A 72,089-nucleotide genomic window follows, 5' to 3' on the forward strand; every position below is an offset into this window, starting at 1 on the left:
CGCACAGTAGACGCACACAGTAGTCACCCTGATTGGAGATGCCTGAAGCAGTCGTTGCTAGAGTTGTACCGAGTCGTTCAGACTAAGCTCGATGGAACTAATCTTCAAACTAAACGAGTCAATTACTTCTCTGTTGGTCGTTCATTTGAGTCCTAAGCTCGGTTAGTAAAAAGAAAACTACCTCGCTGAACTGAACTAGAAAGTCCAACTCTAATCGCTGCTGCAACCTTGCCTTGTTTATTTATTCCTAGTTAGATGCGCTTTGCTTCTTCGTGGTTACTTAATTGTATGGCATCCCTATCCCATCCTCTACATCTCGTCTCATTCCTCTGGCTTGGTGATATGGGACTTGAACTGCATTCCTTGGGTGTGATATGCAAGCTGAAAGATCAGTGAGCCAATGGAGAGTATCCTTGAGGTAATTGCAGTGTTTAATGATTGAAAAGTAGTCAACGTGAGCTAAGCACAGACGTGAAGAATGATTGAGATTGGTCTTTAATTTGCGGAAATTGCGATTGCCAGAAGTGGTTTTTGCCATACTGGTATTTTTCAGAATAGCAACCTGTTGAGGAAGCTACCAAATAAAGATTACAAGTGTAGCGGTTCAGTAGATCTGTTTACTCTGAACTATTTGTGTATGAAAAAATTACGATTGCACCTTCTACTGACTAACTGTAAGCCTTCCCCTTTCTGATTCTCCAGCCCCAAAGCAGCAATACGTTGCAACTGGCGCTCCCCAATAATTTTTTGGTAGCAGCCACAGCCCAAAGCAGCATAGGCAACATTTAAGCAACTGCTGCTATCCGATCTACTGGCCATATTTGTTGAACACTTCACTTCATTTGTGCCACTTTATACACCTACAAATGTCACTCAAAGCAAAAAACATGTTAATTTACGAAACAGACAAACTTAAATACTCCCAAAAAAAAAAAGAGAAAAAAACGGCAGCCACACAAAAAACAATGGCAAACTAAGTCTGCCAAAAAAAGGCTTAAAACTGCAGCCAAATGGAGAGCGAAAAAAATCAAGCGGCAACGAGATCACAAGTCACGATAATGATAAATCGCAGCTAAACATTTAGCCGGGTTGCGGCTGCCACAAAAGGTCGAGGGTGGATACCGACTACAACAAATATAACAACAAGTAGCCCAGTAGCTGGAAAAAATTTATTTACTCATTGTACAATAAAGAAATAAATAATAGCAAAACAACAACAAATGGAGAAGTGAAAAAAAAAAGAAGGCAACGTGTCACAGTTCGTGAAATAACAATAGTTCACAATCGGCCCCGGCGGCTAGAAGATCAGACCCAAACCAAAGCCAAAATCAATGCCTCAGCTTCATGCAACCTTAGAGAGAGCGAGCGAGAGATCGATATCACAATGAGTTGACGATTGAGCCAATGCTGCCGAAAACGAACTAAACAATCTGGGGGCTATGAGCCGGCTTGTCATTCGATTGGCTTCTGTGTTGTCTGTCTGTCCACGCTGCAATAGTAGAGCAAGAGAAGGGTATGGATTGAAAGAACTTAGTTTATGTTGATAGCTGATGACAATGCCCAGACAAAAAAAAGAGCAAAAAAAAAAAAATAATAAAATAACAACAGCAACACGCCGTTGTTGTAATATTTCCATTTTTGCAATATTTTCATGTTTTTGCCTATTTCATATAAAAAAAAATATATAAATAAGAATTTTTATATGGCATGCATAAATTATGAATGTTTATTTTAATGCACTTTGCTGTAAAAGGTCAACAGCAGCATTCACAGTTGATTTTTATTTGAATTTTTGATTTGTCTTTTTCGTTATTATTTTTGAGCTCAGCGTGTTTTTTGTATTTGGAGCGTTGTTTAACTTGATGTTGCTTTTTTTTTAAGTTTATCGTTTGGACGCGTCACGATGTTAGCGACCTAAATTGAAATTTACTCACAGCTTTTCGCCTAGTTATGGAAAACTGCCTTGAAATAAGGTTGCTGTTTTTTATTTTTGTCGATGTTTTGCCATGCCAAAAATGTATTAAGATTTGATGCTTGACATTTCTGTAAGACAATCAGATGGGTTAGATACAACTTTGCTTTTGTTATGTTCAATAACTTAATTAGGTATTAAATATGTCTCACATTTTGCTGCTAGACTGGTCTCCCCTCTTTTCTTTCTTCCTTGCCATTTCTTTTGTATGCATATATAATTGCCGATAATCTGATATAAAACATACTATAATCATTGTAATAAGCGCTCATGTCGTCGTCATCGTTGGCATAAACTTATTGCTAAATGAGTGATGCTTATCTGCATCGCTCAGCAGTAACCCGCCAGATACTTGCAGAATTCTTTGGCTGCTGCTGCTTAATGGTCGTATATGTGGCCAATAACTTTAGGTACAGCAAGAGAGGCATTTTGCTACTACTTGAGGCCAATAAATCTAAGCAGCTGCACTTTTCAACTCATCGGCGAGATGGCAGATGCCTCCTAGACAAGCAGACCCCATGTCCTCCATGTCTATGCGATTGTCATCAGTAAACGGCTCTATCATTGTTGTTGTTGTTGTTGATGCTAGCTGGCTGGCTGAATAGCTGACTTGGGTTGACTTGGCTTTTCTGTCTTGACATGTAATAAGTTTCAAGATGATGCTGCAATTACCAAACAGATACCAGCAACATCTGAGCTATCATATTGATAAAATAGCCTTGAGTGTTGTTTTTGTTAATGTTGTTGTTGATGTTGTTATTTGTTACTGTGTGATGTTAGTGTTGCTGTCGAGCTGCGTGTGGGGCAAATCATTAGTGGCCTTTGACCTGCCATGCGATTTCGCATGATTGAATTGGCAAAAGGTAACTGGTAACAGGCAACAGCAAACTGCAAAAGAGCAACAAATTTCTGTTTGTCAAAAATTTATCAACGATTTTACTGCCTCAAAGTTGCCAAGTAACAGCAACGGCAACACCAACAACAGCATCAAATTTTGCCTGCAGGCAAAAATTCAATAAGCTTGCGAGCTGCTACACATGGGCGGCATGCCAGAGAAAAGGGGGCAGATTGTTTGGCATTTTGTAATCAACGCTATGCAAATGTCTCAGCATAAATTAACTAGCAAAATGTTGCCAGCTGTTGCTGGCCGTGTTGCCAATGTCGACAACCATCGGCAGCAGCGATTGCGTTGATTTGACACCTTCCCGGTCAGCGTCAGCACCATCATCAGCACCATCATCACCACCATCACCGTCACCGTCCATTGACTGCATCACTGGCTCTCTTTCTGCTAAACATGTGAATTTCTACCGTTTTATCTGTCACATTTAATCGGCTTGCACATTTTCGCACCACTTATTTTGAGATTAGCTGCGCTAACTGATTTTTCCTGGCAAATGCTCGCCGCGAATATTTTGTTGTCGATTTGTTGATTTTGCAATCAGAATTCCAAGCAATTTGAGCATTTATATACTTGTCGCTGATAAATTGTGGTAATAAATCGATTCGCAAATTGAGCTTGAAATTTTATTCTGGAAATATCATGACAAATAATGTTAAGCAAACTGCTTGTTTTGAGTTTAGAGATTTCGAAGCAAATTCAAACGGTTTGCAATTTATCAAATTAAGACTTGCTGCTATACTTGAAATCTGGCTTAGAAACCAACTTTTGTTGTGATTTCCCGTCACCTTGCTCAACTTTTATAGAATAACTTCCAAATTTGGTCATGAATGTTATGACTGCATCTTTAAAATAACACATCAACAACGACAACAACCACCTGACCCTGCGAATTCCGCAGCATGCAACTGAAAAACAATTTCCAACTGTTCAGCAATAACTCAGCTCATTGTCAGCGTCGCCGACCCACACACTGACCTCCCGACAGAAGAAACGCATCCGAACATCGGATATGGGACGGCACCACATGTTGGTCTCGGTGGTTGTTGGTTGCCCAGGAGTTTTCAGGGTCAACGTGGAGCATTCTAGGGGCCATGCGGCGATTGCGGCAATTTGTCAATTTCATAATTCCAGCGGCATGCGGCAAGAATTCCCAAAGTAAAAAAAAAAACTGGCCATTAGAAAATAATGGAAAAACAAATAAAAATACTGTAGTCGAGTGAGTTCGACTACGATATACCCTGAAACCAGCTGTTAGGTAAGTTTTATTGGCAAATTTCGTTTTTAATGAGGTTAGGATATAAAGAGTTGATATTACACATAGCTTTCCACTTTAAGTTTTTATTGAAATATTGTATTCTTTATTTGAGGACCCACTGTAAATATACTTTTATAGTTGTTTTCCAATCGTTGTCGGTTGCCGCCACAATTTGAATTCTATAATCGCCGGATGGCAGTGGTAAATACTTGAAATAGTCTGGATCAAATATCAAATCCCTCACAATGATATCATGCTGAGGTATATATCGTGATATATAAATATACATACATAAATATTATTATATTAAGCTTTACTCACCGCATAGGGACACGTATGATTTAAGTTCGAAGAGCTGGCTAACATATCAATTATGATCGTTGCAAACGACAGTCTGTTCCTGGGGCTGGCCATAAGCTTACAAAAATCATGAGTCTGGTTAAACATAAATGGACGATATCCATTAAATTTGCGAAACAGGCTGAGATTTACCTATAAATACAATAGCATTTGTAAAATATAACTAGATTTTATGAACCACTTCAAATACCTTAGCATTATTGAAGGGTCCTTTATTTAATACCGCGTGTATATTTAAGGCCACAATTCCACGACCTTTTAATTGTAATTTGCATACCTTATAAGTAGCATAGAAGGGATCTAACATTTCGCACTCAATATTTATAAAGCGGGTCTGAAGATCTGATAGACCTCCATTGAACAAAAGTACGAGCGTAAATAAAACCCACATCGTTAGTCAGCAAGCGATTCACATTAACTAATAACCAAGCACCCACAAATACAAGGCAAATATAAACAAAAAGCTTTCAGACATTTAATTGCATGTATATTAAACTAATATCTGTTTACAATATTGCGTTATTTAACTCAAATTATTTATTGCAATCAGTGACAGCGGGCCATTAACTCAACTAAATATCGAACTCAGTGAGACCAGATTGACCTGTACCTGAGGGCAGAGGCAAAATAGATACATACAGATAATAACAGCTTAATAAATAGATCATTTAAAATCTTAATGAATTATTTGAAGAATCTTGTGACATATGGAATATACTCTTTTTTACCTTTTGGGAACAGAGTGTGAAAATACTTAGGAAGATGTGCAGTTGAAGCTTAATGGAGGCCAAGTCACATGTGAAAGTCAAAAGCCCACTGCTCCCAAATGCATTCAGTCTTTGCTGATCCTTCTCTTGCCCCTTTAAGCGGCTGTTCCATTGCGGATGCGGGCCAGTTTTATTAGAGTTGGTGCAGCATGTTGCCTGGCACTTGCAGTCTGCGTCGTTGTTGTCGTCGTTACATTGTATTAGAATAGGGCAACAAATCATCTCCATTAACCTAAACAAAACTGCACAGACAATCGCGGAACGTGCATCTGCAGCACGCCAATGACAGAGGGGGACAGACTTTAAGCTTTGGCTCTGCCCTGATGGTGGTCCACAATAGGCATTTGCAACAGGCAACAACAAGGCAACAAGCCACAACAGCATAAAACACATAGCAAAGGTGGTAAAATTGGTGTCACTTGTCACGTAGAACGTTAATTGTGAAACGGAAATGTTGCTACGTGCTATGTGTGGTTGCTGTTGTTGTTGCTGCGCCTGGCACGCCTTGACAACATGTTGCAACTTTAACTTGGGTGCATAATTTGCGTCTTCAGACTGTGTGTTGCTTCTCTTCCATTTGCCTCAAGCTCGACCTCGTTGTGAAAATTGAAAAATGAAATCAAGATACTATGAAATATGTCACGAATGCAATTCTCGAACGCCCTCCTCCCCTGCCACAACCACTCAACTGCTCTACACTCAGAGAAAAATAAAAATAAATAAAAAGCAGATTACTTAACTTATAACCAACGAAATTACTTGTGGAATCCTTTATTTTTTTGATATATGTATATATATATGTATTACTGATAAGCAGAAAATATACATAGTTATCCTGCCGACTATCTTAAGTCAGGAACAATTTTGTTTTTCAAAGTGTAGGCAAACACTTTAGGCCCGCATTGGGCATGTGCATATATTTTGGTTGGATAATTGAATTGTTGCCCAGCAACGAGCAAACAACATTTATGCGGACACTCATGAGACCAACAGTCGCTATCGCAAATGACAATTCGAAAACGTAATAAAAATGCAAGCGGAATTCGGGGATACAACGGCAGTTATTCAACATCCAAGTCAGACTACTGGCTGTCATGTGAGGGCGCCGTAGGCAGCAGCAGCAGCAACCTGGCCATAAGACAAACCAAAACAACAAACAAACAGTGAAACAGCAAAACAACAACAGCAACAACAACAACAACAACAAAAACCAATCAGAAACGCAAAAATCTCTGACAACGTAACTGCAGTTGGCGTTGCACAGTTGCGCGATTAGTCGCGTGGGCGCAGGCGCAACATGACGGCCAAACAGCGATTCGGATTTGTTGCATGATGGTGCGGTGGCTTGGGGAGTGAGGCTTGGGGACGCTCCACTCGATCGCTTAAACAGCGTCCTACGGCTTCCAAGTTGGACAAGTTGCGGGCTTTGTGATTGGATTTATGTTAATTTCAGACGAGATTTGTGCAACGCTTTTAGCTGCTGTTTGTTATTGTTACTGCGGCGGCTGCTGCTGCTGCTGCTGCTGGCAGCTGACTGTGCTTCAAGTTGCTTAAACTGTTTTGTGTGCGTAATTAAATGGTGACATTTTTGATTGCAAAGTGTTTTTTTGCCATGGAGTCAGGCACATTGAGCCTGTCTACCGTCGACGGTCTGCAGAAGTTTGCCGCATGGCATTTAATTGTGGGCCATCGATGCCGATATCGGGTTCCCAGCTGCACCTCTGGAACAACAAGCTGTTCAATTTCTATAACTTATTAGATACGCAAGCCAGTTTATAAGATAAATAATTTGTGCTTGTTGGGATTTGTCAATTGGTTTGGCATTTTCAAGTTATTATATCCATCAACTACATACAGTAAATATTTTAAAATAACTTTATTTGAAAAGAATGCCCATATTAAGATAAATATTTTAATGTGTATAATAATAATAAGGTAAATGCCAAATTATCAAATTCTTTTTAGTTAATAGTTGTAGTATTATAAGAAAATATTTTCTTATGCTCACATTTTAACATTTCAGTCTTAGTATTTACTCAAAGCTATATGTACAAATCATTAAAATCAAGCCTCAACTTCTTCTACTTCTGACATTTCCCGCATATTCAAGTTGGTACTTTGCAGTTAACAGACTGTCTGACACCTTGCAACAGTCGCACCAGATTGCAACAATCATAGTGTGGCCTCTGCAAATGCCACACACATACATCGACAGGCACGCACAAGACTCAAGACTCAAAGCCAAACTGTCTCGCCTGTTCAAAAGCTGGAGCCGCATTCACATTGTCTGACGCACTGCCTCCAGTGCCTCAGTCTGCGTCATCGTCATCGTCTCCGTCTCCGATTGCTAAGTTTGCCAGCTTGTGTCTCTGGCATCGCATTACATGGCAACAATTTTGAAAACAATCAACAAATAACTTAAAATAATTTTCTACCCATTTGTGTGCAAGTTGAAGTTTTAACGGTTGCAGCGTGCGGCTTTTTGTACCCTTGTCCCAATCCCCACACCCCACAACCCCTCGCTCCACATTGGCTGGATCTTTTTAAATGCCTGAGGCACTGCCTAAAACCTCGACGGTTTTGTCAGTTCTCTGTTACTCTAATGGGTCTCATAATTTTTGAATTATGCAGTTGTTGTAAGGCTTTTTATTTTTCTTTCAACTTTACAGATTTTGTTGGCCTGACAATACATAAATTTGTCTTTGAAGTGGGCCCAAAAGGCCGACGACAACATTTGACGGCGGTTTGGCGAGAAAATCATTGTTGTTGTTGTTGTTGGTGGTGTTTACCGCTGCTGTTGCTGTTTCTGCTATTGTTGTAGTTGTAGTTGTAGTTGTAGTTGCAATACTGCAACGTGCCGATTGTAGTTGCAGCTTTTGACGTCTTGTGTCATTGCTTGATTAGTTTTTAATTGTATGATTTATGGCGAATGCCTTTTAATTCGTATTGCACAAAATGGATGCCTATGTTAACTAATGCTAATGTGGCCCAGCTTAATTGAGAAATTAGCAATATACATTTTTTACTTTTCTGTATATATATATATATGTGTCCCCAAAGTCAGCCCGTTTCCCCCTCTGTTGACTAAGTAGTTGGTCTGTCACGCGGCAGTGGAATACGTCAACGCTCATCAATCTTTAGTTATTTATAATTTTCTGATTTATTAACCATGTTAACACGAAGCGACATTTTGCTTTTAACAAATATTAGCATAAGATATTTTTACCCATTGCCCGAGGCTGCTGCAGCTGCTGCCCACACGCTCTTCAATATGGCTCTGATCACAGACTCTGGCATTTGCCAAGATTTTCTCACAACGCCCACAAAAATAACCAAAAACCAACCCAAGCTTAATTCCATTTCCAAGTGCAACATAAAGGCCAACAAAATGCAACCAAAATGCTCAGTCGGCCTCTGACTTTCGGTAATTTGAAAATTAATAAAGTCGTTTGTTATGCAAAGTGGCAGCGGGAAGCAAAAGCTGCTGCGGGGGCTTCGGTGGTTGCGACGGCAGCAGCTGTTGCTGTTGGTCATGTGGGCTTTTCGGGTGTGTGGGGAGCTGTGGGAGGTGAGGCTTGGCAGCTGTTCTGCATCGTGTCTTGGTGTGCTGTAAATCGCCCACAAAAAAAAAATAAAATAATAATAATAATAATAATAACTGTTGCACCTTTGTTACACACAATAGTGCTGCTGATTTTGTTTTAGTAAACAAGGACGGGTGTGAAATATGCAAAAAAATAAACAAAAGATGACTTAAAAAATGCATCTATTTTCTTGTAAAATATTTTCCGTGATCTTTGCATTGTTAGCCGTTGGCTATATCTAACTTATTAGCAATTCTTTGGACTCTCAAAAGACCAAACACAAATCATAATTAATTAAGACCATTATTAATTAATGCTTCTACAATAACGTATTTTGGGTAAATTCTTGTATCAAAAGTTGTAACAATAATTCTTACATATTTTCTAATTGTTCACAAAGTCTTTTCAACGGAAGTGCAAGATCGGAGATGCCGGCGAAGCTTGCAATTGCTTAATATTTGATTAAGGGAAAATTTTTGTAGGTGCTGCCACTTTTAATTCACCATGTAGATACTTCCATTCTAATAGTGGCGGTAGTTGGCCAGCTCTCAAATGTCACAGCTAAATTGTCAGGTAACTAAAAGTAAACTGCCTAAAAAAACGACATCTGTTTTTTTTCGGTAGACTATTGGTTAGCCAAAACTGCAAGTGGGTCAAAGCCAATTAAGCCAAAATTGTTGGGCCCATTACAAAACAAAAAAATCCAAGCAAGCCATCCCATTGGCCATTAGAGTCAGCCCTGTCTGGTCTCACCTGGCAGCTGTGTGGCTGTACCTGTATCTGTAACCACACCATGTTCCAATCCTAGCCACTGTCGAGTTGACAACCAAGTGCAGGCAAATGTATCATAAATTTTCATATAATTTTTAAGTCTTGTTTGGGAAAACAGCAAGAAAAATACAAGTGCCAGACACTTGCAGCTGTTGCAGAGACAAAGCAGCAACAACAACAAAGAGCACTTGTAGTTAATTTTTCACAACTGACGGCAAGTTTTGTGCAATATGCGCTCCGCGTTTGTAAATGTGTATTTTTTCATTTTATTATTATTATCATTCTTTTTTCTTTTTTTTTTTTTGGCTGACCTGTCGCCAGGTGCAAGACAACACAAGACTCTAAAATGCAAAGATTTTAAGACTCTGACTTTTTCCTCAACAATTTGTATTTATTTATTTATTTTTGTTGTTGGCTGTTGTTTGGCTTTTCGACAGCCACTTAACAGAGTCAGTTGTGGCGATAATTAATTCTGACTCAAATATTGCAACGAAACAAAACTGCACACAAAATCCGGTTCAATTAATGTGAAGGAATTTGTTAGAGGGGCCGCACAGAGATTTCTGTTAAATTGGAGCAGTTCCATTTCGCATAGACAGCTGCAGACTGCCCACTAGGGGGGATATCAACTGAACTGAACTGAGCTGAACTGAACTGAAGTGAACTGAAATACCAATGCATTAAGTGTGTGCCAAATTCTCAAGCTTGTTAATTCCCGTTGTCAGTTTCTGAGCTATTTATAAATAATTGTTCGACTAGGATATACGAACACCACATTTTTCAATACTGTTAAACGATATGTGTGCAATATTAATCACAGTTCACAATTTGGATGTTATTTATTTTTATAATTGATGCGATCGATGGTGCATAAAAGACTTTATTAAATTGTATAAGCTAAAACAAATTAAAATTGAAATTATATATGATATATATACAGAGCTTTTGATTTTATTTCTGAGCCTGGAATTTGGGTTATTTTTGGCTTAAATTAACATTTCTAACAATTTGTAGATATTACTTATCATGTCCCTCAGGGCAGCTGACGCATTGGCAGCCAGCGATTAAGTGTGCCCACAGTTCACAGTTAATAACCAACTGTTTTGGGGTGTTGAATTCCAAATTACACCAACAGGCCCGCCAAGCTGCCGCCGTGGTCAAAGAGCTTAGCTCTATAATCTTGTAGCATATATCATATATAAAAAGAAAAAAGTTGTCTCTGCTGTTGCTGTTGCTGTTGTAGTTGCAGTTTGGTGGTTGGCTGCCGTTTATTAAAAACAAATTAAAATGCAAGAAGCCCCGAGGGTTTATGGCCTCAACGCTGACCACCCATAAACTAAGTAAGGCGAACAAAAATAATAAAAAATCCAAAAACTTATGGCGTCAAATGTAAATCAAGTAAACGTGCCGCTTTCCATGCCGTTCCCTCAACACATTAAATACGCATTTGTTACGTGTTGCTAGTTGGAGCGGAGCAATTACAATTAATTGTTGAATTGGTGATCTGGTGGGCAGTTCGTCCATATATCAATTGAGAATTTAAGCGGTAGAGTAACCAAGTACTTATTATGTTATAAAAACTATTTACAGAATATCAAATTAATTGAAAATGTAATTAAAAAATAAATAAGGAATTTCATACATTTAGTACATATAATAAATATAGTTACAGAGTATTTTGCACTCGGTTAGAGTTAATTTAATACTTTGTAGCTTAGCCAAAGACTCGAGGCAATTTTTCACAATCGTAATTGCAATTGTTGTTACAACAAAAATGTACTTTTAAAAGGCGCCCAGAAACAAGCGAAATGTTTTTTTTTTTTTGGTTCTCCAGTGTTTGGGGGCTACCGTTATGTTTGGAACTGGTCCACAATAAATGACAATTGTTGCTGCCTCGCCTGATCTCCGTCTTGTCTGGAGTGACGCACACGAATTGACCAACTGACTGACTGTCTAACTGAACAAATCCATTCGGTTTTTTTTTAACTGTGGGGGCGCACGTTTAAGATGCCGCTTCCCCTCTCACTACCCCGTGTCGACCATCAATTATTTGAAATTTTCATTCTATTTGGCGCACGTGCCACACGAAGCAAATTGATTTTGCCAGTAGGTGGAAAATAAAATTAACTTTGCGGTTTGCATTTGTTGCTCTATTTGGGCGAACGGGATACTAGCAGCCGTCGTCCAGTTAAATCAGTTTCGGCTTTGAAATTAGCTAGATTTGAATTTGTATTTGATTTGCTAAAGTTAAAGTTAGCGTGGGTCTACATCTGTCTCCCAGTTGGTCGGTTAGTCTGTTGGTCAAGATCTCGGTCCGTACGGCTGTCAGTCATAGTCACTGGCAAGTCAGAGCCGACTCAGTGACTGGGACTCGCTTACAAGGCGCCTGCGGTCATATTGTGCGGCTTGATTTATGGCAAGAGATTGGCCAAAAAAAAAATAAGAAACCAGCAACAACTCGCATTTGCAATTGTAAAAACATTTTTTAATTCAAAGACGGAATTTTTGCGACCAATTTGATATCGATATATACATATCTATCTATGTATATATATATATATATATATATCCAAATAATATTATAAATAGATATGAATTTTAAAATAGATTTTTGACCATTAATTTTGAATTTGTAATTGATTTTTTTCTAATATTAGTATCTTGAAAGTTTTTCCGAGTACAAAAGCAAAAGACTTAGGCAACAAACTTGTCGTCGCCAGCATTTGGTTCACACCATGAACAAAAAAAAAAAAGGCTGTCTGGTAATTGGCCATTTGGTTTCGTGTCTCTGCACAATTATCAATTACTCCAATCACTTTTATGTCACATGCAAATGCCACTGGCCGCCAAAGCCAATAATAATAATAATAATATAGTTAGAAGTCGGCGGCGTTACGCCCACATTTTGCAAGTACTGTAGCCATTTGGCATTAATTAGCCAGCAATTTACGCCAGCGGCTTTTAATTTTTTGCCAGGTTGCCACCCACAGATAGTTGCCCGAAAGACATTGTAGACGTGGAAGGTGTTGTTCAAAACAAATAACACGCCAAAGATCAATTAGACATGAGAAACAGACACAGCGTGGAACAACTGGAACTCTTGGATTGACTGTGAACATGATGTATTCACTTTAGACAACGAATACAAGTACAAATCGTTGGCATACTAATTTCGCGAATCCAGTAGCTAAGTAGTACACTCAAAGAAATACTTGATATATAAGCTATACAAATAGATTTTATCATTTCAGAGTTTATCAGTCATTTTATGAAGACTTTCAAAATTCTATACCATATTATTTGCTCAGTGTATTGACTACTTTGTACACTTTAACAACAAACTCTTTAGGTTTTTCGTATAAATAGAATATAAGATTGTATTCAATTAATTCACAACTTGACCGCAAAGTGGAAAAAGGAAAATGCATGGAAGCTTACCATTTTTATATTTTGAATGCATTTTTCATGAGCCTGAACTAAATATGCAGCTTTGGGTGTGCATAATTTACCACGCAATAGAAAACTGCTCACATTTACAGCATAACTAACATAAATAAAGTAGAAAAGCGGGCGTATTATTCGTAGTAACACTTGCAAACCTGTGGTAGATTGCACCACATATTTTACAGAAAATATATACATATTTCTATGTATATAAATTGTGTGCAACATGTGCGTTTTATATCGTTTTATATCGCCGTTGGCGATTTTATAAGTCGCTTTTGTGGAGATTTCCTGCTTGCAACGTTGCGCTTAGTATTAGGAAATTGCAAGTCTGCCCAAGAAACGGGAAGTGAACATTAATTGAATTATGCAAGCTGCGCCGGAAATTATAAATGATGTGCCATATTTTATGCTTACACATTTGCTGCCCTGTTTGCTTGTCCGTTTTCATGTTTCATATGTTGTCATATTCATTATAAGCATGAGTGTTGCCCCCAAGCCTGAGAGTTGTGCCAATCAAATCATTTTGCGGGCTGTTCTCAAGGTTGTTGCTATGACTTTCCAATAAGATCTCGCACACACACACACACACACACACACACATACATACCGAAACGCACACATACGCCTATGATTGATTTATATTGTCAGTTAGCCAGAGGGGCGACTGAGGGAGGCGTGGCTCAACGCCATGCGAGCATAAATATGCAATTTGCTAATTGTAACACATAACGGCAAACGACAACGTACGACGTTCCGTCCGTCCGTTAACCCGTCTATCAATCCCTTGCCCACCTCATGCCTACACTCAGAAAAATAGTAGTCTTTGAATGCAAAAATTGCTATAATAATTGAAGCATTATTTTTTAACTTTGGAAATAATTAGATACAAAATGAATTGAATGAATGCCCTTATTTGACTATTTCTAAATTTAAGAGCAGTCCATATTGTGATTTTTAATATCATCCTTTGACTTTACAATGAGAAAAAGATATAGAAATATTTCACTTGTAGGGCATATATTTTTTTTTGAGTGTGGCGTTTTGATGTGTCTGTTTGTGCTCGGTATCTAAATCTGCCGCTCCACTCGTTAACCGTTTGTCATTGTTGCCGTTGTCGTTGCTGTTGTGGTTGTTGCTGTTGCTGTTGCCGCGGTGGCCTTCAGCAACATATTGCTGTTGCTGTTGCTGTTGTTGGTGTTACTGTTGCTGTTGCGGTTCTTTCGCTCGTTTTTCGCATTGATGTTTCAAGGTTGCCCAATTAAAAGTGACATTTTGCAACATAATGTGCCTGCACTTAACATGTTTCTTGTTTTCGCCGTCTTGTTTGTTGCCGTTGTAATTCGCGTTTTTTTTTTCTTTTTTCTGCCTATCTATGTACAAGTATCTATGTGGCTATCTAAGGTTATTTTCCTCTTTTTATTTGTTTTGCTGTGTGTTACTGCTAATTCACGCTTAAATTATATAATTGACGTAGGTTTCGTAAAAATATACATTTATTTCCAATTTACATTTTAAGTATTACAACAAAAATACAATGCAATTGAATTGCCTTAAGGCTGTAATTGGCGCAATACTGAGTCATTAAAATGATTTGATTTCACTTGGTACTTATAAGTGGGAGTTGCTATAATGAAACTTGAGAAAATTGGTCTTACCTACGTCTGTACTACATATAGCATACCAATATAGCAAGAACACCGATACAATTACTAACTATTGTTCCAAATGTGTTATTAGAGAGAACAGTTCAAGTTAATACAGTAAATGAAATTAGATAATTCCTATAATATGTTCAAGTAAAAACTAAAAAAACAACTTGAAATAATGTTAAATGCAATAATAAAGGAAGAGTCTTTGTCAAGTACTCCTTTCACATAGTCAGTTGTCTGATTTACAATTCCCACCATTATTTACAAAATATGCACAGGCAAAAACAACTGTAAATATTCAGTGTGATTTACAACATGTATTTAATTATGATCACTTGCTTGTGTGTGAGTGTCTGTGTGTGTCTGTGGGTGTCTGTGTGTGTGGCAAGAGACCAATCGAAACACCGACAAAGAGACAGAGAGTTGGACAGGCGAACAGCTAGCCAGGTCACCATCTGTACTTGGATGCCATTCGCCGCCGTTTCGAAAGTGGACTTCACTGCTCACTGCTGTGGTTGCTCAGTGGTCGACTGTCGACTGTCGACTGTCAGTGCAAGAGTTTTGCTTGTCATAAAAATGCGTAAAATGCAACAATTTTAAAATGCAAAATATGCGCGTATGCGTGGAATGATTACCGCTGACTGTCTGGCTGGCTGACTGGCTGACTGCACTGTCGAAGACGGGAACAGAGAACGTTACCAACCGGGATGACTGACTGATTCTGACGCGGACTCTGAGTCTGGTTTGGGTTCGAAAATGCACTGTTGTGTTGGGTAATTATGCGGGCAACACATTGAAGACGGCGGTAGGTTCGCAACATTGAAAAATGTTGCCATTATTGTTGTTTCTGCAGTTGCAGTTGCTGCGGTGACTGTTGCAGCGATGTTGCGTAAGCCATTGAAAATTGCATTAGAAAAATCACTTGGCAGCACCGGCAACAATTAAAGCGACTCGCATGTTTTTCGCTCTAAGTCGCCTGGGAACCACAAAAGCCGCACTTTGCAACTAAGCAAGTCGATTCAAGTTGGCATCGCCTCCATTTGAAGCTGCACATTCGTTGGATTTGACGTTCTAAAAGTCACGCGGCATTTCGATTGTGGCCTGCACTGAGCGAAACTACAATGTCGCTCTTCAGTTCCACATATGAGCCGTTATTTTCTTAGCATTTGTATATGAGGACTTTCGCATGCATTTTTTCTACAGTGTACTGCCGAAGTCAGCATTTTTAAATCAGCTTATTTTTTGCAATGCAGCTGTATATTATTGAATATTACAGATCGGAAATCGATAGACGCTGTAAACTTTTTGTTTTTGCCAATTAGTCACTACTTTAATTCAGTACTAAGCCATAAAAAAGTTAGCAGAACCATATTCTAAATATATAATCACTTGAGCAACGAGAAACTTTGTTCATTTTATGCGTTTTTACCCGTTTTAATTGCTCGTATTTGGAGTTTTTTTTTCAGTGCAACTGCAACTGTTCAACTGTGGGTCTCGACCGTAACCTGTGGGCCCTGATCTCTTTGTCTCACCACTTTCCCCCACCCCCCTTTCACTCTTTGGCACACTCTACCCATCTCTGTCACACGTGCACTTTTTCGCTTTGTACTGTAATGTGTACAATTTATTAGCATTACAAATCTTTGTGGCGATGTTAATCGAGTTAAGGCAGTAAGCCGCTTTTATTGTTTGCCGTTACCCCATTCCCGTTGTTGTTGTTGTTGTGGCAAGTTATACATGGTCAGATCGGTGCTACTTGCAAATACCCTTTGGGGCAAAAGCCGACAACGGAGTCGACGCAAAAATCAGCGTAGACAATTTGAGCTATTTTTCACCAATTAAAAACAGATTCTCCCTGCAATTCTTCATGGCACTGCCATAGCGACCTGGGCGCTCCTAGCTGTGTACATAAAAGTTTTTCTTGCTGTTGTTGTTGGTGTTGCTGATGTTGTAGATGTTGTAGATGTTGTAGCTGGCACTTAAGTGAAAAATGCAATTTGCTTTGTTGCACGTTGCACAGGCCGCACTTGCGTAGGTTTCAATTTATGTATGTTGTAATGGCTGTTTCTATGTTGTATTTTTTTCTTCAATTGCATAAATAAAGGCCAAAATGTATTTGGCCCAAAATGCAAGTTTATTTATCATATTTAAAATGCAATAAAATGCGTTTCATGTCGACAGCCGAGCATAAATTAATTTTATGCATTTTTAGTTGTGCATTGCAAACCCTAAGTGTCAAAATAATTCATTATAATTGCCCACAGATCATTTTTGTCAACGTTTTATATTTTTTGTTCGCGTTTTTGTCGTCGTCTTCGCGTCGCGTGCGTTTCGCTGGCGTTTTTCGTAGGTTTTTTTTTGGTTTTTTTTTTGCATACGTTTTCGTCACTTGGTTCGGCTGTGCTCGGAGAATGAGTGAATAATTGCAGGCATGCCATGTTGTTTATATTAAATTAAATTAATGATGACTTTTATTTATGTATGCTTGCACAGGCGTCATACAACTGGCCACATAAATATGTGCTGGCCACTCCTCTACCAACAAAAAGGGAGGCGTTCAAAGCCTTTTTTTTTTGGGATCTCAAGTTGATGGCTCAAAAAGTGTCATGAAAGCAAAATGCAAAAGTTAGTCAGCGCACAAGAAGAACAAGATTATCTAATGTTTTTTTAGTCGTCGCAAGTTTATGCTTGAGAGTTATTACTCACCCAAGTTGCCTACCACATCTTTTATTATCCACTAAAATCATCGTTGTTACCTTCGGCTATTAGTTATATTCTAATGGTTCAGTTAAACTTCAGGCTTTAAAAATATTTCTAAAATTCCGCCGCCTGACTACATAAAGAAATATATTTATTTAATTATCTGGTCAGTCGCCTATAATTATTGGCGACTCTCAAAAATTTTAATAAGCTTTACAAATATGTGTATTTTTTCGAATGCTACCCATCGGGTGCGTTCCACTTGCGAGAGTCAAATTGCTTGGCCTCCTATTTATGGTTAAATGTTAACCGCAAAATAGTTATTGCGTTGAGCAAATTTTGTAGTTTATTTTGTTGTGAGCCATAAATATGTTAACATCGTTATAAAGCCTAACACCTGCAACTGTGATCAACAACATATACAACAGCAACAACAACAGCAACAACAACAATGCACAACACATTTTTTCGCATCTCGCGTTTCGCTAATCGAACCGAGTTTGACCAAGCAAAAACAACAGCAACAGCAGCAGCAGCAACAACAAACGCAACTAGCATATATAAAATTTGGTCGTTGTTGGTTGTTCCAGCTCACTTTGCATTCATGCCGGCTGTTTCTCACGCTCCTTATTGGATTTGGAACGCAAGTGCACGCGAGCACCGAGAAGCGAGCAGCGAGCAGAGAGCAGAGAGCGGAGATCAATGACGTTTTGGCATCGACATCGGCATCGGCATCGCCGCTTTTCGTGCGCAATAACCGCAGGGCGAATGTTTTGAGATTGCCACCGACGCAAAACGCCTGGGCATCCCAGTGCCAGTGCCAGCCCCAGCCCCACTCTTCCATTCCATTGAAACAAGTAAGCGGCATATCGCAACAATGTAGCTCCTGCTGCTGCAAATGCAGCAACCCGTTCCGACTACACATGATTAATGATCCACAATTGTGCTGGCGCCATAATTTGCTAGTAGTTTTTTGTTGTTTTGTTTTTGCTAAAAATTAGTTAAACGTCAAAGAGATAAATCACATCTCTTAAGCAACTACAGGAGCAAGTCACTCAGAGTTTGTTTGTTGATAATAGATGCCACATATTATAAGCAACATAATTTTAAGGTAGCCAATTGACCAATAATAATATCGAGATTTTCAATCAAGATTCATATATTTTATACATTTATATATAAAAAAAAACAAAATTGCAATTCATCTGCAATAAAATTATATAATATTTAAGTTGTTATTACGTAAAGTTTTTCATATAATTCTTTAGAATATGTTTTCTTCTGATTTGTACCTTAATTAATAACTAAGTTATATATAGTATATAGCTGATGCAGCTTCATTTTTGGGAACTTGTTCCTTAGTTTTCCATTTCGAAATAAAAATGTAATGCCTGAGTTTCCTATAGTTGTCAGACTTTAGAGACTAGGAATCGCGCCTTCATAGCGCTCAAAGATAAGTGTATTTAATGATGGCGTCGATAGGTTGCCATATAATTGTCCACATAGTTGGCAATAAATTGATACTGCATGTGGAACAAATACTGCCAGCGCGTCTGAGCCAATGCCAGCTCTGCGCGGGCATCATACACACCATTTTCATCAATTGCCTGCACTTCGGTTTCGGATTCACTTTCAGTTTCATCACTGTCATCAATTTTCTCCGCGGAAAGTGTGCTTATGGAACTCGTGTCCGTCTCGCTTTCAATGCTCTGCCGTTCGATATTCTCCCCATCCTCATCCTCATCATCATCATCATCATTATCCTCTTCATCTTCCTCTTCCTCATAGAAATCGTCCGAGTCGAATGCTCTTGAGGAATTACTGTCATATTGGGATTCATCAATTCCAGAAGATGCGCTCTCATCTGACTCAACAAAACCGCTCGATGAATACTCAAGTTCCAAACTATTGGCATCCATGCTATCACTATCAAATGAGGATTCTGAATTTATGGAGTAGGCGTCCTCAGCATTATTATTTGCAGCATTTGCTGGTAATATATTCATCTGCTGAATCACATGGACACTCAACTTGTTCAAAGGCTGCTGAGGCTCCTCATTTCCATCATCATCATCATGCTGATCTGAACTTGTAGGACCCTTTATGAATTGTATTAGCTTTTTGCCTAGGTTGGATATTCGTGGCACGGCTAATTTGGGCAACTTCTTTGGCTTGCTATGATCTCCATAGTACAAGCGCTGCATTGCATCATACAGCAGATCAATCCACTGATCATACTGCTGCATATCGAAGTTAGATTGTTTAAAATGGGCCTTCAGACGTTCTTGAATTTGTGGAACGTTGTTAAACTTTTTAAGCAGACGCAAGAATTCCGTTTTCTTAGAGATCGATCGAATGAGACTCTGCAAATAAACAATATTAATTAGAAGATTCTCATTTTATAAATTCCAAATATCTCGCATTCGAATTTTACATTTATTTCGAGATTTCGCTGCTTCTGATTGTCTTCTCCAAGTTCAAGCCACAGATTTTCTTCCTTTTGCCCATTAAGAGATTTCTGTGTGGAAAAGCAATTTAAAAACATTTTGTTTTAGATAGTGACTTATTTTAACCTCTACCTTTGGCTGCTTTTCGTTTGTGGCTCGAATCAAATTTTTCCTTGGCTTTTGGGTTGTGGCTCGAATTAGGCTGCAATGACGCCAATGGAAGATGCACATATGACGTCGGGAATTGTGCCGCTTTTGCAGTTTTCGGTGTGACAATGCACAGTGCCAGATGAGCTGCGCATCGCTCTCAGAATAGCAACTGCTATAGGAGGCATCACTATCATAATCATTCTCCATGCTGTCCGATATTATGCTACTGGCATCATCCACAGTGTTCGAAATGGCCAGTGGATGCAGTGTGGTTGAGCTACCCTCCGTAGGAGGCGCAACCAGGCAATAGGTTTTAGTATTTATCGAATTTGGAGCTGCTGCAGGTATTTCATTAGAAAGTGTCAGATCTTTGAGTTCTATAGAAATTTCATGCAACGCTTGCGGTCCATCGAGTTTTTTGGTTTTAAAATCAAGCGCATTTTTGGATTTGTTGGATATTTGTTTCGGTGACAGATGTTCATTATAAGAATCCTTATTATTCACAGTAATTTGTTCAGTCGCCAATAAGGACTCGTTTTGAGTTTCTATAATATTGTCTACATTCAGCACTACATCAAGAGCCAATTGTGGTTTAAATCCATGTTTGGCATCTTTTAGAGTATTTTCTGGCACACTTCCTATCTGAGAGACGAACTGTATTTCATCAAAGGCTTTTGGCTGCACCACCTCTAGTTCATCGTTTTGCTTTAGCTCCTGCTCAACTAAGTTGACATTTATATCCAAATGCTGTGCAGGTTTGTGCTCGTTGATAATTGAGACTGTGTGCTGCAGCTGCTCATCAGTTCCTTGTGCCTTCCACCGCTGCTTGATGCGCTTTAATTCGTTCTCCTCTTGTTCCCGCGCCAGTGTTTTTTGGAAATAGGGGAAATCATAGTCGTCGTAGTTCCAAAAGTTGAAGGCATCACGTTTCTCCAGAGGAAATCGCAGCACTGACATGCCCGTGCCAGCTTCAGAAATGATACGTCTGAAATGTTGGCACTGTTGCGGCGAGGAAATAAATGTAATGGCAATGCCCTTGGAGCCAAAGCGACCAGCGCGTCCAATGCGATGCAAATAAGTAACAAGGTCATTGGGCGGATCCAAATTAATAACCAAATTAGCATGCGAAAAGTCCACGCCGCGTGCCAACAAATCTGTGGCAACCATGGTGCGCATTTTGAAGTTTCGATAGGCCTGCACAGGTAAACAAATTTTTAGAAAATATTGTCATGGCAAATACGAAACTCACCTGAAAGGTCTCTAGGCGTTCGCTTTGCTTCATGGCGCCCGACATCAAATCGCATTCGATGCCATCGCGTCGCAAATAGTTGCGAAATGAATCGGCACGACTCTGCGAACTGGCAAAGAGTATGCCCTGCTCATAGGGCAACTGAGCAAAAATCTTGTGCAAGGCAGTCAACTTGTCAAGCATCTCCAGCATGCTGTTCGGCTGCTCCTGCAGCTCATAGACAAATTGACGAATGCCCAGCAGCACTGTGGCACGCTCACTGTTAGACACCAGCACTGGTTTGTGCATCAGCTGAGCCAGGCGCTCGTCCAGCGCATTTGGATATGTGGCGCTGCAGGCAATAATCTGTTTACGGGACTGCAGCGATGAAATCAGCGACTGTACATCCTTTTGCAGGGTGTCCGTGGCAAACAGCTGATCGGCTTCGTCCAGCACTAGCAGCTTGAGGCCCGAGATGTTGAACACATTGTTGTGCATGAGGTGCAGCAGACGTCCAGGTGTACCGACCAGAATGCGTCCCTTGGCCATGCGTAGGCGATCTCTTTTCACATCTGTGCCGCCAATGAAACTAACGCACAAATATTCGCTTGTGTTGCGCATTTTCGAGGCCAAGCCGTTTACAGTGTCCTCCACCTGAATGGCAAGTTCGCGTGTGGGCACAATAATCAAAGCTTGCGGCTTGGCGACCGACCTATCCATCAACTCCATTGCGGCAAGCACATAAATCAACGTTTTGCCCGTTCCACTTTTGGACTGCACCAGCAGATCTGTAAACGTAGTTGCAATAAAATATATATAATCGGGATAGGTTTCGAGTGTCATACCCATGCCAGCCAGCGCCATTGGAATTGCAGCTGCTTGTATTTTAGTTGGTGTCACAAATTTGTGCAGCTGGAGACATTTTAAAATGCTATGCTTTAATTGGAGCTCTTCGAAGGAGACTGAGCCGGCAGCTACATCGCTGGTGCGCTGTTCACCATTTGCAAGATCATGCGCTATTGCGCCCTCCATTTTGCTGCGCGTCTCAGCAAATTACTTGCAAAATATAATTAAATTGCAATGCAAAAATGAAATTCACGCTGCCAAAAAGCCGCCAAGCAACGCTTGCTCGCTAAACATATGATATTAATCGGCAGACCGCCACATCGCACAGACTTCGATAACGATTTCCGCACCAGTGCTGTGTAACGTGTTATGTTGAGCCGCAATTGTTCATATTAATATTATTATATCTAAAAAAAAAAAAACTATATATAATTAAATGTATTAACGAATACATTAATTGACTTGCGTAGACAAGATAACGCAAGTGTAACACAAATCTTACGATATATCGATAGCTTACCTTATTTTGCTATCCCAAGAAGTAAAAATATCAGCTTAAAGACTTCTGTAGCCCATCAAATAAAACATTTTGAATACATTTGTAAATCCAATGCGCTGCTGAATGCGTTGAACATTTAAAGAGAACTAATAAGAGTTTAATGCATATCTTTTAATGCACATCGTTACATTCCTAATTGAAAATCTGTGATTACTTCAAAGATTCATTTTTTACTGCACAAAACGTGGAGCAATAATTTATCGATACATTTGTATAAGCGCTATATTGGTTGAGCAGCGGCATGGAAAAATACAAAGTAACGACTTTTTTGATAACTGGACAACCAGGTAAGCAGAATTCTAACAAATAATAATTGAATAGATAAATAAAACAATCCATAGGAGTCGGCAAGACAACATTGGTTCGTAAAATAATCGCCAAACTGGGCGGCGACAACAAACTTGCCGGTTTTTACACAGAAGAGGTGCGAACGAATGGACAGCGGATTGGATTCGACGTGGTTACTGTGAGCGGTACTCGAGGCATTTTGGCTCGCGAGAATCCACTGGATAATCAACGTCGACCAAAGGTGGGCAAATACGCAGTGTATGTGCAGGATTTTGAGAATGTGACGCTGCCACTTCTGCAACTGGCACCCCATTCACAGCAGCTGCTGATTATTGATGAAATCGGAAAAATGGAGTTGCTGAGCCATCGATTTGAATCTGCCATCAATGAGCTGATGCGGCAGAAACAGCTCATTCTAGCAACTATTCCCTCACAAACCAGACAACCGATGCCGATTGTTGAACGACTGAGAAATGCACCGGATTCTTTTATTTACCAGGTGACCAAAGCCAATCGCGATGCCCTTACCGACGATATTACAGAGCATGTTCGAAAAACGCTATTTATGAGAAAAAATATCTTTCCTTTCACTTGTATAAAACCAAGCAAACATACATTGAGCAGTAGCAGTTTGGGCCCAAGTCAAGAATAACGATAGAAAAATTAAAACATTTTTTGTTAAATTTCCAGTACCGTTGAAATGATTCCTAAATTTGCATACATTTTGTTGTTTCTGGGCCTTTCGGTCTGCCACATATGTGCCCACTTAAGGCCAATAATCGAGGCGAAGGTGAGCATTATACCCATCAGTCTGCAACTCTCCCGCAAACTGAACATATCTGTTGGCTACGAATATCACCAAACAATGCTTTGGGTTGCAATCGTGAATTCAATGCTGATGGTCTTTGGCTTCTGGCGTTGTCAACACGAAGCGGACAAGGCGCTTCACCAAAAACACAATATTGGCGCCAACAAGAAGTTAACTGCAGCAGCAGCGAAGGTGAAGCCAATTTGCCAAAGCAAGACTCCTTCCAGCTGGCAACTGTTTCCGTTGCGCTACTTTGTTTTGTGTGCTGTGCCTTGGCTGACCACACTACTGCTTAATTTAATATTGAATTATTCACAACTGAATATGGTTCTCGGACACTTCTGCACATCACCGTGGGAGGTGTTGGCTCTCTATGGACGGGTTCAGATGCTCTATCTGCAACGTTTGCTCGCCAGCATTGCTGCACCTTCTTCTGGCACCTTTAAGTCCATATTTGCAGCACATACAGGCCAATTTACCTTCGAAAACAATCTGTTGGTCGGAGAAGATTGAATGATTGAATGGACTACAATGTTGCAGTCGAATAATTAATTTCGCATTTAATATTTTGTTAGTTTTTGAACAGAGTTCAGCTAAGTTAAGTAATAAAACAGCGTTTTCTATTGAACACAAAGAAAAAAACAAACGGCTTTTTTTTATAAACTTGTCCTTTAAGGTTGCCTGGCGGGCAGTTGATGTTGGGGAAAAGTTTTCGGTCACGTGGGAAATATGCATTTTTTCGACGGCCACAGGATAAACTTTCTCGGCAGCATTCTGACAGTTGTTTTAAACTAAAACAAGGCTGTTGCGGAGTCGAGAGTTTGCCACTATTTCGGTAAGAACAAGTTGAATAGGCAAAAAAAAAAAAAAATGGGAATGTTTTTAAATCAGAAAGTAGCAATTTTTCTCAGCCTTTGACAAATGCAAAACTGGTAAGTTTCACATGCTAATGTCAATGCTCTTTGTTCTTTCGAATCGCAATCAGAATTTTGAAAACTTCTTAAACATAGCAGCCTTGATAGTTAACTTAGCTGAACGTCAACTCATTTCATATAAAGAATCCTTCAAATCATTTCACACAAATATTATCAAAACTCAAACAATTTCAGGCAGTGACAGTGACTAAACCGCGAACATTCCTAGCTCAAACTGATAAATTGAAGGATCACTCGATCAGACAGACACGTGTACCAATATTCCAAGAAAAATACTGTGTGCGGTTTTCGGGGCTGACCCAAAAAGGATAGCTCTAAACTTCTGCTGGTGAGTTTGCAACTTAAACATTTGTTGTTGAAAAGAAATGAAAATACATAAAAGGCCGTCATTTGGCTTAGTGCGCAGATGATGTAAGCAATATGCGTATGTTAATGCATTGCTGGTCAGATCTGGCATTAAATATTTTCACATAAGCAGAAAGTAACTAACAAATCAACTTTTCATTTGCTTTTCAGTTATTGTCAACGTGTCTGTTATAGTTTGTCTACGTTCAGGCATTCATTCGAGATTTTTTTACATCCAGATAAGAGCTTATGTAAATTTTGTATTTTAGTTAAATCACTTTATTTTTATTTACGTAAATCATCGAACCACGCCATTTCAATATCCAAAATCAGAAAATAAAACAATTTTCCGTAAGCGCTGAGGAAGACATTTGAAATAATCATTACTATGAATTTTATGCGTGGACAACATCGTGTGCTGCATTTCGTGAAGTATATTCGCTTGCACAGGACCAGCTGGCATCGCTATGCATCCTGCGAGTCCTCCAAGGGTGCCGGCGGTGGCAAGGGTATAGTATTGGGTCTGTACGAGAAGGAGAGTGGCAAGGGTCCCAGACTGACGCCCGCTGGAGAGAAGTTTGATGATCGTGTGAATGGCAAGATTTCTGAGTTGATTTGTGAAACAAAGATCACGGGTCGCTTGGGTCGCGGCAAGGTCTTCAACAATGTGGACACCGACTTTCGATCCATTTGCGTTGTGGGTCTGGGCCTCGAGGGCATTGCCTTCAATGAGCTGGAAATGTTGGATGAGGGCATGGAGAATGTGCGCGTTGCCGCCGGCATTGGTGCCCAATCATTGCAAGCGCTGAATTGCATTGAGGTGCACGTGGATCACATGGACTATGCGGAACAGGCGGCTGAGGGAGCTGCTCTCGCCATCTGGCGCTATGATGACAATCTAAGCAAGAAATATCGTACAACTGTGCCCAAACTGGAGTTGCACGGCTCACCCGATTTGGATTCATGGACGCGTGGTCTATTCAAGGCGGAGGCACAGAATCTGGCTAGACGTCTGTCCGATGCACCAGCCAATTGCATGACACCAACCATATTCGCTCAGGCCGCTGTGGATGCGCTTTGTCCCTGCGGGATCACCGTGGAGGTGCGCACCATGGAATGGATCGAGCAGCAGCGTCTCAACTCATTCCTAATGATTGCTAAGGGGTCCTGCGAACCGCCAGTGCTGCTTGAGATTGCCTACTGTGGAACCGCACCAGAGGACAAACCACTACTGCTGGTGGGCCAGGGCCTCACCTTTAATTCGGGAGGCATCAATCTGCGTAAATGCAAAGGCATGGACGAGTTCCGCGGTGATCTAACCGGCGCCGCTGTCATTCTGGCTTCTATGCGAGCAGCTGCTGCTCTTTCGCTGCCAATTAACATCACAGCGATCCTGCCACTCTGCGAGAATCTCCCATCCGGCATGTCCTGCAAGCCAGGCGATGTGGTCACCCTGCTCAATGCTAAAACGATGGCTGTGCGCAACGTGAGTCGTGCTGGAGTCGTTGTCATTGCCGATCCCATGCTGTATGGCCAGATTACGTATAAGCCGCGACTTGTAGTCGATGTGGGTTCCATGTGCATTGGCATCAAGAAAGCCGTTGGCGGTGGCGCAACCGGTATTTGGTCGAATTCGCATTACATTTGGAAGCAATTCCAGCGTGCTGGCTCGCTAACTGGGGACCGCCTGTGGCGCTTCCCACTCTGGCGCTTCTACAAGGATCGTGTTGCTGAAAATCTCAGTTTTGATTTGGCTAACGATGGCGATGGTCACGCCTCATCGTGTTTGGCAGCTGCCGTCCTTCATGAACTGGTGCCGTGCAGTGATTGGGCGCATCTGGATACATTTGGCACGGGACTGCTGAGCACATTTGGCCTGGTTCCATATCTAAGTGCTGGACGCATGACGGGTCGACCGACGCGCACCCTGGTCCAGTTTCTCTATCAAATGGCCTGCCCCGAGCAACCAAAGTAGTTTCCAAAACAACTCACATCCACTATTTACACAAACAGACAAATTTAGGAATCGTACACAGAAGTACAATTATTTCGCATTAGGAGTTATTTATGCACACGACAGACAGAGGAGATATTTAACACTTATAGAAGTGACTTGACAACGGTATGGCTACAAGTCATTGGGAATTTTACTAAACTGATTCTACACAATCCAGTGTACACTATTATCGCACAATGTATCTACATTTGGTAGGCATGTGCAACAAATTTTAGTTTAACTGACAAATTGGTGTGAATGTAAAATAAATTTCGAACTCGATGTATTTTAGGATAACAAAAAAATTAATAAAGTGTTCTATCAGCTGCTTTAAACTAAAGAATGTCCTGTCCCTGTTATGTCTGAGATTATGTTGGCTCACAAGGATGTGATTCCACTAAACACACACAGTTACAGTTATAAAGCCAAGCACTTTGGTTGTCGGCGCCACGAATATCGCCATATCAATGAAGCAATGAAGCGTTAAGCTGCTGGCCAAGTTTTTGGGAACAAAATCCGGTCACGTATTGCCACCTCAAAATTGAAAGATTATGTAGATTATTTTTGGATAAATGCCATGTGCACGAGTCGATGCTGTTGGCCATGGTCCTAACGGTCATTATGATTGAAGGACATATTTTAATCGATGTGTTAATTTATCAAAAATTCTTCCACAATTAAGTGCAAATGGCATAAATCATTTATCATTAGAAGTGGCACGCTCTAAATTACTTTCCACTCTGGCAAAATCATTTGCAATGACGCAAAGTTGAAAATTTGGCAAAAAGTTTAAATTACCAACTATAAAAAAAACTTCAAAAAATTAGCATTTGCATTGATTTTGAAAATTGTTTTAGATATTACATGAAGTGCTTGGCACATTTTCAAACTTTGCAAATTGAATTAATAAAGAGTTTAGTCGCGGAACATCTATACTCATGGCTATGTTCTGTGCAAAGGGTTCTGACACCGCCATTAAAATTTTTGTGTTGCGTCTGACGTTTGTCCTCGACCACGTCCTTGTCCATGTGGCATGTGGCAAAATGCTGCTGACGGCGAAACTTATTTCGTTGCCTGTCAAGTTTTTAATGATAAAGTGTTCCGCTTTAATCCTGCATGCTGGCAACTAAAGCAAAAGTGCTGACAGCCTCAGTGCCGCAGAGTAGGCAGTAGATATTAGGTTTGGAGATGGCGTTGGCGGGTGGGGAGAAAAGCTTACCGGTTGTAAAAGGTGTTGGCTCATGCGAAAAGTTTAATGTCTTCATTTATGGCAACGCATTTTAGTTGGCTACAGTTGTTGCATACCTGTGCAACCTTTTGGCTTATAACAATTAAAAGCGCGTGGCAAAAATGATTTCAGCTTTTATCCATTTGGTAATGGCCCAGCAATTATTAAGGTGCGACAAAGGTCATCCCTACGGCATTCTCATTTCAATTTATCTGACTGGCCTGTGAGTGGCTCCGCTGTGTGTCCTGCTCGCTCTGTCGCTCTGTCGTTTTCTCGATATGATCTGCACTGTGCTTCATTCGGCCAAAATTGTTATTTATGATGGCCATGGACCATGGCCAGGAAATGAATGTGTCCGTTCGTGCGTCCTTGCGTGTGTGCGTGTGTGCGTGCGTGACGTAATGTGGCACACAAATGTCAGGTCTGTTGGTCATAAGCTACACTGTTGTTGGCCAAACTTTTCGCGAGTCGAGTGAGTGCACTGAAATGACAATTTGCTGCTCACGTGACGTGCTGGACAGGTTCAGGAAACGGGCATTGCAGCATTGCAGCTTGGACAGCACTGACAAATCGTTACGACTCCGACGGTAACCCGCTCAGTAAACAGTTGCCACAATGCCTGCCCCAACTCCACCCAACCCATAGATGACCATTTGTGATTCGTCAGTGAATGTTGAACAATAAGCGGCTTAAGTAAATTGTACAGTACTCAGGCATTTATCATTAAATACGTATTTGAATTTCAAGTTGACGAAATAGTCATGAAAGTAAATAATTCATAAGTGTCTGATTTATTAAAGTCTGATAACACAATAAACAATTAGAATTATGCAAATTGGTTAGATTTATCTGCTGCGGCTTGTTATGTTCACTGTAAAATCGCGCATTGCAGCTCAATTTGTAGAGAAGCATAATTTAAAATGCATATTAAGCGCACTTGTTTCCCTGCTGTTCTACTGTTGCATGCCGCTGCGTCATGTGCAATGTCCATAAATGCAATCGTTAGAGTCATACGCAACCACCTCCCACGAATCCCTGGTATACGACCATTAAAACTGACCGCAAAATGTTGGAGCGACTGAGTCGTTTTTAATTAATGCTCCGGCATATTCATGGTGCAGAAATTTGCGCTTCAGAATTCATTTCGACAAAAAATCTAACACCCCCAGTAAATGGATTCAGGGGTCACCGACAATAACCGCTTTTCATTGCGTGAAAATGTGGTAAAAAGCAAATCCAAAAGGAAAAACAACACCGCAAACTGAGGCACGGTGAGTTATGCTAAACAACAATTTATTGACAGCTATAGTTTTTCAAAAGCATTGGGTATACGTCCAGTGCGAAACCCCAAAAGAGTTTCAACATATTTTCCTTTTTTTTCTTGCATTTTTACATTTTTTACATTTTATTTTGACAGTGATAGACGCAGGTGAACTAAACTTAAACTGTGAGTTGCGTGGTTCTGTTTATTTTTGGAATTTCAGTGGAATTAACCTTTGACGAGCTTTGGCCACACAGAAACACAAACAAGCAATCTGCTAACATGCACAGAGTGGTGATTTGGCTAACAATTTAATTAAAATTAAAAGCAGAGCAGAATGTGCACAGCGAGAGCCGGAGATGAGAAAGACAAAATTCATATCATGATGATGACGGATAAAAATCCATGGTGAACACATGTCGCAAATGTTTCTGTTGTTGTTATCAGCCACGAGCGGCATGTTTAACATACTTGTACAACGACCAAACAGAAATGCGGCAACTTGACAGGTTTCGCACAAAGATACCCATTGAAAAAAAAAAGAAAAAATATACATTATAGAAAAGATTTCAAAAACTTTAGTTTTTCTTCGACCGGTGCTAAAAACATTTTGTGATTTGTCAGCTTCATTTGAATGCACTTGCATAATAAGCTCCACATATGCATTTTGTCTGCAGGATACAATCATGAAGGATGCACACATTCCGATTGCTAGCATACTTTCCAGCTGCCGTGTCAATCGTTTGACACATGGTTGTCACAGCGAATCCACTTAAAATGGCATCCAAGCGTCCACGTGTCATCCAGTCACACCTTTGACGGGATAGCTTGTCACGCCTCAGATGATACTTGACACAGAAGAAAAAATTTTCAATGGCAACACAGACAGAAATGTCAAAATAACTGCACGAGTTGTCGTCCTGGCTGGCATTTTTTTTTTCTTCTTTTTTGTGGCACGATCTCTTTTTTTCGCGCACAATTGAGTATTTATAAAAAGCGGAAGCTGCGTTTTCCGGCGAAAAAAACTTGGCTGTTGCCGTCTGACTGCTTGAATACAAATAGAAAAACGAATGTCGGAAACGCGGCTGCTTGATTTAATTCGAAGACGCAAAATGGAAAACAGAAATGCGGCGGCCAAAAGCCAAGGCAACAATTCCGGTAACAACAATGTAAGCAACAACAACGACAACAACAACGACAACCACAGCAACAACAATGGGTAAGTAATCAAAGCACAATGCAAACCTTGTTAAGTGCAGCAAGGCCAAAAAGGACCAGATGGCTAGAAGGGGCATGGTCGCTGCCAAAAAAGTATCCGAGGCGACAGCAAATTAAATTTCATGAAGCAAATTATAGATTAAAGCGAGCTGAGAAAGTGACTTTCTCGCGCAAGTTACTTCCTTTGCCCACCCTGTCGTCCTGTGCGTGCTTGCCCCTACTTATAGAATATTGTAAGTATATGTGATTTTTCATGTACACGCGTGCTGAACACAACAAACACGTACACACACAGGCACACATACACACACACACACATACACACATGTGTCTATGTAACCGATTCTGGTATTTTATTATCTGTGTTGCGCATACGCCGCATGTTCGTGTTATTGCAACTGCATTAGCAGCTCTATGCCACAGATAATGTAATATTCTCATTGCCTGCCACATTTTCAATTAAGTGGACATTCTGGGCGTTATTTCATGTAATGCATTCATTTCTGCCCTTTACGAAAATGGCATACAAATGTTACTCCTGTTGGTATATTTATGTTAAATTTTTTACAACTGGCAGCAGCATTTGTAATTGATTATGAGCAGTGATAATGTTGCCTAGTTTTTGGCTTTGCCAGTGCCTCATTTGTAAAAATATTTCCATTTTGCAAATTGATATTTTCGAAATAATTCGCCAGACTTTGCGCTTATCTGCGTTTATTGAATATTGAACATATTACAATTGCGCCAGTAAACTGGCAGTGCATTCTGATTAGAACATAAATGGGCTAATAAATTGACAGATATTTTATAAGGGTATTAAACGGGCGGCATCAGACACATTGCGTTACCGTTTCGTTAAGCTTGATATCTAAGCTGTGACCCATATCAAATTCAAAGGGGCCAACAATGACAAGTTGAGCCAAAACAACTCCAAAGGCAGCAGGCGTACGGAAAAATGCTCTCATTTCAGCTCGAAACTCGAAAAAAAGAAATGGTCAGCTCAACCACACAGTTCCTGTTAAAGGCTTTGAGCTGCAAAAGTCTTTGCAAATCCAATTGAATTATGTTGCCAGCAATGTGAGTATTGTAAGCATTGCCACCTGTCAGCAAACTGAGCCAGGTAGGCAAAAGTTCAAGACTCGCTGCATAAATTGCTCACAATGTGCCAACATGTTTATGAATATTAAAGAGTAAACAGAAATAATTATCAATAACTCAGGATAATTATTCTTTAGTTCACAATTCCAATTTTCTTTCGAAAATTTCTCAAAACTTAATTAATACTACATTCCAAGAAATTCATGTTAATATTATACTCTCAAAAATAAAATAAACTGAGCCGATTTTCAAAAGGAAGTGCTTTTTGATCAGCTATATTAATATTGTATTTATGTTTTTAAACAAGATTTCTTGGTTGAATACATGTTCAATCTCAATCTTAAAACGTAACTTTACTGTTATCGAAAATTTATATCAGCCGTGCGTGTGGGCTTGGCATCATCTGTTCAAATGTCTAAACAAACATTTTTGAAGCCAAAGTTGTTTTTGGTGGCGCATGGAAAATAAATTAAAATTGGTTTTATCCGCTCAATGGCAGAGGTTGGTGATGCGTGCATGTATTGTTCTTGTGTGCAATGAACAAGAAAGAACTCCAAAGTTTTTGAAGTAGGCTACAGCAAAAAAAAAAATTTCAATTAATGCTTCTAGTTTTGGCAATAGTTAACAATTTTCCAAAAAAATTTAGCCCAAAATAACAGTTTAATGAAAAAACATGCATGTTTTTTCTTAATAAAAGATAAACATTAAAAACAAACTTGAGTAGAAGAAGATTTATAATTAAATATTTGCAAGTCGCAAGGCGTTATCAAAGTTTGCAACTGAGTGCAGACAGTCTCCTTCATTCTTGGAATCGTAAAAGAACTTTATTATGGCCCAGACATCAACTAAAAAGGGGTAGTCCCATAAGATAAGCAAAAGTCTGCAGTGCACACAATTGCCAAAAAGTAAGACCATTTATACTTGTTATTTTTCAGTGTCTGAGATACAGACACAAGTCATAAAGAGAAATTGTCTATTTAATAACGGCAAGAGAAATTACACTGCAACAATTATGTCTGTGCCGATTTGTGTGTGTGTGTGTGTGTGCGTATTGTACTCCAAATGCATTAATTTATGTATGAAACTCGATGGCACGTACATCAAGGGGGGGAATTTCCATATTATAGGCAGGTTCTGTAGCAGCGACCAAAAGTCAGACGGACATAAAGAGGATGCTAAGCCAGCGGCAGGAAGTGGTAGCGCATGTAAAATGGCTGCAGTTGGGGCCAATGGAATGGCTGTGGGCAGGAAGTCACAGACCGATGCTGATTATAAGTCTACAAATGGTGTCCCACTAGACCCACTCACTGGTGCAACTGCAACTACCAACCAACCCTGAATGATACACACGTGCGACATAATCGTCTGCGTCTTAGACCCTTTAAAGCATGACGTGACCACAGAAGATTTTTGTTGAACTTTGACCAATCTTTGACGAGGGTTCCTCTCATTTTTTCCGTTACCCAAGTATCGTGTTTGACAAAGTGTTCTGGACGCATCCTAAACAAACACAAACAGAACTGAAATAGACCATTCCCCTGCCAATTGCCTTTTTTGTCCACTTTCACTTATTTCCTCTACATCTAAATGTAAATTAAATGATACGCACTAAAGTATTTGCTCTTAGAATACATTTATTTAAGAGAAGAAAATTTCGGTTTTTCTCAACTTTAAATTTACAGCGCAATTTGTGAAAATAGTTGGTGTTCAACCTATTTACATACTGGTATATGAAAAATGTTTTTACCGACTGTTAAATCATTAAAGAGCCTCAACCGGGCTTTGCATTGTGCGTCCATGTTGACTGGAATATGGTTAATTATTAAGCAACATGCAGCCTACATCAATCTTTTATGCGTTCCCCCTTATACCTTTATCACCACACCTGTACCTCTTTCTCTGACTGACAATGGGTCACATAACGCTTGCCTGTGCCTGACATTTCTGTTTTTTAGTTGGCATTGTGTCCATTGAATTTGCATTTGAATGGGTTGAGACTTACCTCGACACAAATTATGCAGCTCGATTTGTATGTGCAGAGTCCTTGAATGCATCGCAGTCATCCTTAAACACTAGTTTCACAGAATCAGAAACTGATTTAAGTTTGCGAGGATGCTGCACTTTATGCTTATTTAAAACTAAGTGGCACTTTTATCAGCGAGCAGTCATTCAAATACCAAAAAACAAAAAACACGAATTACGTTTTTGGTTTTTATCAAAAGAGAACTATTTTCATATCACAAGTGGCTTGCAGAGTAGATGAGATACTCACACAGCTGCCACATTGCAAGGTGGTCTTTAGCAAGCTAAACATTGTTGAAGAGCCAGTCGAGCGTTTTAATCATTTTTTTTTCGCTTATAACACTTAAAAATAATTTTAGAGAACAGTTTGAGAGACTACTTCGAAAACGAATAACTTGTGCTAGAGATTGGTGTTAAGCATAGAGATTAAAGGAGCCACTGGACATTAAATATACATAATCGACTAACTAAGGGGAATTTAGCACACGTAGCCCTACACACTGAATGAATCCAGTTAAGCGTTGTCGCATTATTCTAATGAAATTAAAATGAAATCAGTGCTTAATAAATATGCAAATACGGAATAATAAACGTGCGAAGTGCAAAACAAAAACAAAAACAACTAATCAAGTCTCAGTTTTTGGTTGTTAGACTCTCTCTCTCTCTCTCTCTCTCTATCACTCTCTCTGGCAGCTGCTCAGTAATGCAGAGCACGCTCGCACTGTGGTCCGTCCGACTAGCTGACTGACTGACAGGCAGACAGACGGACTGAGTGACTAGGTGAGTTGAAAGGGCGTTGCCTGCTGCACGAGTGCTTAACTGACTGCCTTACACAGCAGCGCAGTGGCATGAAAAAACCGGCAACAAGACAAAACGCTTAGACTACTTTTTGGGCGCACGTTTGTTGTTTGCATTTGGCTGACGTGTGTGAAGGTCGCTTGTGTTGACGACGTCATCGTGCGTCAAAAAAATCACCAACTATGTGTTGAGCATAATAATGAGCAACACACACACACACACACACACACAGGGATTGTGCCCCAAATGCGTGTACTTGACTCGCTTCCGAGCCTCTTTTATACTTGCTTTCTTTCTTTCTTTTTTCTATTCCCATCTCACTGGGTCTGCCTTCCGGCTATTATTCTGACTATTTTTGTCATTTGCATTCTGTTCAGTTGTTGCTTGCTTGTTCCTTTAAATAAATTATGTTTGGCTTGTTGTTTTCATTCTTTTTTTTTTTTTGCTTTTGAGACTTAAGTAAATGATATTCATTTTACATTTGTTTCTTTCTTATGGCTCTCTGCTTTTATTAACCTTGTCTGGGCACAGTTTTTACTGCCAATTTTCGTGCGATTGCATTTCAAATTAAAACCGAAAATGCAAATAAAAAATACAATTCTCCATTTCGTATTCCCTCAAGCAATTAGTCTACCATTTATGTTCAATTATTAACGGGGGTGTGTCGCACGTGCTTGGTTTGTGGTAATGGTCACAATTAAAGGAACTGATTGTTATTGTCAGTGTGGCTTTTTGTAAGTGCTGGTTAGCGTTTAAATTCTACTTTATTTGCATAATCATATCAGCAGAGCAGTCAACAGTAAGTTTTAAGGACTTACAATCAGTCGTTAATTTAGAAATAAACTCATTTTTAGTTGTTGTCCAATAACATATTAATCAGAACGATATGAATTAAATTAATTTTAGTACCATAGTTCTGTGGTTGACTCTTACAGGCGACGCATTTGAAATACAGCCATTAGCTATGATTTGTGCTAATTTTACACAATAATTGCTGCAATTAAATTTATGACCTGCTTCGCAGCAGAAAGACTGAATCTGGCTGGGCAATTTTACGAGCACTTAAATATGCCATAAAGACGAGGTGTGGCATATTCCATAAGCATAAATCAAGCAATAAGAAAACCTAAACAGAAGCTTAAACTATATATATATATATATATGTGTGTGTATGTGTATGTATACAGAAATATATGCGTCAGTTGCCGCACAGCTGCCATTAAAATGAAACGGTCCCCATAAAATATTACGCATACGCCATGTTAACACTTTATAAACGCATTAGTGTCCGTTGGGAAGAAAATATGTCGTTTTACGAACTGGCACCCACATCAAAAAACAATTTGCAAGTTGAACGACGAAAATGGAAACAGAACGTTTGAGTAAACAAATATTATAAAAAATAAAATACAAAATACATACACCTATAAATATATTGAATATATATATATATATATATTTATGAGCGTGATATAACATTTGTTGTGAGTATACTGGGTCATAAATCAAATGACTATTGGCCACAACACGTGCCCAGATAAACAAACAAATGCGCGAAGTAACTAGTCAAAATGGCAGCCACGCCCACAAATAGGCTAATAAGAAACAGCTGCCAGCACATTAAACTCAATGAGTTGAAATTATTTGCAGCCGAAGGTCAAGAACTAAAATCGTGGCTAACACTGCGGCAGTTAGTAGAGCGTGTAGGGGTGGAAGCAGGCGTGGCATCTGGGTGCTGCCGTTAAAGACAACTTCCGTAAACAATAAATTTTGGTGAAGCAAAGTAAAAAAGAAGAAGTTACTCCCCGGATAGCTTGGATAGGGGCAACCAAGTTGAAAGCGTTTCTAGGCGCCTGAGAAGGGTCACGTCTGGTTGGGGGTAGGTATGTACTTAAAAAGCGAAGCCAGCAAATTTGTTGTATACATTTTTTTTATTTTTTCTTGGTCTCCTTATTTTTTGCTCTGCATTGGCTGATTAGACTTAGGTATGGGCATGGGGAATGTTGATTTTGCAGTTGTGGGTCGCACTTGCCCATTTTTGGGGCTTGACACATGCCACTTGGCTAACTGCTGTCGTTTTTGTGGGCTACCTTAATTTGTGAGGCTTATATATAAAAAAAAATAAAAGGCAGATACTGTAACCGCAGCAACATTTTCTCGGTGGATTCACTTAAGCGGCAAGTTGACAAAGTTGCAACTGAATTGAACGGCTTCCAAATAAAACTTTATGGATGAGCACTTAAGCTATTTTCGTTAAGTGTAAGCCAAATATAAAAGGGAGATAATAAAGTTTGCTAATGAAAACGATAATCAGGAAAAAGCATATTAAACAATTGCAATTGAATGTATCTAGTTTGATTGCAAATTGATTTAAATAACAATTCAATCATTTAGTTTAAAAGCACTTTATGCTCATTGCACACAGCCATGACACTCGACTCTCTTTAAAAATAGTGCCAGCCGTCATCTCTTTCGTAACTGCCGCACTTAAGAGACCAAGAATGCCATTGGGGTTCATGCTACTTAAATTTGTAACAACTATCGGTCTCGACGCTGCCCTTGTGGCACGCACCAAGAGTCTGCTGGAGTGGATCAGTGGAGTGGACGTGCAGAACGCGAATCTAACGAGGGTGTTCAAGTGCATGGCACGCTCGGCAAATTGCACGGCTTTTATGGTAGCTATATAATGAGAGCTGGAGTTGCTGAAACACCGCTTGGACTCCATGCAGGTGGGGCGTGGTCTACGTGCATACGTAAACATCGATGATGTGTTGCAAATTGAAGACAGCATTGCTGGCTTTAATTGCCCGGGTAAGCCGCATGGTGTGCAGACCTCGAAGTTGTTCATCCGATAAATTTCCAAGGGGACTCTCTTACTGTTTGATTGCTCGCTTACACCGATACCAGCCTGAGCCCCAAAACATGAGCAAAGAGTTGCCCCAGCTGGCACTGAGGGCGACTGTCCAAATAGCCTGTTTTCTACAGCCAGCGATTGAGCGGCATGCACAGCACACAGCTGGTTAATCAAATGCTTGCTTAAGCATTTAAGAGCTAAGAAGCCTGTTGACCCAATTTGATTGTGTTGCTTAAACAGCAACAAAGTCTGCAGCGAATTTAAATTGTCAATAAATATGTGAGCACCATTTAAGCTGGCAGCCAATCAACCGCAGCCACACGCACTAAGTCAGGTACACAAATAACTCAACCACACACTCGTATACATGGCGTATGAGTGTTGGGCTCAGACTCTGATTTATGCCAGGCAGAAACAGCAGCCGCACAGCAACTGGCCTGGTTTTTTTTTATTTTATTTTTTGTTAAAGCACAACTATGGACACTCAATGGCCGCATGCAAATGTGGGACGTGGGCAGCGAAGCGCTTTAAGTAATTGCTTAGAAGTCGCGCAGCATGCGGCACAGTAATAACAATAATAACACTATCATAATAACAGCAATGAGCCACGCACCAGAGATGCCAGTCCAGACTTGGCCTGGTCTGTGCTCTCTCGTGTGTTGGGGTTCTAGTCACTACTGCTGGGGGCTCTTGGCTGCGACTGAGTTTCACTTTTTGCCATGCATTTGAGTAGTTTATTTTAATGTGTCATCCTATAAAGTAATTTAATGGCTGCACATGCAACAAGCAAGATAAACTGACTCCAACTGCAGGCTGTGGCACATGGGAAGTCATTTGCTTATAATAATTAAAACTGTAAATGGTAATTGTGGCATGCACGCACACTTGCAACTGACCAGTGGGGCACTAAATTATAGTTGAACCGTGCAAAAAACTTAGCAAAGGAGAAATTCTCTGATATTATCAAACGTTGCATTGCAGCAGAAAGTTGTTCTCGAAATAACTTCTGTGTTTTCTTTCACAAAATAAATTGAGGTAATTTCTTATTCTTTATGCTGAAGCCAATTTGTATATCGGGCCTTCAAATCAGGGATCGATAAAATACTGTCTGTTATATAAATAAATAAATGGCAGAAAGTGTATATTAAGGCTTGTCAGCTGTGTTTGACATTGTTGTTAACCCATTTGGTTCGTATTTCTCTTGGGTCACGTAATAACATTTAAAATGCTACAATAAAATAATTCGTAAAATTTAAATTAATTTCAAGAATTTCCATTTACCATTTACAATTTCTACCTTTTACTTTCATGCTGTTTTGTTTTGTGCTCGTGTGCGTCATTTTGCTGCTATTTCTTCTGCTATTTTGAAATAGAAAATAGTTGATGATTTACTCCAGGCCGAAAGCAACCCACTCCGTCCTCTGGCAACGCCTCGTCCTCACCAAAAGAGCCTAACAGCCGCAACTCAGCTGCAATGTCAATAAAAATTCAATTACGTTTCGTACAAAACTTGTCTGGCATGCCATTCTTATGGCCATTTCAAATTGGCTATCGGCCCTGTAGACGCCCAACGATTTCCAGCATTAACTTTGTTGTCTACTTTCGTTGAGCGCTGAGTGGCATTGTGAAATTTGTTTGACATTTGAATAGCAGCTTCAATTGAATTCGACAAACAAAAGTGCTTTCAAGTAGCGTGTGCTGATATCCGCTGCTATCTGCTATCTCTGCTATCTGTGCTATCTGTGCTATCTGCTATCTGGAGTATGAAAATGAAATCTGAACTGTGCCACTTAAGTTTAATGTCATGTTTATGTAACCCAATGCCCGCGCACAAAACAGTAAATAATCATAATCATAATTTGTGCACGCACTTAAGGCCAGATTCTCATTGGCCCAGACAGATACGTCTTTTGGTCCCATTTAAGGCCACAAAAAAAAGCAAATTGTTCGCACATCTTGCAACGCATTAGATAACTAATATGCTGAAAGTGATTTCGGTTGTGGTCTTGGCCAACTCATATGACAAAAAAGTGTTAAGTAGTTGCTGCCCAAGACAAAATTCACTTTAAGGTCGAAGAAGTGTGTGTTATGGCCAAATGGTAATTTCCTTTTTTCAGCATCATTTCAGCCAGCCAGTCAGTCAGTCAGTCAGCCAGTCAGTCAGTCAGGTGTAGGGCAAGGGCTGCTCATTTTGTTCGCAGCCTCCGCAGAGCACTCGTAGAACACACACACACACTCTCTCTCTCTCTCACTCTCTCCACAAGCAGCAGCAGCACTGTTATACTGTTATATGAGCGGCTTGCATACTTACAGGCGCGCTTAAACTTTAGCCTCAGTCTCCCTTTGCCAGCGCTCTCGTTTAGACCAAGAAATTATTGTGTCGGCGAGTTTCTGTGTGTGCCACTAGAATCGCGTAAAGTGTGTGTAAGAAAATACTGTGCACACACATACACAGAAAACCTCAGCATTCACATTAATCAAACACACAAATATTTAGGCCTGAACAACGTTTACGATTCTCTCGGCTTCATTAGCAGCCGGGTCGAGCCCTGCCTCTTTTTCGCCCACATTTCGTTACTTATTGTGAGTGTGCGTCCGGGTGTGTGTTTGTGTGTGTGTTTGTGTGTGCGTGTGTGTGTATGTGAGATTAATGAGCCAAAAAGTGTTTTATCGTGTTGTGTGTTAAATATTTAATATAATATCAAATAAATGTTGCATAAGCTGCGTGCCATTTAGCATTAGAGAGAATTCTCGTAAGCCGCTCTTAATATTTGTTGACCTCAAGCACATAAATTGGTAGCCAATTTCCGTCGCAGCTTTCGAAATCTGCCAACTACATCGTACAAGTAAGTAGCGTCCTTTTATTTCGTTCTTCTTTAATTATTGATACTAAATCGGAACAGTCTACAAATAATATGTGGTTTGAGTAAGCAGCTTTAGTGTCTGTGTATTATTATTACCAAAAATGTTGAAGGTACTAGTGATATTAGTGAAACCATGACAATAAACCAAATAGCTTAGTCAAGCATTAAGTCTTAATTTAGAACATATTATTACCCAGAATTTGTAGCACAATTAAAGACTGTTGCCATTTTAATGGTTTTGAGCGTACATAAAAAGGGAGCAGTCCAAATTTAATACATCTCTGACATTTTATTGCTTACGTTTATTTCACAGAGAATAGAATTTCTGGAATTTGCTTGAAATTAAATAGGTTTTAAAATCTCTCTGAATGTTCGTCATGACAATATAACAATTCAAATAAATTCACCAAGAATCTTGTAATTTATAAACATATATTTAAATGCCGTCGAATAACATTAAATGCGCAATGTTTACTTTGAAGAAAATGTGTATATTTATGCTGGTTATTTGTGTGGACGTTGTGGAAGGTGTATTTGTATAAACTCATATATATATATAAGTATTTACATACATTCTCCAATTCATTTGGCAGTAAGCAACCACACACATCGCACACCCAACTCGACACACACACACACACATAAACTGAAGCACATTTGCCGTGGTAAGACTTTCAAATTAATTGCCGACCAACGTTTTGCTACTTGCAGCAACTTACTGTAAAGCTAGTTCATTTGCCCCACCCTTGCCACACACCCGCAGACACTGTGGCATGTAATGCGTAACAGCATCCCAACTAAGTAAATAATGCGTAAAACAAGTCGAGCGTTTTACGGTTACCCACGCCTCCCACCAACCGTGCCCCGCCCCTTTAGTCCAGCAACGCTAAACACCGCCTCGCATAGGGAAACAGTCAATTGTAAAATTGTGGTAGCCAACAAAGTGTGGCAACAGTCAAAGGGATGATTGTTGTTGTTGTCGTTGTTCTCGTTATTGTTGTAGCCTGATGACTGGCGACTACAGCTTGATGAAGGCAAAAGGATTGTCAGGCTGCGTCCTGGCACGCGGATACCGTTGTAATTCATTATGCTGACTAACTGTCGGGAGCAGGCAGCTAGGAGATAGGAGCCACTGTTAATACTGCCACTGCTGTCAAAAGTGTGAGGCAGATGCTGCAGACAAAGTGCTGAGACATGATTCTCACATAGCAGCTAAACATTTCTGCACATGTGACGATGACTACTGCAAAAAACGAAACAAAACCAAACAAAACAGGACAAAAAACTAGCTAAAGCTACAATTGTTGTTGTTAACACACACAAAAATTGTCAGTCACGGCGAGACTTCCGTCATCAACACGGTAAACTGAAGCTGTGCCACTTCAACTGTGTGTGTGTGTGTGTGTGTGTGTCAGTATGTGTTACGCGCCTGTTCTGCATGTGTGATTGTGCTTAAAAATCCTTTTGTTATTTATGCCGTCTGCAAGTTATTCAAGTGCCAGTTGATGGTTTTTAGTTAAGCCAACAAGTTAAGCATATCAAAAAGAGCTTTCCAAAAACTTCATGTTTTAAGTTAGTTTTTCTCTCAGTCGTAAAACTGAGAGCTTTCCACAAAAGCAACAATCAGATAGAGCAATTTTTAAGAGGTGCAAACTTATTTGGCACAAATACAACTTTCACATCAGATAAAGCATTGCGTTTAGTTTGTAACACATTCTAAATAAATAAATCACCAAATAAGAGCAGTACAAAAACAATTTGCTGAAAAGTGTATACAAGTTTTTTGCTATATTTTTTTATTTTTCATTGATCAACGCTGCAAAAGTTTTTGTTTTGATAAGCTTTAAAAAAGTGTGCGCCATAAATCATCGGGGCGTTTACGTACTATACAAATAAACACACACACACACACACACACATACACACACACACACACACACATACACACACGCACACACACACGACAGCATACAGTTGCCATGTATTTGAAAACTAGATAACTGTCAATATTTTGTGGCATTAAAGAGCAATTACTTTAAAGTTCGAAGCATGAGTACTTTGGCAGTGCAAAAGTTTATGGGCAACTCGATTTTAGGTGCTCCATTTACAGTTGTTTATATTGCAGACGCACACACAACACACTTTTGTATGTGTGTGTGTGTGTGTGTGTAATTCAAGCTAAGCAGGCAAGTTGCCATTTGTCTGCAACATTTTGGTACTGTTTTCAAATTTCACACATTCAATAAATATTTACAATTTTGCATTGCTGATTAGAGTTGAGGTTCAACAAAGAAAAAAACGAAATTAGCTAAATTGAAGTGATTTTTAAGTACATAGCAGAATGAGCCAAGTCCAATCCAGATTAGAATACAATCCAATTAATTTTTATTTACATTTACTTTCAGCACAACAAGTAGCAGTTTTAATGGGGAGTGAAACGGCGATTTAAGTTTTTATATTATTATTCTATGCTGACCCGTGCTTATTGCCTCAATGCTATCATGCCACATTCGTTCTAATCCTTGGGGCGTTTGCTTCTTCTTCTTCTTCTGTTTTTGTGAGTCTTTTATTTTAATATATCTAATGGGCTTTCAAAGCCATTTTCGTGGCAGTTTTGTTGTAAAAAGCATGCAATTTATTCAGCATAAAGTTGATTAAATGCTTCGCTCCACACTTTGTGCATTACCATACAAAGGAAACTGGCCAAAAGAAAATCCAAAGTGAGCCAAATATACTTCAACTTACGAGTTTGCCACAACGAGGCAAACTTTCTGCTGAAGACCACATGTAAAAACAAACCAAGTTCCTGCGCCGTTTGCCGCTGCCGCTGCTGCTCTTGGCAAAATCCTCTTAAGAGAAGAAAAAATAAAATAAACCGTTATTTTTGGGGCACTTGCGTCAAGCACGTAGCAAGAAAACCTCTGCGACAGCATCAAAGAATTTTCCATATATTCCTATCCAAGTATGGCCAGAGTTCCTGTCTCAGTTTTCTTCTCCTTTTTTATTTTTTTTTTTGTGCTTTTCTGACTGCTGTCTTTCGCAGCAGACAACAATTTATCACATTTCAATCACTTGCATCATCAATCATGCCAAACATATTTCAGCAATGCCAAAACGAACCAAAAACAGCGAATATATACTGTAAATACTCATCACGTATGTAAATGGGGCAACAGCCTGAAATAATATATATATATATTAATATATGCAGCAATCGATAGAATTATTATTAAATAGTTGTACAAATATATGTTGAAAATAAGTCGCAATTTCTTGTGAAACTTTTACCTAGGCGAAATCGATTTCAAACGTTAAATATTTAATATTTCTGTTGGGCTAAATATAGCCGCTTGGATATTGGGATTGGGTTAACAAACTCATTAAGTATTTGCCACCGCCAGCGTTACGCACAAATACACACACACACATGGCGTATACTTGCTGTATAGGCGCACTTCCGCCGCCCAATGGCGTCAGCAACATGCCTGATGCTGTGGCTGCTACTGTGGCTGCCGTTGCTGCTACTGCTGCTGCTGTTGCTGTTGCTGTTGCTATTGCTGTTGCTGCTGCCGGCGCTGCTGTGGCCGCTCCATTAGGCAAAAGCATTTAAGCCCGAGTAAAGCCAGGCAAGTAAGATGCCTCCCCAGCACACACACACACACACAAAGTGAACGGCACCACGCCCACAAAACCACTCGTACTCCAATTCCCTTAGTTTTTTCTTCCTCTTGTTTTTTTTTACTACGTGCTCGATGCTTGTTTGTTGTTGTTCGCAAAATGCCAGATAAAAAATTGCGCTAATGGTGAAGGTCAGGCTGGTTGCTTGTTACGTTTTTGGCCTTACGTGCTGGGCTGTTGCTGGCGTTATTCTTGTTGTTTAAAGCGTGTATTTTTCTCATTTCGCACACATTGGTTGCCCCTGCATCCGGCATATTAGCACAGTTTCGCTCTTTGGTCATGCGCTCTGTGTGGCTGGGGCTAATATGCTCGCTGTATAACAGTTTAACAATTGCAGACTTTTGGGCGCTGCTGCTGTGGCTGCTGATGCTGCCGCTGCTGCCATGAATATTTCGGCATTGTCAGTGTGCGTGTTCTTTGTGTAACTTTTGTGTGGCAACCACAATGCAATAAAAATAATTCTTTTTATATATATTTTTTTGACTGTCTTTTGATTTAGCTATTTGAGCGAGCAATTGCTGCTCCAACCAACCAAAAATTATGCTATATACATGAGTAATATGTGCTCGTATGTCTTCCACACACGACTACACAAGCACACACACACACTCACACACACACACATTCACACACACACACACACTTCGAATGATAAATTTAATGCAATCTTGTAGCTTCAAGTAGTGCCAGACAGCATCACGTGAAAAGAGCTTAATTAAATTTTATTGCTTGCATTGACAACAATTCTCGTTAGTTTATTTGGAGCGGATGAAATGTGGATGATGCTCAGAGCTATCTCTGCTTCTGCATTTGAGTATTAGTGCTAAACGCATGCTGAAATAAATGAAAAAATATATATTTCACTTGAAATTAAATTTTAAAGTGAGTTTTGCTGAGTTTTAACTGCATTTTGATCCACTCAGGAGCTGGATTGGTTAATGTCTCGAGGTGCTTAATGCTTATGGCCAACGGGCATACTTTGGAGGCAAGTAAATCCAGATTTAACCCTGCCACATGCCACATGCCGCATGGCAATACCGTAAACTGCAGGCATAAGCTTTAATAACTGACTGAAGTCGCGTCGCTGCTGTCGTCACTTTAATGTCATTTTCATAATATGCCTCGAGCACCTTAGTATTTTTATTATCCCTTCGGCACTTCGGGTGCATCACTGACTTAGTAATTCTCCTGGCCAAGTTTTATGGCACATTTAATGCCGAGCTTTAGACGGTGGATTGGTGGGGGGGCGGGGGGTTTCCACGTTAAATCTCTTTGTAGCGCTTTGACTTCGCTCCTGTGCTGAACACTGACTGAGACTGACAGCGCAAATGCGTATTTAATTCCACTTGGGCTGCCAATGCCACGCCCATTTTGCCCATAATGCCGAGAATTGTTCTTGTTGTTGCTGTTTTGCTGATGCGCTCACATTAATAAATGTCACAATTCAGCTGCAGCTGATGAAAGCAATGTGTGAGCAGGAAAAAAGACATCTTCGAACATATTGCATACTTTTCAGAGAGTGTCTGGGCTGCTTAATGCCAAACTGACAAACTGACAGACTGACAGACTGTCAGAGGGACAGAACAACAGACTGACACTGGCATGACAAAGCTGATTGCGACATCGCTCTAAATTAATTAGACTTGTTCCTTTTTATCCACTTCACTTCCTTATCCCAGCGAAGCTCTGATAAGTTGCCGACAAGCAGCTTGCTCGACAATGGCAATTTTTCGTCGAAAGAAAAATGGTGGATTGAAGCGGCAAATGAATATTCGGTGGCAAGTTTAAGTGCGTGCCACGGGTTGTGTCTGTTTCTGTTGCGATAATCGGCTTAGATACGGCTTATGGCGTTGCGCAAATTGATAAATGTTGCAGACACGCTAAGCATTGCTTACTAATTGTTGGCACCACCGTGTCTCAATTAGCCTAATGATGCCTACGAATTCGAATACGATATCACTTTTCGATTGCCATCGCTACTGGGTTGCCATCTTCTTTTCTGCTTTGGTAAATGTTACAAATGTGCCAATAAAAGTGTTCAATGCTGGAATAAAAAGAAAAAGACTACCATTCACAGCAGCTAAGCCATCGCTTATATTGGCAACACATCCAGAAATGCACACACTTGTTTACTGTATTTTGTGTATGTGTCTTGTTGGAGTCTGCCTGTGTTGCCTGTGTGTTGCCTGTGCAAATTTGCTTGAGAGTTTAACATTTCAATTTGTAGCACAAAAAGACAAACAAAAGCCAAATGGGAAGTGCCCGAATGCTTTTTTGCAGTCAATACACAGCCACATCTTGGCAGTCTAGAGAAGATACTTTCTTGTAAAAATTATACAAATATAATCAGTTATTTGGCTTCGGCAGCAATACAATTATTTATGTCTTTACTTAATAAGCAGATTGTATAATATATGGTCCAAAAATGTAAATTGAGCGCAAAAAATATATAGTCCCAACCATCAAATTTATGCATCAAATAAAACTGACAATGCCAAAAAAATACATATACAAAAATTATAATTGCAGTGGTGTGCATAAAATACATTCATTTCTGCTTCACATAACTCAAATGTGCTTTAATTGAGTAAATTAAATATAATAAATATTGATAAGTACTCATAAAATGCAATTTGTCAATAATTAATTAATCATAATTTTCGCTCGCAATTGAGAGAATTTTAATAATGTTAAAAAACATGGACACACTCTAAAATGATCCGCTAAAAGATACCGTGTAACTCAACTGATGTACTCATATTAAATATGATAATCAACTAAATATTTATCAAATTTGCAGTTTACACTAAAATTGTGTATTAGTAGTATTGTGTTTTGTCCGAACCCTTATTAAGTACGGGGTATAGAAATATGCTATCTATCATTCATGAGAGATAAATTTGCATATGAATATCAATTGCAAAATGTCGACCAATTAAATGGCTGTAAATATTGAAAGACCCCACAAAAATGTGCCAGTTGAACAATGATGAAGGAGTTCATGTATGTTGGCTAACTGGTCGCCAAGAATTTAATATAAATTTATAAATCACTGCAATGCAGGAAAATGGCAGAGTGGTAAATTGTGTGCCAAGTTTTCAATAGAAGTCGTTTGGCTGCCAACAGAATCACCTAGAAATGTATGCGATTCTTTATTTGTGGCTGTAGCACTGCTGGAATGTGGCAGCGCCTTTTGCCACTTACGCTTCAATGCCTCGTCCAGTCATTGATATGCGAATGCACCCAAAACAAAAAAAAAAATGTTCAAATTAAAAACTCTCGACTGTGTGTTATCCAGCCACTTGAAAAGAGATTGCGAATGTCTAAAACGAAGGCAAAAAAATAAAGAAGAAAAGTTACACAAATCAATATTGTGCAATGGCATCAATTCCATAGAGTTGAGCAGACAAAGTTGGCCAGATTTAGGAGCCAACTGGTAACTATTTCAACTGTTGCACGCACTTTAAAATGCTGCTTGACAAATTCTAACTTGAAACTTTGTTTCGCAACTCGCCAAAGGGCGGATTAAAGGGGCAGAAGGGCCAACACACACGTTGGTAAAGTTTTTGACCAACTTGACGTTCCATTTCACATGGCTAATCGTCAAGTATATGCATTTACAACTGTCCAGGTGTCCGCTGTCCAGGGACAAGCCCTCTCAATGTCTGCTCTCATTAGAAACTAAGATAAACAAGCAAAAGTTTCGAAATCAGATGCGAGTAAAAACCAGCAGCAGAACAAACGAAATACATAAAAAAAAAGGAACTAGAAGGGAATGCATAGAAAAAGAAATAGTAGTAAGCAAATAGAAAAGCTGAAAACCACTTGAGCAAGTAGCAAAAGTTTTCCATTTATAACGAGCTCAGAGCCCTGTGCATAGACAGGGGGAGGGGTCGTTTTACGATGCGGGCAAAGGGGGGGCGCTGCATGTGGGTCCTTGCCAAGCATATACTAAGAATGGGTGTATCCTGCTGTCTCATTTGTTATGTGTGTCTCTCTTTGTGTCTGTATGTGTGCTGGCACAACTTTAAATGCGCGGTAATGAAATTGTTGGCAACAAATGTTGTCAACACTCACGCACACACACACGCACACACACACACACACACACACATGAGCAGGCATCAGAAATAGCTGCCGCCATTTTATGGCAGGATTCCGGTAAATGTTGTGGAGAATTCAGCAGGCATCCTGCAGATTTTCAAGAGTTTCGCAAAGCCAAAAACTTCTTCAACTCAAGTGTTACGCCCCCAACCAACAAGCGAAACAGTGTTAACTTGCCACAGAGAGAGAGGATTGGAGAGTGGTTGGCCACCTAATACATTAACAGGGGCAGACATTGCGAGTCAGCAACTTGTTTCGCAATAATCATATGAATGGCTAAGCGTTTGCAGTCGAAACGCCAAGATAGCAGCCATAAGATATGAGATATTTGCAAAGGCAATCGAATGGTTGCTGCAGTGTTGCCTTATCGGCAACAATGGCCTGCAATTTAATAGCTCCAGTTTACCCAAGTTCTCTAAATATTTGTGTTGTTTAAATCCCATTTTCATGGGTTGAGTGCATATAACTGTGAAGCAAATTCAACTGGCTTAAGCAAACTTTTGTGGCTTTAACAGTTTTCCATTTTCCATGGCATTGACTATAATTCAATTAAGATTTTAACATAGTTTTAGTAGTTTCTATCATATTTTCCGTGTGTAAAGTCTAATCGTTGCTGAGCTGAACCACGTTTCATGTACATTTAGCTGCTTTCATAACTGCTTATTCAATTGCCAGCTACCATTTCAGCAAGTTTGCAATAGTAGTCAAAAGGCTATAGCATATATCTGACTACTTTTTGAGTGTGTACAAACTATCTCTAGAATTCAATAGACTCGTTTCCTTTGAATCAGTTTGGTTTTTGAGTAATTAAAAAGCAGAGTGCATTTTCTACTTGCATTGGTTCGTTAGTTGGTTTTCGATTAATTCACTTGTGTCGGTAATTATGGACATGCCAATCAGCATCAATTTCAATGCGGTCCACTTAATCAATATGCATATTATGGCCACATTAATTTGCATTTGCACCAGCAGCATGAATTAAATCAGAGTCAATTGGTGTAACCAACACCAGCCAACTGAATTATTGAAATGAATAGCAAATAATACAATTAATGCACTCAAGCTTTTCATATTGAAGGGCTGTTGAGTTGAAGTTCAATATTTTGTTTAAATATTAGCAGACTTGGATATTGCTGTCAGAGAGCTGAACTGAACTGAATTGCCGCAGCTAAATTTTGAACGTTGTTCTTTAGTCGATGGTGAACAGTTCTCGTTTCGTGTTGTGTTTTTTCTAGTGACGATTTTGAAAAAATATTTTTTTGTGTCTAAATTTTTGTGTAACGTTTTTGTCCCGTCCGTTCATTATAAATATTATTTTTTTTTGTGTGTGTGTGATTTTTTTTTTTTTTTGAGTTTGTCTGAACTGTTGGTGCGCCGACATATTTGCTTGTGGCATCGCTAGTCTATTCTGAAAAATTGTGTGTTTTCTTAAATTTACGTATCCATATCCATAATGCAGAATCTCCGCCGAATCCTGTTGAAGGGCAGGACCAATCGCAGTTTGCAGGTGATAACCAAAATGTGCTACTCGTGCGGCAAGGAGGTACAACGTGGAAGGGGTCTTGTACTTGGCGTTTACCAAAGAGAGGGCAACAAGGAACTCAAGCTGACGACCAGCGCTGAGAAGTTCAACGATCGTGTTGGCGGCAAACTGATGGAACTGATATGCGAGACAAAGATCGATGGGCGATTGGGACGTGGCAAGGTGTTCAACAATATCGATATCGATTATCGGAGTGTTGCTGTCGTCGGCGTCGGCCTGGAGGGCATTGGCTTCAATGAGCTGGAGATGCTGGACGAGGGCATGGAGAATGTGCGTATTGCCGCTGGCATTGGTGCTCAAGCGCTGCAGACCGTCAACTGCTCTGAGATATCCGTGGATAGCATGGATTATGCCGAGCAGGCTGCCGAGGGTGCTGCCCTTGCCATCTGGCAATATACCGAAAAGCTGAGCGTTAAATATCGTCCAGTTATGCCCAAGCTGGACATGTATGACTCGGCCGATATGGATGGCTGGATGCGTGGCATGTGCAAGGCCGAATCACAGAATCTGGCGAGGCGATTGAGTGATGCACCCGCCAACTGTATGACACCCACCTTGTTCGCCCAGGCCACCGTGGATGCACTGTGTCCGTGCGGCATCACCGTGGAGATACGCACCATGGACTGGATTGAGCAGCAGCGCATGAACTCGTTCCTGATGATTGCGAAGGGTTCGTGTGAGCCGCCAGTGCTGATGGAGATCAGCTATTGCGGCACCGCACCCGAGGACAAACCCGTCATGTTCCTTGGCAAGGGCATCACATTCAATTCGGGCGGCATCAATCTGCGTAAATGCGACGGTATGGATGAGTACCGGGGTAGCATGTCCGGAGCTGCAGCCTGTGTGGCAATGATGCGTTGCGTTGCCGCACTATCGCTGCCCATCAATGTGGTCGCCATTATACCATTGTGCGAGAATTTGCCGTCGGGCATGGCTACAAAGCCCGGCGATGTTTGCACTCTGCTCAACGCAAGATCGATGGCCATACGTGATCTGGACAAGGCGGGCGTTGTTGTTATGGCCGATCCAATGATCTATGGGCAGACAACATACAAGCCGCGACTGGTCGTCGATGTGGCAACGCTTGGCATGGGCACAAAGAAAGCCTTTGGTGGCGGTGCCACTGCCATCTTTTCCAATTCTCACTATATCTGGAAGCAGTTCCAGCGCGCCGGATCCCTTACTGGTGATCGGGTATGGCGTCTGCCACTGTGGCAATACTATAAGAAGCAGGTGACCGACGAAACCGGCTACGATCTGAGCAACGATGGACGTGGCTTGGCCAGCTCTTGCCTGGCAGCTGCCGTCCTCCATGAGTTAGTTCACTGCGCGGACTGGGCGCATCTCGATACTCGCGGCACCGGCTTGATCTCTCAGTTTGGCCTCATACCCTATCTCACCAAGTTCCGGATGACAGGTCGACCAACCCGCACACTGGTTCAGTTCCTCTACCAGTTGGCATGTCCAGAGCCAAAATAACCTACATGCAGTTGTACAGCAACTCTTGGCTGTGAGCCATTTTTTAGTTATGGGACTTCAAATTGATGTGGTTTTATGGACTTGAAAGAGCCGACACAAAGGAAAACAATAATCATATGAATAACAATAATAATGTGAACAACTCTTATAAATATCTCTGTGAAATTGAAGTGTTTTTAATTGGATTATCTGGTTGAGAAATGGTGCTTTCTATTTATGTATGCCTTGCTTTCAGCTGAAAGTTAAGATTGTCCTGTGGTTTTCATTTCATTGGATCTTTGAAATGTACTTAAACCAATTGAGATGCCACACGACGATGTATGAGCAAAATATGCAAGCCAATTACTTGGACGCATTTGTGGGTGTTTGTATATTTTATGGAGCACTTCATTGGAGACTTTTATGTACCTGCTACAACCAATTATACAAACAAATTTGCAATTTTCACACAGGCATTTGCACGTTTGACACGTTTAGGCAATATACCAGTGTGCCCAAACCCGAGGCGTGTCCTTGGCACTGCTAAAGGATATTTTGGCTTTATCCAACATCCAACGGCAGTTGACTTCAGCCTCTCAGCTTTTGTTGATGAAATTGCTGCAGGATATTACTTTGAATTATCATAAATAACAGCGAACAGCACACACACACACAACTATGTATACTTGCGTGTGTGTGTGTGTGTGAGTACGTGTGTATTCTCGTGTCTAGAAGAAGCAGGTGCTTTCTGGTCGGTTGTCTGCGATCAATTTTGGAAACTGTCTTTATCCTCACTTTGTTTATGATGAGCTTACTCATATTGATGTGAGTGTGTGTGTGTGTGTGTGTGTGTGTGTGTGTGTGTGTGTGAGTGTTTGCTTATGTGTTTGTGAATTCAATAATGTCGACTGAATGTGTTTATCAGGTAATCGTGTTGCTCTTGCTGAACGGCTGCTGATGAAATGGTGAGTGGGCTCAAGTCATGCAGTAGATTAGGCCCAACTGGTGGTGGTGGCAACTGTTTATGCCAGCTGGTTAAGGGCCTCAAATGGGATTGCTTTCAACCCTACTTAAATGCTGGCTATATTATTTAAGGTCTCGGTAAATTTAAAAAGAAAAACACCAATTACAAAACAAAAAAATACAATTCGAATATGTCTCTTAAATATCTCCAGAGGAATGTTCATTCTTGCTGTCGCATCCCAAACTGATTGAAGTAGATTTTAATTGGATTTTTGTGCGACTGCAGTTGATTTTGCGCTCTGCACAACACTTCCGTTCCATGGTATTAACAATCCTCGCCCATGATCCACTGACCAGACCATGTTTATATATACTGGTTACACACACACACACACACACACACACACATCTGCTGTGACATTTATGAAAGTACTTCAGCTGTCTGTGTGTTGGCCAGACACGTGTTGGCCACAATTTAATTTGCAATACGCCAAATGGTTGAGCTGCAGGCTTATGGCCATCGTTTATATGCACATGGCCTTAATATCATTTTATCGGCTTTTAATGCAATAAATGTAAGTGTATTAAAAACCATATTTGTATCAAAAATATGACAAGATGATGACAAGAGAGAAAACAGCATTCATTTTTGAGTAAATTTCCATGCAAGTTCCATGAAAATCTAAGAACTGCTTAAGTGTATACTCAACTTGGATATTTTGTAAGTACGTATTGTGTTTGGCATATCAACGAAATTAATGTGATTACTAGACAAAGGGCATGGGTTGAGCATATTGTTGGCTTTACTGTTTTGTCAGCCAACAATAATTTGTTTCTAAACAATGAAAATTCAATTACAGTTGCCTTTCAGGCCGCCACTCAAAACCATATGAGCCACAAAAGCCACAAGAAAAGTTCGCTTTGAATACGTATACGAGCATGTACATGTGTGTGTGTGTGTATAAAGCAAATCCTGCACAGAATCCGACCTTTGCCTAGGACTCAACAAAGAACATCCCTTACATCCCTGCTTGCTTTAAAGCAGCCGTTGGATCGAAATTGTTGGGACCTTCTTCTGGGGGCTGACTTGCGCTGATGGGCTGAGCAAAAATGGGCTGGATAAAATAAGACATTGAGTATATATACAAATTGAGGGTTTACCGTAATATTTTTGATTTATTGGATTTCCTTAAATCACAAGAAATTAGAAAATTGTATTTTTAATAGCAATACTATCAATTTGTAACACAAGATAATTTAGTACTCACTGAGACCACATATCATATATAGCATATATCAGGAAAATGTATGAGTCAAACTGATAATTTTCCGATTCTTTTTTTTCGAATTCCGCCCCTTAATCAAATGGATGGCATGCAAATGTGATTTCCTGGCGCCATCATTCAAGCGACGACTGTTGGCCAAACTAAGTTTTCTGAAAATAAATCAAATTGCCAATCACATCAACTTGAGAGCAATTTTTTTTTAGTTGTTTTTTTTTTTTTATTGACCTTTTAGTCATTTATCAAAGCACGTTGAGGAGGAGTTTTGCCCGTCCAGGCATGCATATGACACAGTTAGCAGCTCCGGGTTAATATTGGTCTTAACGAAAGCACATTTAATTAAGCTCGACGAGTGTCGAACTAAGTCCGAGTAGGAAGCTTAACAGAATCAACTAACTAGAACCAAACTCTCTCGGCGATTTACGGCGGCAAAGAGGGCATAAAGAAAAGGACATGGAAAAGGACGAGGACGAGGACGAGGGCGAGGACGTGTCAGAGTTTGTGTTCGACAACAACAACAACGAAGTCGAGAAGGATGACGACACATTGCCAAAGGCAATAATCGCAATTTAATATTCATGACATTCTCGCAGTCAATGTATTTTCAAAGTGTTGCCAGGAGCTGCAACTGGGGAAATACCAAGGAAAGAGTCCTGCCAGTGCTGTGCTTAGTACAGCCGACAAGTATTTCCAGCTCAAAGTGATTTATGTGCTCATATTCGACGAGAGGCGAGAGTTCATAAATATCAAATTAGGTTGAAATCTCCAAAGAGATACTAAAATTACTTAGCATGGTGGCAACATTATTCGATTATTTAATAGTACTAATGCAACAGATAAGTGTGTGGTAATGGAGTTGTTGTGGAAAGGGAAAGGGTTCGCAATTAAAGCACCAGGCTGATGGCATGTCTGCTATGTTTATACAAAATATATATTTTAAATGGGAATTTTCACAAGTTTAAGTCAAGTTGGCATTTGTAAAACTGGCATATAGAAATCTATTCAGACTTCGTTAGCATATTTCTGAATGTTGAATTTTTTGTCGCCTTGCATTTTATATGTGGAATTGCCTAGGCATTTGTTTGCTCACTGTCAAGTAACGAAGCCAATTCTCCCCTGATAGTAACATTCCTGACACTCCCTGCTCATCTGTTATTTATCATCTTGTGAGCTACCCTTATGCGAGAGACCGCCTTATTACAATACTGTTTTCACTTTTTGCATCAACTTTTCAGACCCTTCTGTTTGCTTTATTCATATTGTTTTCTGTTGTTTTTTTTTTTGTTGCTGTTTTTTTTTCTTGCTCTGTTTAACTTCCGCTTTGAGGCACACTGCCTTATGGTGGCGCTACTTAATGATTTGCTTTCTGCGATAAGCCCAAAGCAAGCGTTCTGCTTGTGTAGTTCTAGCCATAGTTTCGGCCCATTTCTGCTCTTTGCTGGCAGCCTGTGAAATTTATGAGTACTTTTGGCAGCCAACTTCGATTTTCATTCGACAATTGTTTTCTCAAACTTCTTCGTCTTGCGCCAGTTGTGTGGCGTTATCGAAGCATCAGCTGTTTATGCTGATTGGGGTATTAATAATAGAAGTCTGTGCTAACTGATTACTGGCGAGAGACCAATATGCCTGGGGAGTGAAAGCGGAGAGACGAGAAAGGAAAGTGGCGAACGAGCTTATCAATTGTGGTCATATCGTTGAAGCGGAAATAAATTGGTTTTTCATAAGTCATATAACAAAAGTCTTTGTGGTTGTGAGCCAATCTCGGCATTGTTTAGCTTTAGTCTATTGTTTGTTTGTGGCATACTTTCAGCCGTTCCACACGGAGCAAGCTTGACTGAATTTCGAAAGTCGAAAAGGACTTGTTTGCTGGTCCAGTCACGAAACATGCAAATGATTTATGATGCCAAAATTTTGAAGTCCCCCAATATTTTTTTTTTTGGGCCGCCTGGTGGCCATAAGCAGTTTGACTTATTGACATAATAGCGTCGAGTTTTTAATATAAACTAACAGGAGCTAATAATTGCCAGCAGTCACATGATTTATGTACTTCATAATGGCCAAAACATAATTTGCTTTTTGCGTCAACATTTGCGCAGGCGTCACTCTAAAGAAATGCATAATTAATGATGGAAATTAAGAGCAAATTTGCTAGTCCAGACTAGCTCAAGCTCAATCTACACGACTCTTTGCAAAACATTTAATTGCACTCGAGAATGTCCGCAAATCCTTTTGCATAAGTAAAATCTGCCACTAGAAAATCACACTTAAAGGCAATGGCACAAAAACGTCGCATTCGCTTCCGGCGGAGCTGTCCGGCTTCCACGTGCAGCTGTCCGGTTCTCTACAGCTTAGCTGGGAGAGCGCAAAACTCAAAAGATGCCAGGACAGGAAAATCAGCATGCTTTTTACTTATACCAATTATGCAACGCTTTAATTATTTCATTTGGACTTTCAAGTTATACTTGATAGTGAAATATATCGCAGACTATCTATTAATGTTTACTAATCTATTACAGTGTATATATTTAGATAATTAATGCAGTTAGCTTACCATGTAAATATACAATTGTTGTAGGAATATTCATTTATAAGCACAAGCAATTGTACACTCAGAAAAAAAGAAACGAATAGGAAGAAATATTTTATAAATATATGAATATTTTGTATAATTATAAAGACTTCTTTGCTATTTTTCAGAAATACTTTCCTGAATAATATAAAATAAAAACCTTTCTTTGTAGAGAAAACCCTTTCGGCAAGTCAGAAAATGGTAATGAAATTAACTTTTATCTGATTTTAGAGTTTAGCTGCTCTTTGCTCTATATTTCAACTGGAAGTCTTTCTCATCTTAAACCACATATTTTTCATAACTATCTAAACATTTTGTATGTAGGAAATCATAAAATACCAATATTCAAGCAACAAAAAAACAAAACTCTAATTGGTAGAAAAGTATGCTATATTTTCGAAAAAGAAGAACTCAAGTTTTTGGGCACAATCAAACTTCCCTTTAAGAAAAGTACAAACTGAACAATAGGTTGAGCTACCCGTGGCGTCAAAAGTATAGCGATTTTCGAGAAATTCAGAGCTATTTTCTTTTGTAAATGTAGGGCCTCTGCAGGTACTCGACTTTCTCTTTCAGTGCTGCTTTCATTCAGTAAATTTTCCCGTTTTCCATTGTCTGGTTTTTGTTTTATTTTATTTTTTTTTTTTTTTTTTCTGCAGCTTATTTTGACGCACGCAAAAACTTGTGCTTTTTGCTCCATTACGTTCTTGGTTTCTTTTGGTTGGGTTTTGTCGCTGCTGTGGAAATTAGCCGCACCGCTGTAAACAGAGAAACGCGCATTGCTTGGGGACATTTTTGGGTGTTTTCTTTGGGAGCTGCTTTTATTTCAGCTCTGTGCTATTTATGACACTTTGACGTTGCTCTTCTATTGATGTTGTTGTTGCTGTTGTTGCTGTGGCCTTCATTAGTTCGCACGTGGCTGCTGTGCGCCTCGTTATGTGGCAAGATAAAAATAAAAACACCCTGTTTTTGTCCGTTGTCAGCAAGAGCGATGCTGCCGCTCTGTAGATTATCCAATTATAAATTTTGTGACAGACATTTTGTCTTAAATTTTTGGTTACTTAATCTGTGAAGGGTGGCAGTAAATTTTTGTTGTATGAAATTTCCCAGAGTTCTGGCAATAAGTAAGTAAGTAAGAGCGACAGGCCCTAAATTTCCACTTGCCTCTGGCACTCGGACGCTCAAAAGTATGCAACATGAATTTGGAAAATTTATGCAAGCTGCAAGGGCAGCAGCGCATCTGGAAATTTACGCAAATTCATAACAGCTTTTCGCCGAAATTTGCATATTGGTTAGCCATAAGGTAAGGCAACGGCTTTTTGACCTGGCCAACACAATTTATGCGACCGACGAGTTCATTAAAATGATTAATTTATGTTTATCGAAATGCCACTCAGCATATATCCAATTTCAACTGCGCTCAATCTGTTCTTATGCTTGGCAATTAAATTGCATAGCATTTCATATGCAAAGTGCTTTCACAAAGTGAAAATAAACTGAATGCTGAAATTTGTGGCTCTGATTTTGCCATGCAACAACTTTAACGAGCTGACTCTCTCTCTCTCTATATTTTTGCTTTATGTTTTGCTGATTTTTGTGTGGCTTTTCCTACTTAACTATCAAATGATGCAGCAGCTCAATTAAAACGCTGGATTCTCATGCATCCTGGCCTTAATGACTTGGTTGCGGCTGTATTTTCCCTGACTCGCCCTGATCGATGGCTGCTCTCGACTCAGGTAAAATATGTAGTTGACATTCCCAGCATCAATACATGCAAATGAGCCAACCGAGTTGGGGCAACAACATGGCAGCAACACCATATATATATATATATATATATATATATATATATATATATATATGTCTGCATGTATTCGCACTCATGCCGCCAAATTGTCGTCACTTATGTCCTTTTGGTTGCTACGTAAATGTATTTGCATATTTTTCTGCAGCACCCACCCACACACACACACACACACACACTCTATATCCACTCAGAGCCACTGCTGTCCTTGTTTATGCATAATAATAGCCTTGAATAGCAGCGTGTATGTTTTGCCTCTGCAAACATCCCTAACAAGAGAGAGAAAAAAAAATGTTTTAAAATGCAGCTTACAAATTTTCAAGAAAAGTTTTACACAAAAATGTGACATGTGTTTTTGTCAGCTTTTGGCCAGATCCTTGACGCTACAGATATTTTTGATATCCGGGCCAGCCACATGTAAATTTGGGTAAATGGTGCTGGCCTGGCTCACATGGCTGTTGGCAAAATATTTAAATTATTTGCTTTGCTGGCAACAAAAAGTGCTTATTGCTTTGCCCAATGGTCCATTTGAAGTTCGACGCACAAATTTGCACTTAAAATGATTAAATTCAATCTAATTTGCTAAATGCAATACTCAAGATCATAAATAAAACAGAATTAAATAGTAATAAGCCATAAACTATGATTAGTAATGGGGAAATAATATATTTGTACTAAATTATAACTACTTTTGCAAGGATTCCATGCAGTTTAACCTCATTAAAAATACCTCAAATAAAACGAAAACAACACAATGCAGTGCACGAGTCTCTCATAAATGCAGTGAATCTAGAAAACCACATCAGGCAGCCTCTTGACAATAACGTTTGTGTGGCAACAACACTAATTGAGTTCTCGTGTAAACAAGGACATCAGCAGGTGTGTACCGCAATCAAAGTGCAGACTGCACTTAACCGAATACTTTCAATGTCAGACACCGAACAATTAACTCAAGGTCAAGAAATCGACATAACAATCGAATTATGCACCAAAACAATAAATCACAGCGACAAGCGAAATGCAACGGCAAATTAATTCAATGTTTCAATGCTCGGCAAACGAGCGTACCGTGAATGTAAACAAAGCAGAAGGCAAAGAGAGAGAGAGAGAGAGAGAGAGAGAGAGAGAGCGTGCAAATGTATTGGAATAAAACTGTTATACGCCTCGTTGCGGACTTTGCAGTGTGCGTAAGCGTCAGAGAAATCTATAGAGAAAGTAAGTGAGGGGAAGTGAGAGAGAGAGAGAGAGAGAGAGAGAGAGAGAGAGCGAGAGAGAGAGAGAGAGAGAAAAATAGAGAGGCAGACAGTCTCATCGAATTGAGTTTTCAGTTTAGCCACGCGTTTAATTTAATGCGCAAACAGATGCCTAATGACCAAAGTTGATGCAGTTCTACAATTTGTGTGCCCTGCTGAAAAACCATTTAGGATGCCAAATATTTGTGGCTAAATGAGAAAATAGCCGCCAGGTGCAAAACGAAACGAAATTAAGTGGCTAAAACATACCAATTAACTTCGAAACATAAGTAATTTATATATACTATATATATATACATATATGTACGAGTTTATCTTCTTACACATTTTTAAAGAGCTTGGCTTGGTTTTGCGTGCTCTATTTGCCAGCACTATAAATGTGGAGCCCCACACTAAAGCCAATCAGTCAATTCCCCTGAGTGAAAGCCCTAAACGGGGCAAAGCCCAAAGCATAACAATGGGCAGAACAAGAATGAAAAGTAGCAGCAAATGACTCAGCAGATTGATGGTTACACATGAGTTCCTGGGAATGTTATCGCTTACCTTTTGCAGTAAACGAAAATAAGAAAATGTAAATGCGTGAGATAGGATGTTGCCTTTTTATATTACGATATTACAGATATTTAAATAAAACAAATACTATTTTATAAATTAAGTAAAAGTTAAATAACTTAAGCATAGATCTCACACAAGCTATGTACAACTTGATAGAAAGAAATATATTTCTGTAATTTATCTAGAAATTAGTGTAGCAATCAAAACTAAATTGTATTTATTTCATAAACACGACCTCTTACTTTATTTTACTCACAACGATTCAGGTCTTCTTCTTCTTTTAGTTGGTGATCACACAATTGTTATCGATCGATATCGATATCAATGTTATGTACAGACGTTAAGTTACAGTCTCATTACTACGTCACTAGTAGGCTGTTACCAACATTACTTCTACACTAGTTGGACAATTGCCTAAGATCGTTCTTATATTTATTTCATGCGACACGAGAACTTCGAGTATTTTAATAACGATATCAGCATTTTTAGTAGCTTACTGAACCGCTGAGCAAATTTTTAAAGCGACCATCAAAATATATAAGAACAACAGCCGCAACAGCATCAAAAAACAACAATGTTGTGTGCCAGCAAAAATTGTTCATCAAGCACAAGCCACAGCGATAAAAATAAAAAAAAGGAGCAGCAACAAGCAATACTGAGAAATATATGTCTCATAAAGTGTAGAAAAATGCTGCCAGAAAATTGCCAACTGAACGGTGCTCAGCGGGTGGGCGGCAAGTGGGTGGCTTTGTTACAAGTGTTGTTGTTGCTGTTGTTGTACGACGAGTTGTCAATTGCACACTGCACTCACTGACTACGGGTGTAGTTGTGTGTGTGTGTGTGTGTGTGTGTGTAAAGATGAAATTGTATAATACGTGGGCGCCTTGGCAGACAGTCAAACAAAGGGTTCCAAAAATGTCGCTGTGAAAATTTACGAGCTCTGCTGTTGCCACATTAAAAATCATAAAGCAACGCAACAATAATATCACGAACACACCGCTAAAAATCACGGCAAACCAGTTAGTAAATAAAAGTCCCTGGCACTCGACTAGCAGATACTCTGTAGATAGTTTTGCTGTTCTTTATGCAAGCAAAGACATAACTTAAAGTCAAATTGCCATAGTAATGGAAAGTAAATTGCCATCGGCTTATGATTTACAATGTAAGAGTTTAGCATATCCCTCCCGGCTAGATTACAGGGTAATTATTGACGGGAAACCAAACTGAAACGTGAACTTGGCGCAATTCAAACGCAAAAAGTCGTTATATTTGTAGGTGTATGTGTTTCTCAGGGGCTGTTTTCATACACACACACACAACTATATGTTGCTGTATGTGTGTGTGTGTGTGTGTGTGTGTGTTTAGCTTAAAGTCACGTGGAATGCATACGAGAAATTCTGAGAAATATTTTACGCATGACAGCGAAGCCCTTTGTTGCTGCCACTTTTGCAGTTGTTGTTGTTGTTTTTGTTGTAGTTGCTGCGTTGCCTTGGGGCACTACTGAAGAGTTTTAAGCAGAACAAACAACAGAAAGCAAAACAAACAAATAAACAAACAAACGCGCAAAACTTTTGTTGCGCAATATAAACACAGAGACGACGATGACGAAAGTTCAGAAAAAAAAAAAACAAAAGCAAAAACGAACATTACAAATTGGTCGTCCTTGGAAGTTTCAATACCTTTCTAGTATTACTTGGCCAACTCTGGAAAATTGAGGCAGTAGTGTTGGCTAATGCCAACAATAAACTGCAGCAGTGCCGCTAATGACGACAATCAAACGGAACAAAATATAATCTATGGAGGGCGAAACACTTCTCAGAATTCATGTTGATTTCAAAATTGCCATCAAAAAGTTTTCCCTTCTAATTGAATCTTCTGCTCGGAAAGTATGCTACACTTTTGTCTAGAGGCATTACTTTATAAGTTGAGGAACTGAATCTAAAGCAAACTTATTCAATTAAGGAACTGCGATCTTTGCAAGACGTAAATTCTATCTAAACAAATTGCTGTTGTCGTCTAAAGCTGTAAATTTGATTTATTTTATTTTTTTGATTTATTTTGACGATGCACTTGAAGTAAGTATTTTCTTTTGACATTTCGCTGTGTAAGCAAACACTTGAGTGAATGAATACACAAACATTAAGTGTCATTTACAAGACTGTGCCAAAATAAAGAAGAAATAACCTTAAAAAATTCAATGAAAATGAGAGCTCGACTAGAATATACCCAGTAAACGGAAACTTTTTAAGAATAGGCTTGCTGATATTAGTTTGTTTAATATGAAAATACGTTTTGATTAATCAAATCTGTCGATCTCAATTAAACTCTTAGAGTTGATCAACAATATGTCTGGGTATATTATATATATAGATATGCTTACAATTCTGTATTTTATTACTATCGCCAATCGATTTGTATCGATATTCACGAAACTGGCACATTTATCAATCAAATTATATAGACAGAAGTTTTCTTGCAATTTTGAAGTCTTCAACTCTTGTATATTATGGCTGGATCGACTCGCTGATCAAGAATATAAATACTTTGTGGAATCGGATCGGCTTCTGCAGCCTGATACCTTTTGCAAACTTGCTGGTTTTAATGAGCTAGTCGTTTAGCTAGTCGAAAATGAAGCAATTCACACGAGGTTTGAGCTGACTGTTCACAAAACTGCTGCTGACACATTTGGCACATTTGCCACAGAGACGGCCTCAAAGCAACCCCATTTTGCGCCCCTCACTTCTGGTCTTTGTCTCATCCTGTTACTCTTAGATGGCGTTCCCCGTAGTGGCTGCAACATGCTACATTGCTAATGTGTCCCATTTGCAATGGCAAGCCACTAAAGCTTAACACGTTGTCTACGCAGACATTGGCCACACTGTCACGCCCCCGTCCCGCGGCAACAGTCACGTTGCACACACACACACACACACACACACACATATATATATATACACTCAGGCAAAAACTAAAGCAGACATTTCTGTGAAAACTTTGCGCTGCTTTCTTTTTGCCTTTCAGTGTTGGCACACATTCATCGTTGCTGCTGCTGCATTGAGCCGGTGTGTGTGTGTGTGTGTGTGTGTGTGCAGAGCTGTTCAAAGTTGCATGTTTGGCCAACAACAGAGCAGCAGCAGCAGCAGCAACGGGAGTTGACAACGTCCTGGTTCCCAGCGGTAATTGTCTCGTTACTCTCGCTGCCTGCTGGCAAACAGAGCCCATTTTTATAGCGCCCAAGGCAGAGGTTTCACTGTACGAGTGTGTTTTGTACAATTCATACGATTATCACGACGCATTGGACCCATTATACAATAAAAGTAAAACCCAAACGCACCAAGAGCACAATAAATTTTAATATCTTGTTCATAAATAATTTGGTTTGGCGTTGGTTAACGAACTGAGCAACCCTCGCAGCTGCTGGCAAAGGGTTAACACAAACAAAAGGCAGAAGCCTTAACGCCCCACGCCCTCCGCCCCTCCACTAATAATTTATTTACACTTAACGTTTTATAAGCTCCAACCGAGGAGCAGCACAGGTCGAGGGGTGGTCGAACTGAAAATCAGACAGTTTGATTTTGCAAATATTTGCTAGATTGTTACCCCCTCCCCCTTCTCCCTCTGCCCTACCCCTCCCCATCTCCATTTTTACCTTTTTTTTTGTGCACACCTGCCATTTGCCATTTCGACGCTGAACTTAAGTGAAATATGCACGATTTCCGTTTGCCATTCTGGGCTACTCACCCAAACTGCCACCCACCCCTAACTAGCAACCCCTTCAGTGACGCACAGCAACAAAAGAGAAAGAAAGAAAAAGGTGGAAACGTTGTTAGCAAAGTGTGTAAAACACAGTTAGCTGTGCGCTGTGTGTGTGTTGCCCCATAAATGAATGCGCACCATGCCACATGCGTAGACATTTGCAACGGCAACGGCAACGGCATTTGGCTAAAACGGGATAGCGAAACTCAAACGGAAAAGTTGCCAACGGGCAACGGCAACAACAATAAGCAACAGTTGCTGGCAATGGCCAATAAAGCCATTTGTGTGTTTGTTGTGTGATCGAATGTGGCATAAAGTACAATTGAAAATGCACTTTTAATGGCTTATTGGCTAAGACAAAGTTATGCTGTACATTTATTGCAGATACCCCATCCCAGTACACCCATCACAAGGACACTTGCTCCGATGACTAGTTCCAAGTACTTGTGTGCATTTCAACTTAGATGGGGTTCTTCGGCAGGCGAATGCGATTTGCATAACTTACGCTTTGATTTGAAATCGAACAGTGCTCAGCTCGAACATGTTTCTGATTCTGTCGAAATAAATCAACTTGAACTCCCTTGGAAAGTACTGCAATAACATTAGTTAAATCAGATTTGCTGAAACGATGTTGTAGTCTAGAAAGCAAGTCAAATACAAATGAGATTTATAATAAGAATAATAATAATAATAAAAGTGGAAATCGTTTTTCTTTGTTACGTCCAACTTGTTATATTTTTCTTAAAACTATATATGATCCACAAATGGAATATTCTTGTTCTTCTTTAAGTTTTTAAAACGAGTTTCAGGTCAAGTCTAAATTAACTGCTCCAATAAGCGATACATATTAGAAACCAAATTGGAAATTATTTGCTTTTGCTTATTTTATAGAAAATTGTACACATTTTTCCCCAACCTTGATATTTATGGAATTGCGGACGAGTTAAATGGATATGTCAACGTTGAATTTTTATCATTCAATTTGATTAGAATTTCAATATTCTGGCAGTGGAAATGACACACAAATAAACACACAAAATTCACACAAATTCACATTGAAATCTCTGTCAAAGCTTTCAGCAATCTACATGCCAATCTACTCTTAATAACTTTTACAATCTCGAATATTCGATGCCGGTTACCAAATTCTGCACAACCATCCACAAACTCACACACACACACACAGGCACGCGTATCGTTGGCGTGGCAATCTGAAATAGCCAGAAAATGAAATGAAATTCACTTAGAGATGCAATCAACATCCATTTGGCCAAAATGTGACAAAACTAAATGCGAAACTGGCAACTGATTGATCCCATATTGAATGAAAGTACTTTTCTTAATTAATACTTTGGGGCATTTCCAACAATTTTCAAATCTGGTTGAACGATCTGTTGTTGGCTTAAAGATATAGGGGTTTCTTGCAGTGATAATGTACTATTATTATTATTAGTATTATTAGTATTATTATTATTATTATTATTATTAGTATTATTATTATTATTATTAATGCATTGCTAAATAATATACCTTCTTGCTAATTTTCTACTTGCAGCTCCATAAACACAAACATGATATGAAAGCCACTCGGAAGCAACGAAAATCAAAGGTTTTTTCTGTATTAGTGACACGCACATTTGTAACAAAAGCCACAATTTGACAAAGTCTGCATTTGACAAAGTCGCCGCACGAATTCGAAAGACGTCAAAGAGACAACAAATTTGGCTGATCATAAAAAAAACGAAAAACAAAAAGAAAAAAGGCTTTCAAATGTCAAATCACATGAATATTGTGAACGTGTACGCATAAGATTATTGTGCATGACAGGCCAAGCTATAATAATAATAATAAAAAGAAAAAACTTTACTAACTTATCGCACGCTTTAACAATAAATACAATTTACAAATGTCTGCCGTTGAGTTAAATGGCAATGTGCCGGCCATGGAATTTCATCAGAGACAGGTGAGTTTGCTGCAAATTAAGAACATAATTTGACTTTTAGGTTAACCGCTTGATCGACGATCACTCTTTTTCTATCGATGTATCGTATTGGCAATTAGTATCGAAAAAATACCCAGGGACTTACCGTTAATCGGCAATTTTCTTCCGCTTGATCGACGATCACTCTTTTTCTATCGATGTATCGTATTGGCAATTAGTATCGAAAAAATATCCAGGGACTTACAGTTAATCGTCAATTTTCATCCATTTTGCCGCCTTCTTAGAGCAACAGTCACGCACCAAGTTCAGCACAAAACAAACAACATTTACTTATGGCCATAAGTGTATAATATTCTACGTTATTTAAAATTGTGTAATGAAAGTGCAACATTTTTACAGTTATACAGAACAACTACACAGATACCTCTCTCTCTCTTCCCCCCCCCCCCCCCACACACTCTTCGAACATTGGAAGCGACTTCAGTTCTTTTTTGTTTTTGTGAATTTTTGGTTTTGCCTGAGTTTCCTCCGGGCTCAGTCGCATTTGATATGTTGGCGATCGCTGTCGCGAATTGTGTTTCGTTGTTAATTTTAATATCTTTTTGTGTTTTATTTGTTTGATTTGAGTGTGATTTAATTTTGCTTTTAAAAAGATAAATTAATTTATGATGGATGCCGAATTGATTGCAAATTTGTGCAGAAAACTTCGCTGCATCCGCATGAATGAGGATCTGAGTACGGACTATGAACAAGTATTTAAGGAAATTTGGGTGCGTTAATTTGATTACTATTGTTTGTTTTTAATTTTCTATTGCTTTTGTTATGTAACATTTTGTTTAAACTGTAAGTGTATAATATATTACGTTATTAATATATGTGTAATGAATGAATAAGTGCGGGCTTCAAAACCCCATCAAATTCTTCGTACAGGAACAACAGTTGTGCTTATTACATTACAAATATCCAAAAATGAACAACTTCAGAATGTAAAGGCTTAACGTACTGGAGCGCGCGCCCCTTGAACATTTTGCAACCGAATCGCGGCATGCGCTCGCTATTAGCGCAAAAGTCGCATCCACATGCGCCAAAGCTTTCAGCTGAAACATTGAGAACTGGGGCGCCACAACAGATAGTATTTACACCCAAATCTCAAATCTTTGAATGGTGCTTTGTAGACGGCGATAGCATAACAACTCTCGTGGAAAATGTTGACTTTTTTTGTAGTTGACCGTTTCTCCAGTCAGTCATATATGTGTAATGAATCATAAGTCCGAAATTGTTAAAGTTAGACAGAACCACTACACAAACCCCTCTCCCCGCCGTCATATCGAAAAAAATACGCCAGTGCTTTCTGCCACTTTGCCGCCTTCGTCGCACAGTAGCAACAGCTGCGAACCTAGTGCAGCACAAAACACAGAAGCTTGAAACTCTCCTCCCCCCACCATACCTCATACCCCATCAAAAAATAATGTGCATCACAATTGCATATTTGTAAATGCTCGACAATTGGGGGATGAGCTTTCATACTTTTCCGCCGCCATCTCGGTTATCCCTTTTTCATGCGTAGCCGCTAGGTGGTGCTTTAGTGCAATTTTCGGCGAAGCTCTTTTCGTTTGGTATCTTTACGCCAGGTGGCTTAAGTGAGCAAAGCTTTCAGCTGAAACATTGAGAACTAGGGGGCGCCACAACAGATGGGATTTACACCCAAATCTCAAATCTTTAAATGGTGCTTTGTAAAATTAAAATAAAAAACAGCTTTTATACAAATGGTGACAAAAATGTTGTTCAACTAGGAAACGTAATAAATATATGGTTGAATAATAAATACATTTGTATAACAATTATAAGAGATTAATATTGCTACATCTTATATTCAGGTAGTAAATAGATAAATAGATAGTCTTGTGTAACTGTTAACTAATTAATCGAGGCTAATTTGGTTTAATTTGCCAGGGGCACATTGATATAAAAGAGTGAAACACCACAAAAATGGCCTAAAATAAAGTAATGGCAAACATTTATTGACTTTCGACGCCCCACACAAAATCCAAAGTGCAAAATTCTGTTGAGCCAAACACAACTCAGCTAAAGCAAAAAAGCGCCACTATTTAGCCAATCAAACAGACGCATAGAAAACGCCACAGATGACAGAGGAGTGTCTGCGAGGGGTGGGGTGTGGTGAAGGGGGCCGAGGCAATTGAATAGTTAACGGCGGCAGCAGCCACGTCAGCGAGTAACCAAAAAAACAAACATGCAACGCAACTGAGAATGGAGTCAACAACGGCAACTGTTTCGGCTACCAATCTGCGCCCAACCCAACATTCTCCTGCTCACCACCCGCCAACCAAAAACCGACACACACACACACACACACACACACACAGACGCGGACATTCATGGGCAACTTTTTAAGCTAAAACCGCGAATTAAAAAATTGCACTAAAATTGAATAAGCAGCCAACAAACCAAAAACAACAATGCGGCTGCTCTAAAAAAGCAAACAACAATAAAGGCAATGATGAGTTTGACTCGAACTGACTGCACAATACCCTACAGAAACATTTACTTTTCTTTTCATTATTCTAAAAACTTGTTCCTATAAATAGACAATCTTCATTTTGGCAAGTCCCTCTTAACCCGAAGAATACAAATTCAAGTTAGCAATGCGTCAACAGCACAAATATACCCTTTCTTTCCGATTGAACAGAGTATAATAACAAAGGCTAACTAGAAACACTTTCGACTGCAGTTTTTGGCAGTTTGCAGCCACTGTCCAAAATTCAATTAAAGCGCAACTCGTTTCACATACTTCTATTTATTTCTTTTTATACCTTGAACCCATTAAAAATGGGTAAAAAGGGTAGAATGGTTATGTTCAAACGTATGTAACACTCAGAAGGAAGCAGCTCAGACCCCATAAAGCATATATACTCTTGATCCGGGTCAGCAGTCGAGTCAATATAGCCTTTCTATTTCTGCTCACATTTTGGTGCAAAACTTTGAAAGGCAAATTTTCCAATACAACTCGAATATATTTAACGACTGGATTTAGGGTATTTCGTAGTCGAGCTCACTCGACTACAGCCCACTTACTTGTTTAGTGTGGCAGCATTGATTTTGGGCGAAAATGTTTTGTGGTCTTCTAATTTCGTTCAGTATCGGCTTAAAGCAAGGGAAAGCAACGAATTACTAAAAGGAAGTAGCAGCAACAAGAGAATTAAGAAGAAATTAATTAATACAAACAAAAATGAATGTAATTCATATAAATTACACATTTCTGTGTGTGAACATTAAATTGTTATTGTTTGTGAAATAATCTCTCATTGTATAATTTTATGGTATTTATATTTATTGATGCATATATTTAAATACATATTTTTTAAATTTTCGTCTCTCTTTATCTATGCCTTATTAATATTTTAAATATTTTATTTGTGAGTTCCCCCGTTTATTTATTTATTTTTTATTTTTAGTTTAACATTTTAAAGCAGATTTATTTTTGCACAGCCAGTTTTTTTTTGTTAGTCGAATTGTGGTTTAAATTTTCGCTTATTGATCGCTTATATAACAGACACTGGTCAGCTGAGGACATGGAACATGGAATTCCTTTTTGCTTAGTCTCTGCTTAGCCATCTCAATGAAGCATTACTGTTGGCCAATGGCCAAAACGTCAAAACCAATTCGTATTTCACACGCGGCACACAGCTCCTTTTCTGTGTGTGTGTGTGTGTATGTGTGTGTGTGTGTTTCTGTTTATTTTTTTGTACTTGTTTAAAAGAAAAGTCGGCCATCAAAGCAAGCTTGCGAGTGCATTTGTTTCATATAATACAGCGTCTGCGGAAATTATCATAGTAAAAGCGAAAACCAAGCCAAAGAGGAAAATCAAACTTATAAATTTCGCCTCTAGCCTGTATCAGCAGCAGCAGCAGCAGCAGCAGGCAATCAAGATCTTCACACACACACTCACACACTCACGTACACGTACGCTGCTGCGATACACAGCCTCCATTTTGTTGAACTAGAGGCAGACATGCATGGCGGCGTTTCCGGTTACTTGGCACCATTAGTGCAGCAGCCACGCCCCTTCTGCCGCCCGCCTTCCGATTTGGCTTCTTGTCGAGATAAGCAGTATTCCATTTTCCTTTGCTGCTCATTTCTTTTTTTATATATATATATAAAGATATTTTTGGGTCGTACTGCAACTTTACGCTGGAAGGAAAAACTTGTTTTTAAAAAGCGCATTTGACATGTGTTTACTGCAGCCCCCCCTTCCCTCTTTATACCCAGCCCCTACCCCCACCACTACTCAGCTAGTAAGTCTGGCAAGTTGCTGCCAACTTCGTTGGCGTCCTCCTCTCGATGAAGGTCTGCGTGTGCGAAGTATATAATCATTATGTTGTTTTCATTTGCCGAGCAGCCCGATGAAGTTTGCAATTGAATTTTATTGCGACTCTTTGGATTTTAGTCAAATGGAATACGTTTTGCACTCGAGGCGACCAGAACCAGAATCGGACGCACTTTGGCATATTTTTTGATTTTCGGATTTTTTGTTCTCTTCTTTTTCTTTCCATTTTTTTTTTTTTTTTTGAGAGCCCTTGCCTATGGCAGTGCCAAAAGAAACCACACTTTGTGGCCTTTTAACGCAACTTTGGCACAATGTCTCCTCCTTTTATTGACTTTGGCATTGGTAATTATGTTAGAAGACGACTTTTGGCACAGTGTACACAGCTTTAAATTCATCAATGATGAGCAAAAATCCTAATAAAAATATCTAAAACAAACCTGTGACAGTTTAGATGAAGTTGTTTGTCCTTTTTTTTCCATAAGATTTGAATTGGAGTTGGTTGAAAGTTGGTTTTTGAAAATGTTCTTAAAATCTACAGCCTTAAAATGAAAGTATTTTCGTCCATTACACTTAAAAGTCATTGAGGTAAACCGAAGAAACCACAATCAAGCAGACGAAACGAAATCACAGCAACTAAATGAGTTGAAATGAGTGAAAAACAGTTTTAGTGAATAGTGTTTCGGGCTCCTGTGGGATGCGTGTGTCTGTGTGGAAAACGTGGAAATTGTTGGGGAAAATGTGTGCCTTATAAGCCGACAAATGCTTTTAACTTTGCCAAATGTTGCACACTTTTCGGTGTCCTCCCATTGAATCAGTCTCACATTCAGCCATCTATATATATATATATATATATATGTATATATACAAACACTCATCGACACACCAACAACCATATTTATATGAGGCTGTTGCTCTTTACTAATGGCCTGACGAGAGCGCAGAGCCTCCCCGGAGGCTTCAAACGGGGACCGTGTGTTGCTGCAGCACTATGTGTGTGGTAAGTGGCAAGTGGTATGTGTTAGAGGAGGGCGGAGAGACTGTTATGGACTTGTTTGCCTGTCTGTACAAATTATAATTGAGTGCAGGACGAGCGCATTGAACTGTCGCATCCCAAAATCAGACACGCCCCTTAAAACAACGCTTGGAATTTGATTTTCGCATGCAATTTTTAGCAGTTTATCGTATTTTGTGCTAAAAAATATCGATTAAAAATTAAATTGTTTTTTTTTTTTAGAAAAGATTGATACGCAAAATGAATTATGCGTGGAAGAAGCGAAAATATTGTTAAATGTTTTTATAGCCGAATCCAATCAAAATGGAAGAAATAGTTTAAGGAAGTTTTGCACAAAAAGCTTATCGGATACCAGTATATATATTCTTGATCAGCAAGCCAATCTCAGAGCCTTGAAGAACTAGAGACTTCAAATCAGTTCAAGTTTATTTCATTTTATCGATAACTGTCCGATAACTATTATTTTCCGAATATCGATGCACATTTTGTACGCTGATAGCAACAAAGTTATTATTGATCAGCTGTACAAATTTCATTAAGTTTAGCTGAGAAACTAAAACAATCAAAACATATTTTCATAGTGTACAAACCAATGTCAGGGTATCTTCTAGTCGATCAGTTCGATGCGAGCAAGTAGTTTATATATATTTATATAGATTTTCAGACTCAATTGAACAAAATGAAATCGAGCTTTAGCTGGGCTAATAAGCTATCCAAAAATCAGTTGATGAGCATTTGTGGCTTGCTGGGCAAATGGCTTTTATTAGGATTAGGATTGGGATTAATCCAATGGTTGTGGCCATTACTTAAAGCACTTTAAGTAAGTTAAAGACACTTCAGTTGCAGCATTTACCTGTCAGCCTGTGTGGCAGTTGGGCTGTCGTCGTTTGCGGCTGCTCTGTGTGGCAAATGCGCTGCCACTTGAGACGACGACCGACGCTGCTTGCCCAGCAGGCAGGGATCGTGATTTGGGGGAGGGGGGGCCATAAATATTGTGCCACATTTTGCCGTTTTTAATGAATGGATTTTTTAATGCAATGTTTTTGGGAGCTCGTTATGGAACGAGGCAAGGCTCCTGTTGGCTGCTGGCTGTTGGCTGTTGGCTGCCGGCATCTTTTGGCTCCTTTCGCATTCAGCGTGCTTTAATTTATTGACTAATTTAGCCCCGGCAGCAGTCAGGCTAATAGATACTTTTAGGCACTCTTAATGGCCAACTTTTGCTGCTTGCTGAATATTTGGATTTCTTCTTCGCTTTTTCTTTTTAATTTTCTTGTGCTATGTTTTTTTTTTCTTTTTTTTTGTTTTCATTGGGGACACGCTATCGGCAGAATATTATGAAATTTAATTAATGTACATTTTATGCTCGACACACACGCATCAAATGAGCCCTGGCCAACGAGGGGCGTGGGGGCAGGGCAGCAACACCTGAGCTGTGGCAATATATATATATATATATATATATGCTTGCGATTA

General features: G+C 39.5%; 5 protein-coding genes across 5 annotated transcripts; 4 read left to right on the top strand and 1 right to left on the bottom strand.

Annotated features, from left to right (window-relative positions):
• Positions 1 to 18,648: 18,648 nt before the first annotated feature.
• LOC6558553 lies at positions 18,649 to 22,324 on the bottom strand. The gene is made up of 5 exons (XM_032742878.2): positions 22,080 to 22,324; positions 21,256 to 22,022; positions 19,989 to 21,200; positions 19,844 to 19,927; positions 18,649 to 19,772 (listed from the first exon to the last, which is right to left on the bottom strand). The coding sequence occupies exons 1-5, from the start codon at positions 22,264 to 22,266 to the stop codon at positions 18,873 to 18,875; spliced, it is 3,150 nt and encodes a 1,049-aa protein (XP_032598769.1). The 5' UTR covers positions 22,267 to 22,324; the 3' UTR covers positions 18,649 to 18,872.
• A 484-nt stretch (positions 22,325 to 22,808) lies between these two features.
• On the top strand, positions 22,809 to 23,610 carry LOC6558835 (nucleoside-triphosphatase THEP1). The gene is made up of 2 exons (XM_001984549.2): positions 22,809 to 22,926; positions 22,981 to 23,610. The coding sequence occupies exons 1-2, from the start codon at positions 22,881 to 22,883 to the stop codon at positions 23,577 to 23,579; spliced, it is 645 nt and encodes a 214-aa protein (XP_001984585.1). The 5' UTR covers positions 22,809 to 22,880; the 3' UTR covers positions 23,580 to 23,610.
• On the top strand, positions 23,589 to 24,323 carry LOC6557870. Its single transcript, XM_001984548.3, has one exon. It carries the CDS (start codon positions 23,628 to 23,630, stop codon positions 24,246 to 24,248), a length of 621 nt encoding a protein of 206 aa, XP_001984584.1. The 5' UTR covers positions 23,589 to 23,627; the 3' UTR covers positions 24,249 to 24,323.
• Positions 24,324 to 24,838: 515 nt separating this feature from the next.
• Positions 24,839 to 27,351, top strand: LOC6558600 (cytosol aminopeptidase). The gene is made up of 2 exons (XM_001984547.3): positions 24,839 to 24,998; positions 25,187 to 27,351. The coding sequence occupies exon 2, from the start codon at positions 25,404 to 25,406 to the stop codon at positions 26,988 to 26,990; it is 1,587 nt and encodes a 528-aa protein (XP_001984583.1). The 5' UTR covers positions 24,839 to 24,998; positions 25,187 to 25,403; the 3' UTR covers positions 26,991 to 27,351.
• Positions 27,352 to 49,319: 21,968 nt separating this feature from the next.
• LOC6557987 (cytosol aminopeptidase) lies at positions 49,320 to 51,323 on the top strand. Its single transcript, XM_001984546.3, has one exon. It carries the CDS (start codon positions 49,590 to 49,592, stop codon positions 51,156 to 51,158), a length of 1,569 nt encoding a protein of 522 aa, XP_001984582.1. The 5' UTR covers positions 49,320 to 49,589; the 3' UTR covers positions 51,159 to 51,323.
• The last annotated feature ends 20,766 nt before the right edge of the window (positions 51,324 to 72,089 follow it).

This window comes from Drosophila grimshawi, unplaced genomic scaffold (assembly GCF_018153295.1).
Source record: "Drosophila grimshawi isolate 15287-2541.00 unplaced genomic scaffold, ASM1815329v1 contig_44, whole genome shotgun sequence".
Taxonomy (NCBI): Eukaryota; Metazoa; Arthropoda; class Insecta; order Diptera; family Drosophilidae; genus Drosophila; species Drosophila grimshawi.

Coding starts and splice junctions, on each gene's coding strand:
- LOC6557987 (XM_001984546.3), top strand. CDS start 49,590: ATGCAGAATCTCCGCCGAATCCTGTTGAAGGGCAGGACCAATCGCAGT.
- LOC6557870 (XM_001984548.3), top strand. CDS start 23,628: ATGATTCCTAAATTTGCATACATTTTGTTGTTTCTGGGCCTTTCGGTC.
- LOC6558835 (XM_001984549.2), top strand. CDS start 22,881: ATGGAAAAATACAAAGTAACGACTTTTTTGATAACTGGACAACCAG. Junction 22,927..22,980: donor TTTGATAACTGGACAACCAG/GTAAGCAGAATT, acceptor AACAATCCATAG/GAGTCGGCAAGACAACATTG.
- LOC6558553 (XM_032742878.2), bottom strand. CDS start 22,266: ATGGAGGGCGCAATAGCGCATGATCTTGCAAATGGTGAACAGCGCACC. Junction 21,201..21,255: donor AACGCCTAGAGACCTTTCAG/GTGAGTTTCGTA, acceptor TTACCTGTGCAG/GCCTATCGAAACTTCAAAAT. Junction 19,928..19,988: donor CAAACGAAAAGCAGCCAAAG/GTAGAGGTTAAA, acceptor TTTTCCACACAG/AAATCTCTTAATGGGCAAAA.
- LOC6558600 (XM_001984547.3), top strand. CDS start 25,404: ATGAATTTTATGCGTGGACAACATCGTGTGCTGCATTTCGTGAAGTAT.